The sequence below is a fragment of the Manis javanica genome, chromosome 17, assembly GCF_040802235.1.
Source record: "Manis javanica isolate MJ-LG chromosome 17, MJ_LKY, whole genome shotgun sequence".
In the NCBI taxonomy this organism is placed as follows: domain Eukaryota; kingdom Metazoa; phylum Chordata; class Mammalia; order Pholidota; family Manidae; genus Manis; species Manis javanica.
In genome coordinates, this window is record NC_133172.1 from 39,326,338 (window position 1) to 39,389,872 (window position 63,535).

At 50.8% G+C, this 63,535-nt stretch overlaps 1 protein-coding gene across 1 annotated transcript; it reads right to left on the reverse strand.

Annotated features, from left to right (window-relative positions):
- Window positions 1–458: 458 nt before the first annotated feature.
- Window positions 459–60,021, reverse strand: CNGB1 (cyclic nucleotide gated channel subunit beta 1). Its single transcript, XM_073225802.1, has 34 exons — window positions 59,987–60,021; window positions 57,968–58,113; window positions 55,410–55,458; window positions 55,084–55,156; window positions 54,209–54,329; window positions 54,071–54,113; window positions 53,840–53,876; window positions 52,234–52,309; window positions 51,933–51,972; window positions 51,392–51,551; window positions 50,478–50,553; window positions 49,691–49,727; window positions 44,197–44,359; window positions 43,186–43,275; window positions 37,311–37,398; window positions 36,693–36,729; window positions 30,998–31,160; window positions 29,605–29,712; window positions 27,418–27,575; window positions 26,181–26,336; window positions 24,994–25,202; window positions 23,581–23,631; window positions 23,229–23,315; window positions 21,010–21,074; window positions 20,081–20,203; window positions 16,595–16,736; window positions 15,725–15,884; window positions 13,903–14,000; window positions 13,727–13,810; window positions 11,090–11,208; window positions 10,662–10,808; window positions 5,045–5,264; window positions 2,379–2,420; window positions 459–2,261 (listed from the first exon to the last, which is right to left on the reverse strand). The coding sequence occupies exons 2-34, from the start codon at window positions 58,103–58,105 to the stop codon at window positions 2,004–2,006; spliced, it is 3,618 nt and encodes a 1,205-aa protein (XP_073081903.1). The 5' UTR covers window positions 58,106–58,113; window positions 59,987–60,021; the 3' UTR covers window positions 459–2,003.
- Window positions 60,022–63,535: the final 3,514 nt, after the last annotated feature.

Consider the following 63,535-nt stretch of genomic DNA (forward strand, 5'->3'; position numbering starts at 1 on the left):
AGCCTCAAATTCAATTTATCTAATATCCAAGTTTGTGAAGCTGTCAAGTTTAATGAGATCTCTCAGTGAAATTAAGACACTGCTAATCTCCTTTCAAAATCAATTTTCTTTCCAGGGCAACTCTTGGGAACCTCAAGAATCTCTCGCTTTATATAATAAGCAGTATACATTCAAGGGTTGATATCTGAAAGAATAAGTACATTCATATAAAAAAAGATTCCTTATAAAATAGGATCTCACAGTGAAGGTGCCCTTGCAACATTTTGCCATCTACTGAAGGGCAAGACATTTACTTTATTGACCTATCTGAAATACTTGCTAAAGAAGGAAGCATTCTCTATGCTTGGATCTTAGAGTATGCAGTGCAAACACAGAAATGATAAATGAGGATGGTACAGAAAAAAATTAGCCCAAACCTCCATACGCCCCCTATTTAAAAACAATGTTTACCACTGAAACTATGCTCGTACAAGATTTTTTTTATTGCAGCATTATTTTTAACAGCATGAGATTGGAAACAATTCAAATGCACATCAATGGGAGAGCAGTTAAATGTTATGGTACTTCCATACAATGGACTAGACAGCATGCCCTTTATGTACTGAGAGGGAAGTATTTCCAAATTAAATCAAGTAAAAAAATAACAGTGGCCCTAGTATGTTGCCATAGGTGTAAAAAAGTAAAGGAGAAGAACAAGAATGAATGAACACATTTTCTTGTGTAAGCTTCAACTATCCCTGAAATGATACCCAAGAAACTTACAATCACGGTTGCTTCATGGAAGACGGTCAGGGAAGTTGGGAGCCAGGGGTAGGAGGGAGAATGTTTACTGGGTAACCTTTTCCATCCATGTAAATACATTATTACCTATTAAAATAAATTAATATAGGCTTTTTAAAAGGCTAAAATATCGTTCATCATTGCATTCAATGTGATGATTACTCAGATCATGTGACATGTTCTTAACTAGGTAAATGTTTGTTATCCTAGAATTTGGAAATGCTTAGACCAGGAACTTCCATAATTAAAAAATTTTTTCACAGGGGACACAAATGTTTTGCTTTTAGGTTGATGGACAAATACACACATTTGCAAGCCCTCAGGGGGCCCTTAAGCAGTTCACAATGTTCCTGTGATTTTATACAAAATGCGTAGAACCTATTGGAATTACAGTCCTTTTGTTTTTTTAGAATCCTAAAAGCAACATGACATGATCCGGAGAAACTGCAGGAACTTCACTGGTGTCAGCTATGAGATTTCATCTCCTAGGATTAATCGAAGTTGCTACCATCATTTCTCTATCAAGGGTGTCAGCAAGTAACAGATGAATCTCTGCAGAGAACTGGGTGACTGGTAGAGGGGATGCTCAGAAATCCTCGCAGCCCTTGCCAGTAAGTCCATTTCCATTTTATCTGAGATAATAGCATTGGGCTGGGAAATGAATGTAGTCTGGGGAGGTAAGTGCTAAACCACTCATACGAGAAGCATCTCGTTCCTGATGTGACTGCCCAGCCAAGAAAAATAGCATCCGGCCCGTGGGTCAGATGTACGGTAATTCCCATTTAGTTAGACGAACAGCACAGCTGCCCTCCTTTCTGCTGAGGAGTTTCTGCCCTAGTAAGGTGGGAGATAAATTCCTGAAGGGAAACCCCGTTCAATAATCCTTCTGAGCTCCAACAAAGCTTCCCATGGTGTTGAAGCTCCATTCTGTCCTCGGCTCTGAACTTTCAAAACAGAAAAGAATTTTTTCTTGAAAACTGTAACAGTTGGGGAGGGGTAGGGTTCTCAAGTGACCGTGGGAATCTAAGGACGCGAACACTAGGATATGTGTAGATTTCAAGGCCATCCCTCGGGAGACGCTGATTTCAGGGCAGGAGCGCCACCCGGGCGCTTAGCTGAGGGCGACTGTGGCCGCTACTGCGGCCGCGCGCGTCGGTCTGGGGAGGGGGGCGGGCGGCACGAGGGACCCGGGCGCACCTGCCGGCTGCGCGCTGGCCGCCGCCTCACTCCTTCTCCTCCGGGATCTCCACCGACGGGATCTGCTCGCCGGGGTCCGGGCCCGGGCTCACGCGGATCCGCGCCAACTGCTCCTCGGGCCCGGCTGCCCGCTCCCCGCCTTCCTCAGACCTCCCAGGGGGGGCAGGTGGCGGAGAGCTGGGGGCCGCGGGCGGGTCGGGGGAGGTGTCTGCGGGGGCCGCGGGCGGGTCGGAGGCGGCGTCTGCGGGGGCCGCGGGCGGGTCGGGGGCGGCGTCTGCGGGGGCCTCGGGCGGGTCGGGGGCGGCGTCTGCGGGGGCCTCGGACGGGTCGGGGGCGGCGTCTGGGGGGGCCTCGGGCGGGTCGGGGGCGGTGTCTGCGGGGGCCGCGGGCGGGTAGGGGGCGGCCGAGCCCGCCTCTCCAGCGGCTGCTTCCGAGCTCTTCGCCTGAAACGGAAAAGTCACTGGTGAGGCACAGAACTTCCAAAAGTTCTTGCGGGGTCGGAGGTGGGGGTGGTCCTGGACACTTCGCTTTTTCCCTACTCGGACCCCAAGGAGGAGGATGGTGGAGCGCGCAGCCGGTGCAATCTAATGGAGGGGAGTCCGGGTATGGAGCCGCATCAGGGTTATTTGGTAGAAACAGAATATATTACGAGGAAGTTTAAGAATTAAAAGTCCCAGTTGGATTCAGTGGAGGGTCTTGGGGTAGTCGAGGTCTCTGCTGATTTGCAGGGCTGGAAGCCAGAGTGAGGGTGCCGGTTCAAGGGCCGAAACGGCCCCTGAGCTATGGAGGGAGGAGAGGCTCTGACCAGGAGGGAGCGAGCGCCACTAATGCTTCTGCAAACTGAGCCCACCCGCCTTTCCCACCCCAGTAACCAGGGCAGGGTGCTCCTGGGTAGATGAGAAAACCTCAAAACAAACAAGCCAAAGGCTTATGCACGTAGGAGTAGCTGTGGCCTGCCCACCTTTCTGGAAGGTCTCAAAGGTTAAGACCTCCCCCCACGCCCCAGGAAGAATGGGTGGGGTACTACCAGCATTAGGCTGGGCTGAGGCCCCCAGAAGTTTGGGGACTTGGTAGGTACCTCCAGCCTGCAGCCTTCAGGGTTCCTGCGGACACTGGCCATGTCTACGTATCAAGAGGGAATTGGATGAAAAGCCAAGCCTTTGTGGGTACCCATGGTCCCTCCTGCCCTGCCTGACCCATATCTGCATGGAAAAAAATGGGAGTGGCTCCCAGAGGAGGCCCAAGTGGTCCAAAGCTGTCTGAGCCTCACTTGAGCTGGTGGTGGTGAAGTTAAAGGGAAAGCAGTCACCATGCTTGTGAGGAATAGATACCCCCTGAAGTTTGCTCCAGTCATAGGGTGGTGAAGGAAGGGGAGTGGGGTGGGGGGAGCCCAGACACTCCTAGAAACCAGGCAGCAAGAGCTGCGGCTCCCTGTCTAGTGTTTCTGCATGTTTTGGTGCACCTGTTCCACGCTCCCTTGTCCACCTGCAACTTGGAAAAGTCCAGGGCAGCATGCCTAGACTGTGCCCATCATAGGACCTTCGGAATCACCCACTATGAATGGAACCAGAAGAATCTTGGGAAGGTTGATCAAGTGCTTTGTGATGTTAGGCACGCTTCTATAAAAGGTGTCCACGGTATCCTGCCTCATCTCTGCAACCATGAGTTATCTGGTCTCAGAAAGCTTGAGAAGCTTCCCCAGGTCACAGAGATGGTGATGACAGAGCCAGGATTTGGGCCTGGGTCTTTGGATTGCTATTTAAGAGCTCCCTGCATTCTGCCACCCTGCCCTGGTTGTTCTAAAATTGCCTTTTATTAGAACTCTCATGCAAATTTAATTCACATCTCCAAGCTGCCAGGGTAAAGAGCTAACACTCAGAAGCAAGAAGCCCCATTTCACTGTACTGAGAACACTTTTGGTGGTCATGCCTGCTCAGCCCCACACAGCAGCCAAATTAAAGACCCCAGCTTGGTGGTGTGACCCTGTCCCAGGCAGTCTGTGAGCCAGGCTATCACATCTGTCCTCAATCTGGGGCTGTGAGTGGCTATAACTCAGAATGTTTTGCAAGCCCAGGTAGCTTTGATGTTACTCCCCAGACTCCTAGCAGATCATCCCAAGATGGGTTCCCCAGACTCTGACACCAGCCTGAATTGAGACTGAGTTCACTAGGCTTCTTTGAATTCTGTCATGTAGGCTGCTGCCAGCTCCCTGCCATTGAGTTCCTTCCTAACCCCCTTTCCCAGCAGCCTCCCCAGAGGACAGTCATGAACAGCCATAATTAGTACAGTCATTCTAATTGGCACTTTTGGCATTAGTCACAGAAAAATAAAGTCTCAGAACTAATTTTTCAATTCCCTTTAGATTTATGGGGGCAACTGGCACCATGCCCACTGGCAGGCCTTTTCCTTTCAAATCTTTTAAACTGACACAGACAGAATATTAAAAATGAGAACATCACTACCACTTGGGAAGGGACATGCCCTGCCCACACCCACTGCTCCTACCTCTGCAACAGCACCCAGCCTTCCCATAGATCGCACCCCTACTCTCAGTCCAGAGGTGGGTGGGTGAGCCAGGCCTCCCCAGAGCGTCCCATTGAATGGCTCAGGAATTGACACGTGACCCGTCCTATCCAATAACAGTGAGCCCTGGGACTTATGCTGGAATTACTGGGAAAGTGGCACTTTCTGTTGGAGTTGCTAAACCAGGAGGAGGTAATCCTAGAGCTCTGCCTGCCTGGGAATGGAGCCATCCCTGTGGGAAAGCAGAAGCAACGGAATGGCAAAACTAGTCCTGTTGTTGTCACCGGAGCCTTTGATCCAGGCTTGCCCGAACTTTTCACTGGTTGACCCAATAAAATCCCTGTGTGTGTGTGGTTTTGTTTTGGTTTTTTTTTCAAGCTAATTTGAGTTTACACTGACTTGCATTTATGGTACTTGCCCCCAAATGAGTCCTGAGCGATAGAAAGGAGGGAGGGAAATTCCTACAGCCTCACGTCCATTGGGTTCGGCCCACTCCCTGAGGCTCGGCAGAGACGCATGGGTGGTGGGCTCCCAACTGCGTTACCTGTTCCAGCAGCTGTTGCTGTCTCGCAGCCGCCTCCAGCGCGGCCAGCTCTCTGAGTCGAGCCCTGAGGTGGGCGAGCTTGCCGCCTTTTGCCCCTTTGGCCCCCATCTTCCCCGCTGCAGCCAGGGCAGCACTGAAGAGCTTGGGGGTGCCGGCCCGGAGAGGAAGGATTAGCACACTCTTCTGTTCCTTGGGCTTGTTGTTATTTCTCAGCATGCGCCTGAAAGAAAGCGAGTCCGCTAACGTCCCAGGCAAGAAGAAAGGCTCGTGTGCTTAGGGACCTTTCAAGCAGGAGCTCTGTCCTGAGGGTTGTTTTGGCCAACAGTTTCGGTTTCTGAGAGCGTTTTCTGGACCAAGCACAGCGCTAAGGGCTTTATGCATGCATCTCACTGAATGATCAGCACAACCGTAATGACCCGGGTCTTATCGTCTGAACTATATAGATGAAGAAACAGAGGCTCAGAGGGGTTGAGTAACTTTTACGAGGTCACACAGCAAATACCGAAGGATACCTGAATATATGGAATCAAAAACAGGATGCCCGGCTGGAAAAGGCCCCAAAGCTTTTTGCTTCTCCTTCTCCTCTTGCATCTTCTCCTACCACCATCATCATCACCAGCACCACCAACTCTATGTGTCAGGCCCTGTGCTCAGTACTTTACAGGCACTTTTGGTGGGCCCTATGATCTCCCTTCTTGGTGTTCATGCCTCTGTGTGATCCTGTCTCCTTGAGGGTGAGTGGGATGTGCAACTTGCTTCCAGTCAATAGCCTATTGCAAGGGTGATGGAGTCTCACTTTTTGGAATATGTCACATGGGACTGTGATCTCTGTCTTGCAAGGAGACGTTCTCCCTTGCTGGCTTTGATGAAATAAGTGGCCATGTTGGGAGAGGCCCATGTGGCCAAAACCTGAGGGCAGCCATCAGTCAACAACTAGCTAGGAACTGAGGCCCCCAGTCCTACAACCTCAGGAACTGAATTCGGCCCCAAACCATGTGACCTTGGAAGCAGAGTCTTCCTGAGCCTACACTTTAGACGAGACCCAGCTCTGGCCAGCACCTTGATTACAGCCATGTAGCAGACCCACCTAACCTGTCCCCAGACTTCCGACCCATTGAAACTCTGAGATAATAAGTATGTATGATTTTGAGCCACTAAGTTTGTGATAACTGTTATGAAGCAATACATGACTGATACATACTCTGTCATTTAAAGCTCACAGAATCCTCACAGGGGAGTCCTATTATTTTCCCTCATTTCAAATGAAGATACAGAAGTCCAGAGAGGGTGAGTAAGTTTCCCAAGGCCACACAGCTTGGAAGTGTTAGAGGCAGAACTAAAACGCAAACCTACATATGCCAATAATATCGTAATAACTTTGTGTGGTGACAGATGGTACCTACACTCATTGTGATGAGCATTTTGTAATGTATGTAATTGTCAAATCACTGTGTTGTATTCATGAAACTAATAATTTATATAAACTATATTTCCATCAAAAAAAATGCAACATGTCAAAATGCTTCTCTAACTAAGGATAGATTCTTCCATCAAACAGAGCCCCAGTTTGTCATACAGACTTTTTCACACTACAAATATGTGATGAGTGGTTTGGCTCAAGAACAAATGAATTTCATCTGCGATCTAGTGGGCCTAGATTACAAATTGGCAAATTCATTTATCTGAGTTCCAGCAAAACTTGTTTGTTTAAAAATGAGGTCATTACTGGCTGCTTATCTAATCAGCGCAATGGATTTAAATTGTGCATACTGATATTAATTGCTCAAGACTTGCATTTTCTAGCTAGGGCTCTCCCAGGAGAACACAAACATGATAATTCATCGGAGGCTTCCTCCATGCCTGGCACTGTTGCCTGCATTATTTAAGTCCATAATTCACAGCATGACAATCTGCAGGAAGGCTCAGCATGGTATTAAAATGACACAAAGGAATGATCTATAGGACCTTTGCTGATTACTAATGGATGTCTCTGTTTTGAAACATTGAACTGGCTTCTGGGACATGTGCAGATTAAGGAAATTTATCCTCATTTTCAGATGATGTGTAATACCCTATTATTAGGATCAAACATTTGTCCCTGGAGAAAGAGGCATGCATGAGATTTTTTTGCCCCATTTCTTGCAGCGGCCAAGCCAGAGAGCTGAGCACTTCACTTCTTTAGGGCCTCAGGTCCCCCATCTGTGAAGTGGGTTGCTCAGACAGAATCCTACACATGGGTCTCACCAACTCACATGTCCCCAGGCCCTGTGGTTTTCAGGCCACGTCTCTCCTTTGATGGACAGAGCTTGTATGTGATCCCCTGCCTCTCTCCTCCAGCTTGCCTGCCCAGAGAACCAGCCTCTCTAGTGAATCATGCCCCGGCCCCTAGTCCCAGGGCTGCAGGGTCCATGGGCCCCTCCTCTCCCTCCGGCCAGTACCTCTGCCTTCTCCAGTGCTGCGCACAAATTCTCTGTACACTCCATCGGGAGCAAGGCTTCTGCAGAATCCTAGTTGATTCATCAAACCTTCACCTACCCAAGAGGAACTGATGACAGCTATAAGTGGGGCTTTCCTGAGCCTTGCTCCTCTTGCAGGGGAGTGGAAGAGAGAGTCAGTGGACCTGGTGCCAATTCCCAGACATAAACAGTCAGTTCTCGTTATTCACAGCAGTTAAGTTCTATAAAGTCCCTGCAAACACCGGGTTAGTGGCTGCTGAACTCTTGCTTCTAGGGGAAATACAGGCTTAGGTTTCTGCAAGCCTCTCGTTGCAACATTTTCATCAACTGATCAACACCTAATCTTGTCTTGTGTGTGTGTCTGCTTAAAGACATCTTATTTAACACATATTGTTGATTCATTAACATTGAACTCATGGCCAGGAGCTCTGTAACTTGTGCCTGAATGAAGCTTATTCCACATACACATTTTCTCCATAAGGCACATCCAGCCTTCTTGCCCTTAGGGACATGCCAACACTTCAGCACAACACGTGGGGGTCCTTTTAAATAGCAAAGTCATCAACAATCACAAAGATGTGGAAAACAGCACTAGACCATGAAAAGACACTTGTTTACAGCATGAGCTGAAACAAGAAGGCAGAGTGTCACCTTGTTCAGCTTCAGCTGGGAGCATGCACTTTGGGTGACTCCAATTTTTCACTGCTTGGCACATGTCACAAATTACTGTGAAAGTCCATGGGTATTGATTTGGGGTTACAAATAAATTTTAGTGAGTGGGTGAACTGCAAATATGTAATCCAAGAATAATGAGGATTGACTGTACCTCCCTGTTCCTCGGGACAGTAGGGGGAAGTGGGCAGCTTTTATGGGAGAAGTTTGGACAAACCAGCCTTTGGAAGGGCCCAGTGGCTTTTCTGAAGAGCAGGCAGGGCAGCTTCCTTCTGCAGGGGCCCCCAGCACCTTGTGTTTACTATGCTCAACACTAACACAACATCCACTCACCTGGAAGCTGCCAAAGGGGTCCTGTAAACACCTAAGTCACATCAAGTTGTTCCTCTCTACAAAACTCTCCATAGCTCCTGTCTTTCTCAGAATAAAACCCAAAGCCATTGTGAGGCTCCATTTACAAGGCCCTACCCATTTGCATCCCCTCGACTCCTCCCATCTCATGTCAAGCTACGCCCATTTTCCTTCACACACTCCACACACACTAAGCCTGAGGGTCTTTGCACATGCTGTTCTCTCTGCTTGGAGTGCTCTTCCCTGCAGGCAGTCCCCCAGCTTACTCCTTCATGCTGTGCAGGTCTCAGCTGAAATGCCACCTCCTCAGAATGGATTTTCCCAACCACCTTATCTCAAATAGTTCCTTCTATCACCTCTGTCAACTCCTGTGGTCTCATGTTTCCCTACAGCCCTAATCCCCAGCTGACACATCACATAAGCACTCGTTTTTCCATTTTTAGTCTCCCCGACTAGAATGGAGGCTTTGTTTGGTCCCAGCTGTGTCCCCAGGACCTCTAACTATGCACTCAATAAATTATTGTGTTGGATGAATGGGTGTTTGCTAAGTTTGTTCCCTTTATCGTGACCACTCTCTATGCAGTAGATTTATGGTGTGATTTCATAGAAGGAAGTGGAAAATAAGAATATTTGATAAAAAGCAGGGGAGGAAAAGCCAGATATGTAGATTAAAAAGCCTTTATCCAAAAAAAAAAAGTCTTTATCCAATGGAAAAATTATAGAGAGAACTTAATGGAATAGGAACAATTATTATTATGAACATTTATTGAGCCCTTCCATATGCCAGGTATCCTGCTGGAGGCATTCACACACACTATTTTATTTAATCTCCTCAACAGCAAAGTAGTAGTTATTACCCTTATTTTACGTAAATACATAAACAACTGATACCAGAAAAGTTAAGTAACTTTGCCAAGGTCACACAGCCAGTACCTCACGTGGGTAGGGTGTTAGCCCCATCAGCCTCCCAAGTCTACTGTGGGTTTCTACCACACCATGCTGCCTCTATCACTCCATTTAAAACCTGATCTTAAGGATTCAAAAGCAAAAACCTTCTTTTCAAAAAGAAGTTGCCTATCCCCCAAATACAAAGTACAGATGTATGAGGTTATTCATGGCAGCACCATTTAAAATCGCAAATTATTGGCAATAGCCTAATGCCCATTTATAGAAATGTTTTGCAACTGTCCAAAGAAGTGAGGCAGTTGTCTGTGGGTGAGACAGAGAACGTTTTCCAGGACTTGTCACATAATAACAACAACGTGTAAAAATCAGTCTACCATGTACCACCTTTGGTGCAAGACTGAAAATGAAATAAGAACATGTTTGTGGATCTACCTGCTTTTGCAAAAGGAAACACAAGAAAGAAAAAGTAGACCCCAACGAGATGGGTTCCCACAGCCAATCGGGCAACAGGCAGGGGAGCTGGGACACTGCCTGAGAACACAGTTTTGTAGTAGCTTGGCTTTTGATACCATGTTAACGTTCTGCATTTTCCAAACAAAACAAAAAAATCAACAAGGATCAGGTGGGAGGGAACCTTGTAAAAATGGAATGCAAACTGAAACACATGAACTGGAGTGTATTTCAAATGAATAAGACAACCGCAGAGGCAGGAGGAAAATGAGAACGAATCCAAATGACTGAACACAGCACTTACCTCCTAGGCACTCAGGCTAATGACAAAAAGAATTATGAATTCTGCACCAAATAATGAAATCTACCTAGAAGGATATTTCCCCCAGTGGTATGGGATAGTAATTCTGAACCTACTTTCTCTATATTATAGGTCTGAACAGATGAATAAATGTAATGGGGATAAAGAGAGCCAGTTTCTCAGTGTTGGTGAAGGAATTTACAAATATGGAAAAGGAGAAGACTAGAATGAACTCTGAGGTGTTGGACTGAAATTGTTAGATAAATTTGGATACAGACAGAAAAACAGATGCTCATATATAGATAGAGAGAGATAGGTAGATATGTCTAGACAGATAGATGGAGATTTGGGATGACATAACTACTGTTTCATATTGTATTTCCTGATCTTGACAAGGGAACTATGATTATAAGAAAGCCTCAGTCCTTAAGAAATGCACACTTAAGTATATGTAGGAATTTTTAATAAAAAAAATATATACCTGGCCTTCTTCCGGAGTAACTTTTGAGACTCAGGATAATGCACCAAAATTTCGTTCAGGTCCTTCTTATCCAGAATGAAGAGGTTGGTAAACCCGTGGGCCACCACGTTGGCCGTGCGCCGATTCCCACCCCCGACGGCCAGCAAGCTTGGGGGAATAAAAGAGGGAGGTGAGACCCACCGGACGCTGCAGCTCCGAGCACCTTAAAATCTGCCCTTCAGCCCCCTGCATGGAGCACAGCGGCGGCCCCATGCAGGTAAGAGCGCACCCCTCCCCCCAGCTCTTCCCCACGTCTCATATGTCAGCTGCATCCACCTGGGTTTCCTCAGACACCCCAAGCACCCTGGAAGATGAGGCCCCGCCCACTGGCCACCCCTCTCCCCAGCCTTGGTCCAGATCCCCTCCTTTTAAGCCAGCTCCCCTCTGACCTTATTTCTCCAAACACAGATCCAGCTTTCAGCGTCACCAGCACAGACTTCCCATCGGGGCCACCCAAGACCCGCACCTGTCCCGCCTGGATGATGTACATCTCCCGGCCTATCTCTCCCTGAAACAGAGAAGGGGCAGGTCCCTCTGCCACCGCCAGAAGTGACCACAGAACCCAGAGGCTGGCAGTGTGGTGCAGAGGAACTGGGCTGGGGTCCAGCCATGCCACCAACTTGCTGTGTGATGTGGAGCCAGTCACTTCTCCTCCAGGGCCTCAGTCTCCTCATCTGTGGACTGGGGAGGGTGACCACCCCAGGCCTGCCCATCTGGAAAGGTTACTGTGGGGAGTTAGTAGTGTGATGGCAAGGAAAGGGCTGGATAAGCTAGGGCTGGAGGTGCAGGTGTCTGCAGGTATGCTGCATATTCCCAATTATACACACCGCGGGGGCCCAGAGGCATGGAACATCTAAGTTGTTCATACAGTAAGCTGACATCTGTTCCTAGCACATACCACATCAGGAGCTCAGTGTTTGCTTACAAAAAATAACATCCAGCACTTTTGTACCACTTCTCTGTGGCAGGTACTGTTCTAAGGGCTTGATGTGGCCGAGCCTGCTTAATTCTCAACAGCCCCTTGAAGTAGGAACTCTGCCCAAGGTCACAAAGCTTGGCCCAGGCAGAGCTGGGATTTGAACCCAGACAGTCTGGTTCCAGAGTTCATGGTTGATATGGGTGAATTGCGTCTCCCCCCACCAACCTCCATCATTCATACGTTGAAGTCCTAACCCCCAGTTCCTCAGAATGTGACCTTGTTTGGAAATGGGGGTCAGTGCAGATGTAATTAGTTAAATGAAGATGAGACCATACTGGAGTGGGATGAGTCCCTAGTCCAAATTAACTGGTGTCCTTATAAAAGGGCCATTTGGTGAGCATGTAGCACAGAGGCAGGCATAGAGGAAAGATGATGCGAAGAGAGACACAGGGAGAAGACAGTCTTCCGTAAGCCAAGGAAAGAAGCCTGAGCAGATCGTTCCCTGTGGACTGCAGTCAGAAATACCCAGTCTGCCCACACCTTCCAGTCCTCATGCTCTCACAGGCCCCTGCCCTGCTACCTGTTGGTCACACCTGGCGTGTTTAAAGGGAGAGAGACCGAGGACAGGTACTTCAATTACACTTTTGATTCCCTGGACAAACATTTCCGGGGCATCTCGCACATGCATGACCTTGCTAACAAAAAGGGAGAGGATTTCTGCGTCCAATTGGACACAGGGCCAAGGTATAAGGAGTTGAGAGAGCTCTCACCTCAGCACCAGGAGTCTCAGCAAGATCGTTGTAGTGCAAAACTGGACAGCAGGGGGCGCCATTCCCACATGCTTACCAAGGGCTCACTTCACAACTTCAACTGCCAACTCCACAACCTGACCCACTCTTCCTCATCTGAGCAAATCCTACGTGCCTCCCAGGGATGAGAGCAGCAGCGAGGGCACCTGCTCTGTGCCAGGCACGGTAACGAACTCCGTGTGCGGCGCTCAGTTCTCCCAACCACCCACCAGGGAGGCCCTTTCAACATCCCTCTTTCACCTGTGGAAGAGAGTCAGAGAGGGCAAGCCACGTCCCTAAGGCTGCACAGCTAGAAAGTAGCTGCAATGTCACACAAATCACTCTGTTGTTCCCCAACCCCTGTTGGCTTCTAAAAGGGGTTTAAATTCTCAGCCATCAGCAGTATTATTTTCCCCCTTCCCCCAGCTTTCTGCTAGAAACTGCTAGAAACTTCACTGCTGCACAGCATACAACTTGGAGACAGGGACGTTCTTGGACTGGAGGTTCCTGAGTCTTACAGGGGTTGCTTGGGCAATATTTTCACTCTGTACACACCCCAGACTTAACAGCTCTGTCCCAAGAGAACTGAAATCTGGTTCCTGCTCCCCCACCCTGACCACTCACAAACCAGGTGACCTTAGTCTTACCTTGAACCCCAAAGAGTGGGAGCAAATAGGGCCCTAGACACTGCCTAGCCCCAGGATTCAAACCCAAATGTTTTCCAGGATCAGGTGGGTGATGCAAAGGAGTGAAGGAAGCTGGTGGGGGACAGTGGGGAGTGGTGGGGCCTGTGGCACCAAGAGGGAGCGTGATATCTCCCTTCAGGGGCAGCCCTTTTCCATTCCAGTTGACTCTTGCTATTTGTGAAAATGGGGCTCATTACTAGCAGATTCAGACAGAAATCTAGGTTTTTAATGTGAAAAAATTAAAAAGTCCAACAAAACACTTATGGGTTGGCTCCTATGCAATGGCCATCAGTTGGCAAACTCTGACCTACCCACCCCTTCTCCCACCCATTTTTCTTATGGGAAGACCAAGACTCTAGAAACAGTTCTATCTACACAGTGCAGGCCCTGCCCCTCTCTGGGTACTTTTCTGCAAAGTGGGGTTCCTCACGCTGGCCCCATGGTCCCATGTTGAGGGAACAAAGTTCAATGTCTGGAGCTGGAAGAAGCTTCCTCAGGCCAAAAAAGCTGCAGCCCTGGGGTGGGCTTATTCGTGCATGGGGCTGTGTTGTTCTGTAAACCTCCCTTGGCTTTCAAAGGCACCCTGCAGGGGGCTGTGAATCCCAGACCACATTGCAGCTGCCAAGGCCTCACCTTCTTGCACACGTAGTCATTGGGCAGGTAGACGACAGAGCGAAGCCTCTTCAGCATGTCAAAGATCATCTGTCGGTCACAGCCCTGTACCCAAGAGGAGAGGAAAGGAGCCCCCATTTAGAGAAAGGTGTGGGCTCGGGTCCTCTCAGAGGGTGAGGGCGATGGGCAGGCTGTACCTGGAAGAGTGCCACTTTGCTGACAATGTCATAGTTTACGTCGATGGCGAGGTCCAGCCGCATCTTGTCTGGGAGTTGCACCATCAGCTCTGACTCATCTGCAAATGAGAGTCTGGCAAGGGTCAGGGACACAGCCAGGCCCCTCCCCCACAAACACAGGGGTCAAGTCCATACTGCAATGGCTGACGCCCCCCATGCCATCCCTCTGCCACCCAGAACCACTCTAGATTAGGAGAGTGGTGCACAAGGGTGCACTCCCTCTGCCAAGAGCACCCTTGTGCACATCCCCGGCTAACTCCTACTCATTCTTCAGAACCCAGCACTAAGATCACCTCCTCCAGGAGGCCTTCCCTGGGGATCCCCCACCCAGCTATTATGTTAGTGGTCCTTGTGCTGTAGCACTTATCACACCCTTCACTGCAGCTGCGCGTTATGATCTGTCCTCCCTACTTACACTGTAAGAATAGCAGCAAGAACAGAACTAAATTGAACACTGCTTTTACAGAGTGCTATACAAGGATGCTTTTAGTAAATCCTCCTGGAAGTCCAAAATGTGCCCACTACTATAATTCTCACTTTATAGACAAGGAAAGGGAAGCTCAGGAGGGCAGTAACTTGCCTATGGCCACACAGCCCAGGGGATGGAATCAGAATCCCACCCAGGCTGTGGGGCTGTAAGGCCTGTCCCAGGAGAGCAGGGGCCCAGTCTTTTTTGCTCACCATGCAGTCTGTGGTGTCCAACAGAAAGGCTGGCATGACCTAAGCATGACCCTGATGCCCCTCCCACTGCAACACAATTATTTACGGGCTCAAGGGCTGGTCTGTATGACCCTAGGCAGGTCAGAGCCCTCATTTGTCGTGAACATGTGCCCCTCTGAGAGGGGCAACAATATAGATGTCACAAGGCTGTCAACTGGAACGGGGTGAGGCCATGGATGTGAACGTGCCTTGTAAACGGTGGAGTCACTCACAATGGATAAAGGTGAAGACCCTACCACTCATTGTCCACACACCTGCACACACCCCCAGCTCAGGTGACCTGGGTGGGGGGCTACAGCATGGCTTCTTTGAGACCAGAGGGAGCCCCACGGAGGCATGGGGGTTGTGGGGTTTCATTTGGCTGAGGGAATTGGGGAGCTGTGAGGCACACGCACTGCCAGTGGCCTGTAGGCTTTTCAGGGGCCTCCAAGATGAAGCCTAGGCTCTGACAACAGAATTACTAGCAACCACAGATTAAAAAAAAGAAACTGAAAAAAATAAAATAAAATGAATGAACATGTAATTATTAGCATATTCAGATTCCATTAAGGATCCATTTAGAATCCATGAAAACTTTGTTGCATTTAGAAACTATGCACAGGTAAGAATCTCTCATTTTGCAAGGATTACTGAGCATATCCCGTCATGGCCAAGAAAGCAGAAAAAATGCTAAGTTAAATGCATCATTGTAGCCAAACAATTTCAGAAGTGAAGTATAACATTTAAACATTTACAAATTCTATATATATGCCTACATGTATATATATGGGAAGAGAGGAGGAGAGGAGAGACAGGGAGTCATCCTTCTCTCCTGATTTCAATTGTACTTCCCTCTCCCATGGGGATGTGTTTCAAGGTGATGAAGGGAGGTGGGGCAGGGCACCCAGAGGACAAGCCCCTCCATCTCCAGAGCTCCCCTGACAGCCCAGCCCCGCTAGGCTCCTCTCACTGAAATGGTGGAGCTGCAGCCAAGAGAGGCCTCCGTGCTTGGGGCTGCAGGGACACAGGACGTGGCAGGGCCCAGTAGTGTGTGGTGGAGCTAGTGGCTTGGCACCGTTCTTACCCAGCATGCCTTGGGAGTGCCAGGTATATTCGTACCAGGTCTTGACCCGGTTCTGCACGGACCTAGGGATCTTGTAGAAATTCATGTACTTCACTGTGCTGTCCATGCAGCTGCGGTAGTAGGACTGTCCGGCGGTGGCGGCCCCCACCACGTCTCTCATCTGGGGGCAAAAGGGGGTGAATCAAGGGTCAGAGTAGAGCCATTAAATGGGCTTTGGGGACATATGTCATGGGCACCCATTTTCCATACACAGAGAAGGTGTTGGTGATGGGGAACGTTTGCCTTTAGCATGGATTGAGGCAGGAGGGAGGCTGCTGGCCCTTCCGGTGGTCTCAGGTTCCTGAAGCCACACAAGGAGTAACTGCCTTGCTGGGCTGGACTGATTCTGGTACAATATGGCCTCTTGGTGCCAGAGCCCACTTGGACCCCTCTGGGGCAATATGAACCTGGTGTATTGCTCCTTGGGGGGGGCCTTTCAGAGGTAGTTCTGAGGACCACTGATTGTCCCCTCTTGCTCTGACTAGAATATAAGATGTGCCACCAGCATATTAAAAGCCCACAGGGGTTTCTCTCCAAAGGAACAGCCCAAATCCCCAGCCCTGGCAGAAAGCCATTCAGCCCAGCTTTCCAAGGCATCCCAAAGGGATCGACATTTCAAAGGGAAGCAACTTCACAACGGGAATGGGCCCCAGACCACCAGCCCCTTCACCCAGCAGGTCCCAGTGCTCCAGGCTCCTGAGTCTAGGTCTAGGCCTCTTTCTGGGCCTTAGTCCAAAAGGAATGGGCACAGATGCCAACATTTCTGGCAGCAGTGGGAGGGAGCAGAGCCCTGCAGGGGTGGATAAGAAGCCAGACAAGCAACCCAGCTACCTGTCCAATCATCACGGAGAAAGCGAAGACACCTGTGAAATAGTTCAGCAGCTGGAAGACAATTTCAAAGAGTGTCTGGGGGTCGGGCAGCCCACCAATGGTGATGAGGGTCTTCACAGCCCAGTAGTAACAGCGAACATAACTAGGGAGAGAAGAGAAAGGGGCCTCAGTCATCGCAGGCCCCAGCCAGCCAGCCCTGGGTGGCCTGGCTCTGATGTGCGCTGTGCAAAAGAGAAAACCCTTTACAGCTCGTAAGTGCAAGGAAACCTACCTCTTGCACCCATAGGGCACTCTGACCATAGGGCACATATTGTCATCCCCATGTACAGGTGTGGAAACTGAGGCTCCAGGAGATTGCTAGGAAGAGTTGGCAGGAGGATAGACCAGGGTCTTCCGACTCCTAATTCCTGGTCTCTCTCAGTTTCCCTCAGTCTCACGTGGATATCATGGAGAGCAAGAGCAACATCAAAGTTGGAAGATATCTTAAGGACCACCTTTTCTGATCTTCCCCTTTGCCCATCACTTTCCAGATAGTGATAGTAAGGCCCCCAAAAAGATAGGAAACACCCGTAGCCACCAGCTGCCAGGTGCCAGAGCTGAGATTAGAATCCAGGGGGTCATCTGCTTCTCTGGGCTGTCCCCCTATCATTGGTAAGCCCTTGCTTGACACAGGAGTGTGAACGATTGAGAAGGAAGGTATGGGTGATGAGGTCCTACTGAGTGGTTAAAGTCACAGGAAATGCCCTAAGCTTGTCTCATTGTCACAAAGAAGCAAGAATCCCTCATACACTTGTTCACACCTTCAGGCTGCGCTCCCAGGGGTCAGCAAAGAGTAAGGTCAAGACAGAGCAATCCCAGACAGCTTTCCTGTGCCTTCCTGTCCTCTTACTGATGTGGCACACAGGAGCCACATTAGTCTTCTGATGTATCCACACTTTCAGGGTCCCTGCTTAGCAGTGAAATCAAGAACATATCTGGTTGGCCAATCATCCTGTCTGAGAATGACCCAAAACTGGTTCTCCCCTGTCAAAGCGTTCCCTGTCACTGGTGCCTGCCAAGGGCCTTGAATGGGGGAGCAGTAGACTCCTCTGTGTCCTCAAGAAGCTCACCATCTATAAGGGATAGGCAAGTAAACATGCAGTGAGCACTGGGGCAGGGCTCTCGGCTGCCCTGCACCTCATTATGGCTTCATGCATGGAAATCTCAGGACAACAGGCCTGCCCTTTAAACCCCAGCCATACCGGTTATAACCACTAGAGTGCGCACAAAGCAGCTCTAGCGGGGCTAAGCTGGGCACTATCTAGGAGCTGGGTGCTATCTAGGAGCTGGGTGTGGGTGCTGCACAAAGGAGACAGGAGATATGTCCGCAGACCTCTGGTTTTCCCCCAAACCTTTCTTGGTTTGCGAAATGGTCCTTTGGGATGGCGCATCTTAGGGGCCTCCCTGAAGTCCTTGTGTCTTCCCTGGTACTGGGTCTGTGGGGATCCTGCATACCCGAGGATGAGCAGAAGCAGAGCAGGGTGAGGGACCCAGATATGTGGAAACTTGGGTCCTCAAGCGCCTGGCCCACAGCAGGCATTCAACAAATGGTCACTATTTTTAAAGTTATCATTATCCATGATATTGGACTTTTGGAGGAATCCTCCTTTACATTTGTGCTTTTTACATATATTGAGATTCTCTGCACAACTGCATTTGGAAAACAGTAGTAATGACAGGCCAAGAAAGTGTGCCCCTCCACTGCTGAGCAGCAAGAGCTCCCGAGGGCCCTGCAGGAGGAAGTCCCAGACAGCCATTCCTGTCCTCCAGTCCTCCACCTGCCATTCCCTCCCAGGCCTGTCTGCCATGGTGTGCCAGGCCCAGCCCCAGGATGCAGGTTCTCGGCTTCTTGGGGCACATTCCCCTTTGAGGATCTAAGGAAAGCTAGGAATCTCTCCTTAGAAAAGCCAGCATGTCCTCAAAATTTAGCTCCAATTTCTAGGGTGAATTGTGATTTCCTTAAATCTCTGGATCCCAGGTGAGGGACCCTTTTCCTGGCATGCTGGTTTCCCCACAAGAATGTCATTAGCTAGGAAGTGGGGTCATTGACACGTGCCTGGAATGTAATGCTGCCCCCATTTTGTAGATAAGAACATTGAGTATCAGAAAAGGTAAAGGCCTTATCCAAGGCCACAAAACAAGATTTAATGAATAGCTTCTGTCCTTCTCTTTGCTTAGAAGGGGACTTTTTGTCATCTTTCTGCCCCCTTGTGAGGGGTGGATGGATGAATGAGTGGTCTAGTTATGGGCCTGGGAGCAGGGCTGTAGAGAGGTCTGGCTGAGGGAACAGAGAGTGGGTCCACTGGGGCTTTGGGGTGTCAAGCCCTGACCCCATCTCTACATGCTTTACCCCTAATCACATGCCAGGCCTCTCCTCCTGCCTGCCCGGGCTGCTCTGGACACCGAGACATATCTATACAGGTGTGGTTCCCCTCAGGCCACAGGCCTATTGTAGAAGGTGGCTAACAGTGATGGCCACTGTGGCCCACACTGTGTCCCCAAAGGGGACATTCTGGACAAACAACCATGCTACAAAGAGGCCACACTGGACATGACCTCCTGTTCCAGTGCCAACTGGAAGCAAGTGCATGAAGGAGGTCAGTGTCAACAGCTGGACTAGTGAGTGGTCACCATCCATCACGAGGCAGGGCTCCCCTGAGGTGACTAAACGACCCCTGGACTCCTCCTCCACCTCTTCATCACCGCAGCGGACCTTGCGCCCCCTGTGGTCTGGCAGTGGGCCAGTGACTCAGCTGCATGGCAGATGCCTCACACTTACACCTCTTCAAGCTGTGGGTGAAGAGTCCCATTTTGCAGGTCAGGAAACTGGGGCCTAAAGAAGAGACATGGGCTGTCCACTGCCAGCAGGTGGTGGCTCTAGGAGTCATAGCCTGTGCTTTGACTCTCCAGACTCATCCCCAATCTTGACCCCACATTCTTCGCACCTCCTTCCAGCACTGTCCACCCTCCCCCTATTCACAAAACCCTCTGTCTTGGCCTTTTTGTTGCTCGAAGAGGCAAGCGAGGGTCCTCCTAACTGGTTTCTCTGCTTCCTGCCTGTCCTCCCAGTCAACCCCTCCATGACTGGTGATTGCCAGGCAGCTGTGCCAAGAAGTATGCTCCGGCCCCTTTCCCACCCAGCCGTGCCTGTGGTGCACAGGAGCGCACGCACATGGCCAGTGAGTTTGCCAACTCTACTAGACTTTGGGAGGCTGGAAGGATCTTTCTAGCAGGTCTTGTTCAAGTCTGTACCCATTCTACCTGGCACATGGCAGGTGCCCAGGAAATGTTAGCCTAGTGAGGACATGGAGACATGGCCCTCCAGCCTTACCATGTCAGTGATTCCTTGGGAGCAAGGTGGCCTCGGCAGCATGGCTGCAAGGGGATGTCTTTCCAGGAGGGTTTGAACCCTTGAATTATGGTCCCAGGAGGAAGACTGTGGCTCACCTGTTTCCCACGCCATCATAAACCCAGTGAGTGGAGCCGATGCCCTGATAGGCTGACGCCCAGTAATACAGACATGAGTTCAAGTGTAAACTGTAGAGCAAGTAGGCTGTGGTCCTGATAACCCTGCATAAGAAAGAAAAGCATGAATACAGCTGCAGAAAGGTGACTATGACATCTTGTCTCAGGGGTGGGGACTACAGGGAATAAGCCAATCTTAACCCCCTGATGCCCACCCATTAGAGCCTCATGGCCCTGCCCAGCTGCCTGGCAGGATAGACACCTGGCCAATGGGAACCAGCCTGTGGCTGGGTGGTAGCATTCCAATGGAAAGTTGTCAAGAGCAGAAACTGGAATTGGCCCAGAGCTACGTGAGCAGACAGTTCTGGGGCAGCAGAGGAGCCAGAGTGGGGACTATATCCATGGGGTATATGGAGGGAAGGGATATATGTCTGCAGAGAAGTACTGCTCCTTGAGAGATATGGGAAGGAGCTTGTCCCTGAGCTTGGCCTCACTCATCTTGTGTCCCATCCTTGGACATCTGCGAGACAGCCCGCTGTGTCCTCACAACTGCTCCCTTTAGGTTTGAGCAGTTGTGGGGACAGTTCCTTGAGCTGAGACAAAATGAGGCCCAGCTCCCTGGAAATGCTGGTTAGCCGTGCATGTCAACCTACATGTGCCCTCCTGACAATTGGGGGAAATGGACATTCCTGGTTCTCTAAAACACAAACATCCCTTCAGAGGAGGGCCAGGAAGAGGCCTGGCTTCCGGTGGTGATGGGCCTGCAGGCCTGAGGAGTTTCAAAGGGGAAGCGACGTGGGTAGAGAATGCCTTGTTCCACTCTTGCTGCAACTGTCCTATGTCATGTGTGGGTGTGTGTTTGCATATGTGTGTGTGTGTGTGTGTGTGTGTGTGTGTGTAGCAGGTCTCACCTGTAAACGTAGGCTTTGCTGAGGATGGCTTCCAGGCGGTTGTTAAACTCAAAGAAGGCCATGTACTGGGAGAAAGAGCAAAGCATCAGGGATAGTCCACTGTCCATGTGTGCACACCGCCCTCACCTCCCCAGCCCATTCCCCAGGACTGCAGGTTCTTTCAGCAGCCCCTGGTAGGAAGGGGTTGGAGAGTAAACATGCAAACTCAGAGGTCCTTAGCCCTTTGGGGTGGGGGTAGGGGGCACCAGAAACTCCAGTTAAAAATCTGTTGAAAGCCAGTGTAGCACAGAGAAGGCACATAGTGGATCTCTGGTATCTTGCTGCACTGATGGACAGTGACTGCATTGGGGTATGGGTGGGGACTTGATAATATGGGTAAATGTAGTAACCACATTGTTTTTTCATGTGAAACCGTCATAAGAGTGTATAGCAATCATACCTTAATATAAATAAATAAATAAATAAATAATCTGTTGAAAGCCACAATCAATTAGACATCACATATAATCATGTTCTCACAGCTTGCATATAACTTCAGGGCACTCCTAGACCCTCTGAGTCCTATCATGAAACTGTTAGGGGTACATGCATATTCAGGTTAAGGACTTTGCTTTCAGTGTTCACTTATAAAGAAAACAATTTTGTAAAGAAACAACATCCCTAACACCTTCACTTATACCCTTCAAAGGCTTATTTATAATAATAAAAGTATAACAACTGCCCTCCTTTACTGTACACCTTTGATGAGTGCACTTTATATGCGTTCCCTTATATTTATTTACACGGGAAGTGTGTATTATTATTCTCCTTTTACAGAGGAAACTGGCACTCAGGGAAGTTTGGTAACTTGCTCAAAGCACACAGCAGGCAAGTGACAGAGCCAGGATTCCAACCAAGATAGAACTCAGAATTGCAAGCTCTTTTAATTATGCTACACTGCCCCTAGATCTCCGCACAGGGTTGTTTGACATTTGAAAATAACAGTGATGAAGATTCCCTAAGGGATATGATAGCTATTATTCTGGTGCTCATTCTAATTGCCATCCTGAGTTTGCAGTGGGTGCAGAAGGCCCCTGGGCTTGGACCCCTCACCTTAGACTCAAAGAGTCTCATCCTCTGAGTTGTACTAAACGTTAGGTACCTGAGTTCTGCATGCCCACTACCACCAAGTGAACCAAGATATGGATCCTGCCTCTACATATGGGGTAAAACTTGACTTGAGGATCTAATCTTCCTCATGCCAGTGTCCAACTCTAAAGTGACCTTGCAGACCCCGGAGGCCAACATGTGTCAGATAGGACTGCTGCCACATTCAGTGTCCCCCTTCGTCTTGGCAGCCAAGAAGCTCAGAAGCAGCTTCTGTTTCCGCAAGATGTGCTCTCTTTTCATCAGGATACTTGCATTATTCCTGTTTTTCTCTGTCGTGTTTCTCTGGGTCACTAAGGTTATTGCATTTGCCTCTGTTGTAAGTTCCCTCATTTTCGTTTTGAGGGAAGAGGCATCAGGCGTCTTGTATGAGAGACATGAATTTAATCGCTCTTTCAGAAAAATCCATTTGGGGGATCCTGAGTGCTCTGACTGGCTGTCCACCCTGGTCACCTTAAAGGACTGTTGCCAGGTCTCCCCTTCACACTGTGTCGACCTCACTGGGACACCAGATCTGCCCCAGTGGATACTCAATGTCACTCAATGACACTGGATGACAGCCAGCAATGAGATGAGTGTCAGACTGCACATCCAAACTGGTCCCAGGCACTTCCTGGCTTCTGGGACCTTGTGCAAGTCACCCAAGCTTTCAAAGCCTCAGTTTCCCCATCTTTTAGATGGCGGGAGTCCCTCTGTTGATTCTCTCTAATTACTGGAATCATAGATAGTGGAGAGAGACTGCCTGGGTTCAAATTTGAACTCCACTCTTTCCTACCTGTGTGGCCTTAGGCAAGCTGCTTAACCTCTCTGTGCTTCAGCTTTCTCATTTGTAAAATGCTGGTATTAGCAACACCAGGGTTGAGGAATAAGCACTGTAAAACCTCCAGACTAATACCCAACCCCCAGCACCACCAAGAAGCACTAACATGGGTAAGGAACATCCCATCTCCCCTCTGGTCACCCCTCCCTGAGCTCCCCACCCCAGAGCTGCTTAGGGCAGACACTGAGATGCCAGTCCCTGTGCGGAGCATGGAGCTGCTGAAGGCCTTGATGGGAAAGCCCATTCGCCTTACCTTCAAACAGCGGGGCAAGCGCAGAAGGGGATTCACACCGAATTTCAAGTAGAGAAAGTCCAAGGGCAGGAGGCAGAGCATGTCCATCTAAAGTCCCAGTGGAAAACCACAGTGTATAAAACAGGTAACCCCAGGGCTCTGAGATGGGGTGAGGGATTGGGGTCTCTACCTTCAACGGAAAGGTGAGGTCAGAATGCCACCGGAGGACCGAACACAGAGCAGAAGGCATCCCACCAACAAGCCTCTGTTTAGCTACCCAGCCTGTGAGGGTCCTGGTGGGAACCTGTCCCACTGACCTCACAGCATCCAAGACCCCAGAGACACCATCTTCTCAGACCCCAAGGAAAGGTACCTTAAAGCGGCGAGATTTCAGGTAGTTATTGCGCATGTCCTTTTTGTCCGTCTGGAAAGAAATGGAATATGGTTGACCCTTGAACACTGAGGGCATTAGAGGTGCGGGCCCCCCTGGCACAGTTGAAAATCCATGTATGACTTTTGACTCCCAAAAACATAACCACCAATAAACAGCCTACTATTACAGAAGCCTTACTGATAACATAAATAGTCAATTAACACATTTTTTGTATGTTACATACATTATATAGTGTATTCTTACAATAAAGCAAGCTAGAGAAAAGGTTTTCTCAAATCGTCATACATCTCCAAAACTTTTTCTAATACACTGATTGAAAAAGAAATCTGCACATAAGTGGATCTTTGCAGTTCAAATCCACGTTGTTCAAGGGCCAGCTTACTGACCAAGAAATGGCAGGAGAGCCTATTCTGGGACCCCAGGGGAGCAGGGAGGGACATCGCCACAGAGCCTCTGCCTTCCTGTCAGGGTAACAGCCAGATCGGACTAGCTGAGCTTTGGGGACAGCCTCAGGGTCTACAGGTCTAGGGGTGGGGAGGTTGAGCCCTGAGGGGGAGGGAATTGCCTAAGATCACCCAGCCAGATTCTCTTGGATGGAAATAGAATATTGAGCTTATTCTGTCAGCATGTTGATCTTAACCTGGACCATTTGCAACCTTGTTACTGAGGAGGTGGCAACTGTTCTGATCAGGCCAGGAAAGAGGCTGCCCAGGGAAGTCTTTTTCCCCTAAATTGTTTAAGAGGCACAACTTCAACTCGCCTGTGCACAGAGGAGCAGGTGCCACAATGTGGAATTTTGGAAAGGGACTGTGCAAGGGTGATGGGGACTGGGCCTCCTGTATCTGCTGCATCACAGTCAGAATCAGGACTTCAGTTTCTTCCCAGGTCAGTGGGGCACCGGGTCTTAAACTGGTTCAAATAGTGTGCTTTTTGCAGGACCACCAGGAAATGTTGGTCACCAGCAGGTACTTGTGCTGATCATTCTGCATACATCATCTCAATCCATCCCCATAGCAATGCTATGAAGTGGGGATGATTACTATCCCCATTTTACAGATGAGGAAACTGAGGCTTAGACATGTGATACAGTTAGTTGTGATAGAGCTGGGATTTATACCAGGTCCACCTGCACTAAAAGCCATTCTCTGAACCACTTCCTCAGCTTTAATTCCATCAGGTGGTCTAGGAGCAATATTTCACCCATGAGCAGTATTTGATGTGTGTAATTTGAATACATCAAAGCAACTGTGTCATTGAACAAGCATGGACCGATGTTTCTGAGATCTCCTTGTCCATGATCTTGTTGCCCATCATAGCACTGGGGGCCGGTCCGCTGAAGCCTCTGGCTACACATCTGCCCCTGGCCACCCTCTCTGCCTGCCTGAGACTCACAATGATGTCCCCTCCTCTGACAAACTGTAGGCGCATCTGGAACACGGTGATGTCCAGGAGGTAGACGAGGTCGCACAGGTAATCCATCAGCAGCCAAAGGTGGATATTGTCTGGTGTCTGGTAGGGGAAGGCCCAGCGCACAGGAATCAGCCAGCAGTTCCAATTCCAGGCCAGCACCACGAAGAACAGCCACAGGATGTACATCAGGTCTGTGGGGGAGCAAGGGGGCAGGAACATGCTAGACCCTCAGGCGGAGAAGGACTCCTTGCAGTAGGATTGGGGTGCGACTTTCTTCTTTCCACCTGCCTGTCGGCACTTCCCTACAACCACTGTCTGTGGCACTTCTGTAACAGCGGGATTGGTGGGTATGTGTATAACTATCTTTGATTTTAAAATAAATCACTGCTAAGCCCTAATAAATCAGAGTACTTTGAAGCGATACGGGGGCATTATCAGATAATAGGCAGCCAACTAGAGAATACTTCGGCTTACATTCTTGTTGAAATTCTTCCAAAAATGCATTTTCTGCCTTAAATACACAATACACAATAGTAAATAATGCATAGGAGATGGACAGATGAATACACAGACACAGGGATGGATATACAGAGGGATGGAATACCAGAAGTCAACTGGTCATTTTAGAGGACCAGTGGACACTAGGGTTGGAGTCCTGCCCCCAAAAATGATTTCTTGTGTAACCTTGGGAAAGTTGTTCTCTGGCCTCTTCTCTTGGGTAATCACAAGGAGAGATTAAGTAGGAAAGGCAGGGAGGTCCTTCATAACCTCTAAGTTCTACACACATTTGAAGGGTTGTTATTCCTGAGGATTATAACATGGGCTAAAAAGGAAGTGAGACGGCCTTCACTTCAGATGTTGGAAGAACTTCTTCCTTTTTCTGCTCAGAGCAGCAGTTCTGGGAAGGAGCCAGACAGACAGAGTAGAAAAAAAGATTTGGCCAAGAGTCAGGAGTTCTGTGTCTGTCACTAACTAGTTGCCTTTCAGCCACTTAAGTTCTCTGTGCCTTATTTTCCTTGTCTGCAAGATGGATGTGATCATATATTCCTATTCCAGAGACTTTCATTTGCTTGGTTTGGGCCCACCCTTGCACTCCCACCCTTGCACTCCCCCTCCTCTGCCCATTTTCCTGCCTCTCATACTATGTGGATTTCCCATGTGGTACTCACTGGTCAGTGGATCAATGCTCTGGGGAAACTGGTACTTCTTCCAGGGGCGGCGTTTGAACTTGCAACAGAGCATGTCACAGTAATGCTCCTCCTCCACCTGTCCCACCTCAGCTGGCTTCACTTCTGGGGCCGGTTCTGGGGCTTTCTTGGCTGGAGCTAGGGGATGACACTGGTGACCATCTGACCCAGCCTTGGGGCTCAGGTAGATGATACAGAGAGAAGGCCCCTGACTGTAGTAGACTCTGGAACTGGAGCTGAGGGGACCCCGGCACCATCCCCCAACCTGCTGAAAACTCTGTGTGTAGAAACCAGGAGCCAACCCCACAGCTCTTTAACAGCAATCTGGGCACCCACCCAGAAATTTATCAGCTACAAATCTGGAACTGCTTCTCAGGGGCTGCTCAAATGAGGTGTTTCTGAGTGAGTTAGATGTTTCAGTTGAGTGTCTGCTGTGTGCCTGTTTGGTTCCCTCTGGAGGGTTGGGGGCATTTCATACCCAGGACTTCTGCCACTCAGGGCCAGAAATCAGGAAATGTTGATCTAGGTTTTGGAGAGCAGGAATATAAGCTCCTTCATCTCTAGAACAAGGCACCAGGAGCACCACAGCCTTCCTGTGTATCTGTGATGACATTGCCAGTGCCCTAGAGATTGGTTCTTATAGGTTCAATATGGCTATGTTTCTAGCTTTAGGATTATAAAGTCAAGCTCTGCTAGGTCCATTGTTGCCACCATGAGTTCTAAGGCACAGAGCTCCTTTGGAAAGACCTAGAAAGAGGTCCTTGGCAAAAGAGCAAGGTTCTTCTTTCACTCTGACGCCTTTAAAGCAGGAAAATTTCAGGTAGCCCCATAAGAATATTAAGTGAGGCATCTGAAAATAAGATTGTCTGGTTCCAGAGTGGATTATGAACACCGTCTGAGTGTAAGACTGTGGGGGATGTCTCGGGGACCACCTGCCTGCCAGTAGGAAGCAGCAAAAGGATCCGCGAGGATACTTGCCCTGAGGGAGCAGAAGCCCAGTACAACTGGATCATCGGTCAAAGCTTTGACCTTCTTCCTGCCCCTGGGTTCATAAATAAATCTGTACATACAGGACCAAAACATTCAGATAGTGGGGCTCTGGGCTTCTCTCAAGCACCCCAACCATTTATTTGGGGCCACCCTCACCGTACCTTGACAGGGGGCTTTATTGGCCCCACCGCACCCCTGGCCAGGTGGACGGTCCCAGCTCTGGACTCACAGGGCTTGGGGCTCTCCTCATCCGAGGTGACATCAGGGTCGATGAGCTTCTCCTTCACTTTCTCCGTCCGCTCCTTGAAAAGCTTCACCAGCTCCTGGAGCCGGTCATTGATGACGGCACTGTTATGGCTGGCTGTGGAGGCTGCGCGGTCCTGGCCACTGCGGAAACACCACCTTAAGCTGAGCAGGCTGAGTGGGGTGGAACCCCTGTGCCCCCAGGCAGGGGCTGAACAGCATCTGTATCCTAGCCGGCCTGACCTATATCCTGCCCTGGCTTCCTTCTGACATCACAAACACCAAACTACCTTTAATATCTCTTAGGAGGAAATTCAATCCAGGAAAATCACACCTGGTGTCCAGCTTTTAGAAAATGCACCAGGCTGACTCTGATTTTGACGGGCAGTTCTGAAAAATCCTTGATTCTACTTATGATTTAGGAAAAACTCTTGGAACTCAGTTCAGGGCTGTTAGTCCCAGTTGGGGATTCCCATGGGATATGTGTCCAGGACTATATTTTTACTCCTAGGAAATAACTGGTAGGAAAAAACAGTGCAGTTACATGATATATCCTTTCAATAGGAATTTAAACTGTATGCATTCACAGCAAAAGAAAGCCAGCCAGCCAGAGAGTGAATGAGAGTGCCTGACATTCCACTGCGGGGGGCAAGGGCTCTGGGTGAGCTGAAGCGGGCTGTGAACTGCCTCTCCTCTAAGTAGCCTCACTGTGCTCATCTTGCTGAGCTGCGTGTGACACTAGTGTTTTCGGACTTTTTTTTCATATATTGAGGCACGAAACTCAAGCCAGCTACTCTTTTGCACTCAGCTGATGAAGCTGGGCTGGCAACAGCCAGTGTAGGGGTCCTAATGAGAGATGGTGCACGGTGCGGTGGGGACATAAGCGGCTCACCCTCATCCACACTCTCCTGGGGGTAGTAGTCACTTGGACGTAGGCATCCAGCCAGGGACATTCCCCAGGAGTGGCTGTGGCCTCCTTGGTGAAGACAAGCCTGGTGTTGCCCCCTTCTGGGGGTAACCAGTGGGATCTTGGAGGCCACACAAAGGTGGCAGAGCCACTGTCAGCTGGGTCCTTATATGTTTGTATGGAGCAGAACCCTCCACTGACCTAGAACACATGACTAGTGACATGACTGTGACCTATAAGACATCATTGTATTCCTTAAGCCACTGAACCTTTGGGGTCTATTATCACAGTGGCTTAGCCTATAATACATGAATCTTCATGTATTAAGAGTTCTGAAAGATAATTTTTATTATTTATCCCATTTCTGCCTTATTTTCTGAAATTAAACCCTAATCCTATCCCTGCCCTACTGCATAAGATGTGACTCCACTCTATACTCAAATGGATCACAGGACGACCGTGAGGTCTGGATTTTTTTCCTGCTTCTTTAACTTCTATGAACTTTCCACAGCTCCATAAAGCATAAACTACATAAAATTATGGATGGAAAAAAAAACTGGAAGAAAAGCCCAAAGGCCACTCCAGGAGCTACGGCTGGGGAGAAGGATGGGGCCCCCAGGTCAAAGCCCAGTGCTGGGAGATTCACAATATCCAAGCTACTTAAACTCTTCAGGGAACACACCTCCCATTGGCCCAGCCTTTGGGATAGTTAGATGTCAGAGAAACAGGTCCCAACACCATCCCAGCACCCTCTAAACATTGTCCCACGGACCAGTGACATCCAAATCACCTGGGGAGCTTGTAAAGCTATGGGTTCTCCTAGGGCCCACTCTCTGAGGTTCTGATCTAGCATTTCTTGGCAGGGCCTGGGAATCTATATTTTTAATAAGCTCCCCAGGTTGGGAGCCCTTGGAAATTCTTGTGGTCCTCCCTCACCTGGTTGACCTGTTCAGGGGCTCAGTGCCAGGAGCCAACCCCTACGTGTGGGCCACGAGTCTCTGCACAGAGACACCTCTGAGCACTGCTCACCACGGGCACAGCTGGATCAGAGTCTGAGCTCATTCTGCCCATTTTGCAGAAATCCTAGGCCACCCGGAAGCAGCCTGTGCATGAGACCCACCCTGGTTGTACAGCTCAGAGGCCACTGCCAATGTCTATCTTACAGTAGAGGGCTCTAAACACATGCCCCCACTCACCTCCCCTCATTCATCCATCCCCACCCAGCCTTCTGATTCTCTGAGACCCTAGAGGTGACCCGCCACTCACTCAGTGTCCTGTGGGGTAGGGGGGTCTGACCAGGCGACCACAGGGGACTCAGATTGTGACAGTGCCTTAAGCTCTTCAACTTCGTCATCTTGAGAGGGCAGCCTTTTCCTGAAAGGACACAGACACAGAAGGGGACTTCAGTGAGGGCAGGGACCCTGGGGGAAGTGAATAAGCTTCAACCTATGCAGACAACCCAGAGCCAAATCCTGGGTGAGAGATGGGCAGGAGATGGTGCTGCCAAAGGGTCCTCACTTGCCTACAGGGAGACAAAAGGGAAAGATGGATACAGCCACCTCTACAACCACAGCAGCTCTTCTGTGACCTGTACTCTGCATAATTCAATGAATGAAACATGAGGATTGATGGGGCTGTGAGCTGGGTTCCAAGGCTGGGGGAGATTGTAAGTCTTTTCTCCACATTAAATCAGAGATCCCTCAGTGTGCCACATCTAGCTATCTTTGTTCTGCCATGTTCCTTATATCAGCTGAGAAGTTATGCAAGGGCTCATGGATAAGAGCAAAAATTTATCAAGATAAAAGGACAATCTCTCAATCTAGCCAGTAATGGAGAAGCACTGGCAACTACACTTTAGTTTAAATACAGCCATTTGTACAGCACTATATTACACTTCACAGTTTGACTACAGGACCTCGTTCAGTTACCAGGCTCAGATTGCCCAAAACCAGCTCTTATCAGTAGCAACACAAATGTCTCAAGAAGCATAAAAATGTGTACAACCTTGATCAGGAATCCTACTCTTGAAAAAAGAACCCCAGGAAAAGAGCGGAAGACCAAAGAGATATTCATACTGTCATTACGGACAGTGCCCAATAAGAGGGGATTTGTTAAGGCCATTCCTGCACATGGAGCTGAAGGAATCTTATGCAGCCATTATAACTGAATGTTAAAGAGACAGCCTAGTGATATGGAAAAAGGATCATTAAATGAGATGTGGTCTCAAATGAGACATGATCAAAATCATTCCTTCAATTAAAGGTACACAAAAGCACGGGCCCATAAACAAGGTATGGAAGAGAAGGTGGAAAAATAAAAACACCATCTAGTGTGGTAGGACTATAGATGAATATTTTCCTAGTGCTTTTTGGTATTTCCATTGTATTATTTAATAATAAAATGAGGGAGTAGAAATTAGCCCCATCAAATTTATTAGCTTTCTAACATATAGTTGAGGGTATTTTGGAAAGGGCTTCCTTGCAGAGTCCTAAGCCAGGAATTATAATGAGGAAGGAGTGATCATAGTCCCACTTCTGACACCAATTCTCTGAGTAATGTTGGTCTAGCTACTTCCCCTCTCTGGCCTCAGTCTCCTCTGCTGCCAAATGGACAGATGGTACACTGCTGTGAAAAGCCCAAGAGAAGAAAAAAAGGTGACCTGTGGGTTCCTGCAGCAGATCCTGGTACTGTAAGTGTGTCAAAATTGGCAGGAGAAGGTGTTGGCAGTACAGGTGAGGGTGGACCCTCCTCCACGATGAGGGGCTGGCTGTCAGCATCAGCATCTTCCACCTGCACTTCTGGGAGCTCTTTTGCAGCAGGCACTTGGGGAGAGGAAGAAGAGGACAGATTAGAGAAAGAGAGAAGCCAGGTCCCAAGGACCTTGCTGTATTCTTGAGTAAAGCCACAGAAAGCATATTTGAAGGCGCCTCTGGCAGCCTCCCCTCCCAATGGGGCCAACAGATAACTTCATGCAGGGGGTGCAAGCTCAGGGGACTCTAAGAGTCACAGCCACCCCAGACATCAGCTCAGGAGCCACAAAAGAAGCCAGAATGCCATGCAAGGCACAAGAGCTCCTGGACACAACCTGGAGTCCAGCTCTCCCAAGCCCAGCCTGATTTCCCTGGGCCTGGAGAAGCATCTGGGACCCAGGGTTGGGGGAGGGCACAGCAGCACTCAGAATGGACACCAGGAGCCCAGGGGGCCAAGTCCTGGCTGAGCACAGCCTGGCTCAGCTGCTTCCCCTCTCAGGTCTCAGTTTCCCTTTCCCAAGGTAGGGGTGGCATTGCCTTCCCAGACTGGTGGGGTTTGGGGCAGGAGGGCCTCATATTCCCGAAGGGCCTCAAGTGGAGACATTTGGAAGTTTCCTCCAGTCAAGGGTAATAACTTTTTTTGTAGTGTGTGTTACACCTGTTTGGGTACCCATTTTGGTATTTCCTTATTTTTGTACAGGCCAGGAATCCCCAAAATTCACCAACCCAACCCCTCTCTCAGCCTCTGAGAGGCCTGGTACCAGGTCGCACATGCTGGATCAGGTCCTCGCTGGGGAGCCTGGGAGTGGCCCTCTCTCGGGCTTAGTTACCCCCCACCCACCCAGGGACCGTGGAGCCAGGCCTCCCTGAGGGGCTCAGACTGGGCCCCCAGCCCCACCATGCCTGGGCAGGACTACTCAATAGTAGCCAGGCGCAGGCCTGGGCACCAGTAAGGCCAGTGCACACCACCCAAAACGGGGAGGGCAAGCACTGCAAAACACTTGGAAGTGTGACTTTTTTTAAGTGGTCACCATGGGAAAAGCTGGCACTTTTCGGAACCTAAGCAGATCTCAAGACTTTCTGGCACTTGGTTTAATAAGCCCTAACCCCTTAGGGGAAGAAGATGAACAGGAATCAAGAAGTTTTTATAAAACCTGAGGAGGAAGTTTTGCCAGACTAACAAGAGATGCCCAGGCTCTAGGAAGCAGGAAAGAGCGTGAGGCAGTGAGGGCCTCACCCTGCTTCCTGGCGGACCTTGAGAAGCGAGCTGGAGATGGGACAGAAGCATGCAGGCAGCTGGGACAGGGGCAATCTCTCAAAAATGCCCAGGGCCCCAGAATCCCCCCTAGCGTGGTCCCTGGGCAGCAGAATGTGCCTGGGCCTCAGCATCCAGAGGCTGTCAGGGACCCTGGGAGGGGGCAGGTGGTCCCCACCCACTGCCTTGCCCTCAGTAAGGCTACGACCTCCATCACCCTCAGGAGAGAAGGGAATACCTCTGAGCCTGGTGATTCATTTCCTACCAGCTTGGCAGAGTGGGAACTCAAAATAGAAATTATAATAGGTTTATATTAATTTATAGATAAAGAATAATATTATTAAAAATATGAAGAATAATATTATATGATTTAATTTTGCAAATAATACTATTTACTGTTAAGTACTTCCTATGTGCCTGCCCTGCATTTGTTTTACTAAATTCTGAGTGCTTTAGGTACATTCATTCTTTTACCCTCCCAGCCACTCTATGAGGCTGTTGCAAGCCTTGTCCCCATCTTATGAATAAGGAAACTGAAGCACAGAGTGGTTAAGGAACTTGCTGCTGAGCTCGGATTTGAACCAGGCAGCCCGACTCCAGAGCCTAAACCCTCACTTGAGGTCTGTGACCGGCACATGCAGAAGCCTCCATTTAAGTGAAACTTCACGCAGTGCCAAGCAGCATCATTGAAATGGGAACAATGTCCTTACCACATGCTGTCATTGCCTTGCCTGCAGCAACTAAAACCATCAAGTGTCATATCGCAGGGGATTCAGTCCACTCTCCCGATGTGTCAATGGGAATATTGCTCAGAGGCAGGGGCCAGGGAGGACCCAGAGGATTTTAGGTGGCACAGACAAGGCAAAGCATACCAGAATGAGATCATTCCTCTCGATCCTAAAACACAGAGAGGAAGTCTCAGGTTAGTGGGACTTAGCCTTTACACCTCTCTGACGCACCCTAATCCCCCTTTTGTGTCTCCAGAGCCTCAGCTGTGAGCCATCACAGGACGTCTTATTTCACTAGAAACTATCTATACAACTTGACTTTTAGTATATTTGTGGCTATTTCTATTTATCCCTTCTATTTACAGCAAGCAATGCTGGTTTCCCATTTGAACAGTAATGTAAAGCTTCCTGTTTAGATACACTTAAATAAAAAGTGAGTCCATTGAAAGTAAGCAAATCAAAGTAGAGTTGGTACAGAATATAGCAAAAGTCTAGGGTGACATGTGGAGGTAGGGGCTGGGGAGGTCTCCAGAGTGAATAGATTTAGGGCTTGCCTGGAAGACTGAGCCTGGGGTGTCCATCCTCTCTTTGGGGATGATCCTCGTGACACCTCACCCACTCTGGACCCACCGTCAGCAGGAAGAGAGGACAATTGGAGATCTCTTCTTGTGAAATACTCCATTCTACCTGCCTGCTGGTCTCAGACGTAAACTTGCCCAGTGTCAGCCCAAACTAAACAAACAAATCAAAAGAGGAAGCGGGCGGGTCTGGCTTGGGTTAAGGCAGAAAGTAGCAGGGCTTAGCCCAGAGGCGCCACTATGTCCCTGAGCAATTTGTCATCAGGAAGCAGGCAGCAGGGGCCTGATGGCCACTGCAGGGAGCTTGTCACAATTAAACAGATCCAGACAGGCCCTGCTTCTGCACTAGTCCCTGAGGACACCCCTCCTCTTGGTCTGCCTGCCAACACCTGGGGGTCTGTCTTTCCTGATATCAACATCCTCAGAGAGTCCAGCTCCCAGCAAACTCTCAAGGTCAGTAGACTCTGCAAACAATGGACTCCCACTTTCCTTTTCTGCCCCATTCACCTGCATTTATTCTCTTCCTCTACCCAGCTCTCTGCCCCAAGCTTTTTGCTCAGTGATCTGAGTGACATGTTTGAACTAGGGTGTGAGTGACTACCAATTAAAAAAAATGACAACCTGAAGAAAGCAATGTTTAACCCAAAGAAATGAATGGCTAATTGTGAAATTTTAGGCACAGAGAAAAGGGCATTAATACCCCTTAAGTCACTACAAAGCAAGATGAAGGCATTGGTCAGCAGAGGAAGAAGAAGTGGTTTTCCATGAGCCCAGCTAGTGGCCCCGGACCATGACAATGGCACCCGTGCAGGAAAGACCCAAGCCATGCAGAAGCCGGTACCATGGGCTCAAGCATGCTGGGTGGGTGAGATCATGCTACCTAGGCAACGGATGGAGCTCCTGGTCTCCTTGACGAAGTTGGAGTTGGACAAGGCTGTCCTCCGGGAGATGAGGACAGGGATGCGGGTGATTGTGGGGCGGTAGCTGGGCACATTAGGGAGGTGCTCTGCCAGGGTTGAGGGGGCAAGCCCGGGGGCCACCTGGCCAGGCGGTTGGTCCTGGACCAGGCGATTCAGCTCCATATCCCGGCCTGGTTTAGCCATGGTTCTGGGGCCAGGGAGTCTCAGGCAGAGGCAGGGCCCTGGGGACTGCAATGAGGAGCACAAAGTTGGGGGAGGCAATGTAGGCAGGGCTCCTCCCCGCCGGTGGTCCCCACAGACCAGCCTGAGGCCCACTGTGCTTGCAGCGGCTGCACCCAGTCTGTAGCATCTCACTTGTCCCTGGAGTTCAATGTCAGAAGCGTCACCAAGTCAGTGGCTGGTCTGCCCCACAGCTCTGAGGTATGGCCCCAAGCCCCACCATCTCTTGTGCTCTCTGCTAACCAACCACCAGGAACAGTTCCCACCTAACTCAAAAAAGTTAAAATCAAAGAACCTACAACTCCTCAGACTTGCAGACTCACAGACTCACAGACTCTGGATTCCAACATTCTTACCTGGGTAGGATTTTCCATCCCACAGAAACCATGGAGCTCAATTAGTTTCACTTCCATCCTTTTCCTAGGGCCCTGCTTCCCGTGCTGGACTCCACATTGGAATCATCTGGGGAAGTCCGGAAATGCAGAGATTCTGATTTAATGATGTGGGTGAGACCTAGCACCAGGATTTTTGAAATCTCTCCAGATGATTCCAATATGCAGTCAAGTTTAAGGGCCAGGGCTCAGGACCACTGCTTCTCAAACACTAATCAAGCAAATCATCAGGGATCTCGTTACACTGCAGGTTCTGGTTCAGCAGGTTTGGGGTGGGCTCTGGGATTCTGCATTTCTAACCAGCTCCCAGGTGACACAAAGCTGCGGATTCTAGGTCTGCACCTGAGGCTGCAGACAAATGGCCATGCCTTAGTGTTTCTCAAAGTGGGTTCCCAGACTACCTGCTTCCAAATGACCTTGGGAACAGGGTAGGAACCCATGGAACCTCAGTCAACACCAGTGTCTTATCCTGGTCTTATTCTATGTGGGGTGCAGACTTAGTAGGTTTCCTCCAGATATGTGTTGAAGTTAAAGGACGAGGTTTTTTAAAGACCAGGTGGGGAGCAAGCTTGGGACACCTGGGGTTAGGCCACCTGGGTCCAGTTGCACTTGATGCTAGCTGGCTGGGACACCAGTGTCATGATCCCATTATGGCCTCCTCCCTCAGTGCCAGCTACAGCGCTGGGTACCACTGATGCACCGTCTCCCTTACTCTTTCTAATAACCCTATGAGGTAGGTACTATTATGGTCTCTTGAACCACAGTTAAGAGAGGCTGCAGAACTGGCCCTGTGTCACACAGCAAGGAAGAGGGAGGAGCCAGGAGCGAAATGCAGGTCTGTGCCCTTGACCGCTTGGCCAAGTCCTGTCCACATGGAGCCTCCACTTTCTCATCTGTAAGATGGCCTGTCTGCTTCACAGGCAGCGGACCACTGATGGCTTGTCAGGCCAGGGTTCCGTGTCCACCTGTCCTGGCTCCATGGCCCAGCCATCCTCAGCTCCTCTAGGCTCTGTCCCCACCAGCCCTGGAGTTCTCAGGGTTAGGGGCGGTAAGTCATAGTGATGTGCATGTGCTGAGTGCAGCCTGGTGATCTTAGCAATCAGAAAAAGCTCATCAAGAAACATGGAGTCTAGGATGGGCCCTTACCAAGCTCTGATCCGAGTTTTTACTCAGATAAGTTACATTTGAACCAAATCCCTGCTGGAGGGTGGCTCAGAAAGCTGCATTCCCAGTGAGGGGAATGGCAGGAGGGGTTGTCTGGGAGTAGGGTTTCCCCAGGCCTGCTCGAGTCCCAGGGCATCAGTGCTATTCTGCTGGGGCCTTTAAAACACATGATCAGGTTCTGAAAATGTGGCCCCAAGGGGTAGAGGATGGGTTTTGCCTGAGAATGGGGCAAGTAGAGGGGTGCAGGGAGGGCGGGGGCAGGGACAGGGGTAGGATGCCCCAATCCCAGGCTGCCTCCAGTCTGAAAGTATCCTGGACATTCTGGGTAACTCCCCCACCCCCACCTACCTCCTGAGTTGGCGGCCACAGCCTCCTTCTGCAGCTCCTGCAAGATAAAGCAGAAATAGAACCTGTGATCTCCCACCCCCTCCAAGCCCTAGTCCGGCCCAGCCCCCATTGGGAGATCTCCCTTTAGGAGAGCTCATGGGCACAGTTCTGTTCCTTGTCCTGGCCAGTTAGGCCCTGCCAGTCCACCTTCTGGGGCATCCAGGGACGTGGCCTCCATCTGTGTATGTGGGGACAAAGCAGCTGAAGCAGCCACCTCAGCCCTCCCCACCTAGGCACCGCACCTCAGGGTATACAACTCTGCACAATGCCTGGGGAGGGGTTTTAGCACTGCTTTACAAACGCAGACACTGAGGCCGAGTGGGGAGGTGACTAGGTGACTTGTCCAGGGTCACACAGCCATGTGAGGACCAGAGTGTGGGTCCAGCTGCTCCCCACCCACAGCCCTTCCTGATACCGCCTGATTCCCGGTACAAGCAGGGGCTTGCAGTACCCACCACCCTGCTCCCCTCTGTTCGGTGGGCCTCTCACCAGCCAAGAAAACCCCTGAACAAAGTGAACAAAGCCTCTGTCCCTTCCACTGACGCCAGCCAGGGTGCCATGCCCGGTGCTGCTCCATACCTGGTGTGAGGCCCTCTGGGGCTGGGTCCTGCCTACTCCGCTTGGGTCCTCATCAGCCTGTGCCACCAGACAGCTATCCAGCAGGACACTGTGACCCGATGGGGGAGGAAAGGGCTGGGGTTAGGAGTGGTGAACATGTCCTGGGTGCTGCTGAGTGCCAGGCTCTGTGCCGGGAGCAGGGACAGAAAGATGCCCGAGAGGAGGCCCTGCCTCATGAGGCTCCCAGCACAGGGCGGGCAGCAGACGCCCTGTCCCCCTAACAACCTCCTAGTCTGAGATTGCACCCTAGAGCAGGGGGCTGCAAAGGAAGGAGGGCTTCCTAGAGGAGGTAGTCTGTGATCTGAGCCTCAAGGACAATGAGTTGACCATGAGGAATAGGTGTGGAAGAGTGTCCAGGAACAGGGAACAGTATGTGCAAAGAAAAGTGTAGAGGATGGTTTGAGGAACTGTCTGTCCTCTGCGGTGTGACCAGTATGGCCAAAGGGGACTGTGTAGTATACACCCATCATTTCCCTTCTGAGAGGCTCCAGGCGTTCTTGGTGATGCAAGGCAGGGCAAACAGTACAAGAAAAGGGAGGCCCAGAGAGGTGAACAGCTGGCCAAAATCACACAACAAACTGACCCACCTCGCACAAGCTTTGAAGGCAGGCCCTGGTTCTCTCTCTGTTATGAGAGCAGAGCCACACTGCGGCTGCTGAAGGTTTCAGGGGTCCCTGGCCCAGGCAGCAGGCATTCATGAGTGACAGGGACTGGGGGTGAGGCTACAGGGAATGGAGAGGACTATGGCAAATCAGAGAACCCGTGCCCACCTGAGCTGGCGACTTCACTCCGCTTGGAATGCGGGTGCAGGGGACAGGTGTTCTGATTTTCAAGCAAAGCCGGAACCATGCATTTCAAAGGTGGAATCTCCCTATCATTATATGCTGATAATTAATCTGATTAATATATCTATATTAATATATAGCTATCCAAAAGAGCCGGTCTCCAGGTAAACTAGGCCCTTGCATGCCCTTGTGCAAGCTCTGAGTTAATAGGGGGACTCAGAACCAGTGGCTGGTGTGATTTTTGAAGTTAAAATTGGATCCTGCTCCTAGGTGGCCCACCCCACCGCACAGACCCCTGTCACCGAGGGCTTACAGAGGGTGCGTGCAGTGTCTGCCACCAAGAAAACCTGAACTTAACATCCTCCACCGGGTGGCTGAGGAGGGGGGATGGGGTTGCAGCCTGGCAGCCAGCAATCATATTGTCCCAGCCCATGGGCTTTGTGCCCAGCCCCGGGCCAAGCACTTAGCCTTGCAGAGCACTCCCTGAATCCCACCCAAATAACCCAGAGAGCCGGGGACTGGGACTGATCCCATTCAAACTTAGAAGTTCAGAGAGGTCTCATGGTCTGTGTCCATGGTCACACAGCCAATACAAAGCAAGCCTGGATGAAATGCAGGTGTCTCTGACCCCAGTGCCATGCATTTAATACTCTGTTGCCCACCTCTGAGGCCAAATGTGACATGCAGGAGTGAGGCGAGTATCTGCAGGATGAAGCCCCCAACTCACTTTACTTCTCTTCATTGTGTAAGGGATTCCATCGTGAGGGGCCTGAATTATCAAGGTCACGCTCCCTACTCACCCAGGGAGAAACAGATTTTCTTAAAGAGATTAAAGTCACAAAATCAAGGACACATTACGATTTTCATGGGGCCTGGGCACTTCAGCCTTCAGGGCCCCTTCTTCCATAAAAATATATTAAAAATTATAGTTTGTGACTACATTTATATGAAGTCATATATTAATATTAAATAATAAAGTATTCTCTTTCACCTAAAAGTTCATTTTTTTTTTGGTCTGATCTTAAAAGTAATTAAAACATTCTTGTGGGCACCTAAAGTATTGCAGGAACTATGCACCCCTCAGCTCTTAGAGCTCAAAGGCCCAGGAAATTAACTTCCCGTAATCCAGTCGGTGGCTGCCCAGGGTGTTGCTCATTCCAGAATCAGGCCAGGAAATCTCTGTACGGCCTTGGGTAAGTCACCGGGGAGCTGCGGGCTGCCTGTTCCCTCAGCCATCAAATGAGAAGGGCTTGCCTAGTCGTACAGCCTGACTTATTTGACTGATACCAGGAGAGCCAGTGAGAATCTCACGGAAAAGTAAAAAAAGACTTCCCGTGTCAGGTGTCATTCCCAATTCTCCATCTCAGAACACTGGCAAGCAGCTTTCCCAGTCTGTGGTGCCGAGTTAGCTTTGCAGCCAGCCTGGCGGAGGATAGAATCCTGGCTCTGCGCTTGCTGGCAGGGCACCCTTGGGCATGCAGGGTACTGTCTCTGAGCCTCAGTTCTCTCACTGTGGAATGGGATTGATACTAGGTGCCTTAGCACCGTGCCCGGCACAGAAAACAGGGGCTCATCAAATGGCAGCTGTTACCATGACTGTTCTTCTTGTCGCTGTTATTAATCCCAGAGGAGGTGGCATTATGCAGGGTTATGAAACATTTTACACAAACCTCTCCAGCTACTGAGATACACAAGGAGCCCAACGGTCGCCCCATCAGCACCACCTGAGGATCTCTGGGGACCTATGTGCCCATAGTCATGCTGTCCCTGGTTGACAGTGTGCCCAGTGCCCGCCAAGGCCCCCTCCCCCTCTTGCCCAGCCCAGAAGGAGCCATCCATCAACTTCTGGAAAGTTCCCAAATCCAGGGATTTACAAGTTTTTAAAGGTGCAGGGAGTAGCAGAGGCAGCCAGCCCACTCCTCCTCCCCCAAGTCACCAGCAGGCTGTGCCCCAAGTTAAGGTCTGCATGTTGCCTACAGCAGTCTCTTCACCCCACAGCCCAACCCCGAAAGAAGGAAGGAAAGAGGCCCTTATGGAGAAGCAGCCACCTACTTGGGTTCCACTGTCTTTGCCAACAAGGACGCCCATGGTGCAGGAGTTCAGCTGGGGGTGATGACGTGCATCCAAGCCCCAGGTCAGTGCACACAAGCAGAGAACTGGGAGACCGCAGCCATGAGCTGCAAAGCCAGCTCTGGAGCCAGGGTGGCTTGGGTGCTGGATGAGCCACCAGTCCTTCCTGCTTCTAATCAGATTGTGGGGGCGTGCACAGAACTCTGCAGAAACGTCCCCAGGGAGGCCAGGTGGGGACCAAAAGGCCATGGTTGCTAGGAAAAGCCGAGCTGTTGCGGGCAGAGACCAGGTCACTAGGCAACCATCTGCCCGTTACCAAGGCCCACACGTCATCAGTAACCCCTGTGCCTCTGCAAAGCTGGCTGAGAGCACCCTTTCCCAGCCAGCGACAGCCCAGCCCACTTGCCCACGCTTGCCCTCTCTCATCACCATGTTCTCATCCCTACCTGGGGCCCCAGGCCCAAAAATTCCCTGAGTGTGAGCTCTCGGTGAATGCTGTGTGAGTGTGTTTGTGAGTAACTGTATGTATGTATTTGCAGGCATGAGCAGGTATGCAGGGTGTGGTGTGGATGTGTGTGAGTGTGTACGTGTGTGCACACATGTGAACACGTTTGTGCGTGTTGTGTCTTGTGCCTGTTAAAAGGCTGTGTGTAGGTATAAATGTGTGCAGGCCTGCACATCTAAGTGTGCTCATAACCCAGAGTGTGTGTCTCTATCTATGTGCTGGTATGTGTGTGTAGTGTAGATATGCACGTGTGTGCCTGGCTGTACTGTGCACTGATATGTACTGAGAACATATGTGTAGTTAGTGTGCATGTGTGAGCACATTGGCTGACTGGCCTGCAAGAGTGTTTCAGCTCAAGAGCAATTGCATATAAGGGGTTTTTAGGCCTTCGTGCTGGGTGCACATGTTTAGTGGGGGAACAACTCTCCCACTATGTGCTCTGCACAGAGGCAGTGGAAAGCAGAGGGCAAATAAGGCTGCACTAGTGAAGCCAGGCAGCGTCAAAGGTCTTCATCTCATGAAAGGATAGTCACCTGTTAGTGAGAGCAATCTGGCTCTGGAAGGGCCCAGAGGGCAGAATTAGCACTGGGTTACAGAAACCATAGGGTAGCAGGCTTAGTTTTTGTGGAAGAACTAATTTCCTAAGTTAGAGATGCATGTGGAGGGAATGAACAGCCTTCAGGAGGTTGTGAGCTTCCTGCCATTAGAGGCAAGCAAGTAACTGTGTGGCCTCCTGCCAAGGATGGAAAGATTATATTTGAGCTGAGCAAAAGTGAACCAAAAGCAGATGACACTGAGCAGGCGTCCAGCCCTAAAGTCCTGTACTGGTCCCATGGTTTAACTGGTTCCTGACTGGGGCTAAAGTAATCCTCAGTGGGGATGAGAACATCAGTGACTTTCAGGGGCACTCATTCCAGGCCGGGTCCCACCACACCCATTATCCCAGCTAGGTGGAAAGGATAGGGGTGAAGGGGGCAGAGGGCAGAGTGACAGGGACAGGGAATGATGCAAGGGGGCTGGAGCAGGGAACAGATTAAATTAGTCTGGCCTGACCAGAGATAAAAGCCCCTCACTGCCCTCCCTGCCTCAATGTCTCCACAATACAACTGCCAGATGGTGTCACTCCCCTGCTCACAAACCTTCAATGGCTCCCCATGTCCCTCAGGAAATCAAGTCCAAGGCCTTTATAATCTGGCCCCACCAGCTCTGAAGCGTCATCTCTCACCACTTCCACCAGCTAGTGTCACTGTTGCCCAGACCCACTGGCTGCCTCTCAGACAGGGGATCACTCCCTCCACCTTGAAAACACTTTCCTACTTGACTGCCAGGCCCCATTCACCTCATCTCCCTTCCCCCTCAGTGGTACCTCCTCAGTGTTTTCTGCTTCATCCTCACTGCCCCAGCTTTAATCTGGCCTTTGAGCCTCTCCTCTACCCACGCTCACTCCCCAGGCATCTCCTCCAGCCACACTGTTTTCAATCCCATCTTCCAGAGCAGACTCCTGACTTCACATCTCCATCCTCTGACTGTCTCTGAATCCACACTCAGGTGTCCAACTGCCGGCTCTTCACATGTGCATCCACCTCTCTGTCCGTCCTTCTGTCCATACCACGTTGCTAAAAAACTCCCTCTTAGTGATTTCCCTTTTTTATTGAAATATATTTGACATGTCACATTGTGTAAATGTAAGGTATACTTGTTGACTTGATGCATTTATATGTTATACTCTGATTGTCATTGTAGTAATAATTAACACCTCTACCCTGTCACATAATTACCATTTCTTTTTAGTCGTTAGAATACCTAAGATCTGGTCTCTTAGCAAGGCTGATAATTAGAACTTTCAGTGGTCTCTGATCTCCATTTTTTAACTTTTAACCATTTTTTAACCATTTTTGTGGGTGTTAGTGTTGAAATCATTATGGAGATTTCATGGGCAGAGAATCAACCACCAATGGGCGGCACAGCAGAATCCAGAGCAGCTTTAGAAAATGTCAAAGGCAACCACCATGGAACCACTGTGGGGGATATGGAGGGGAACAAGCCCTATGCCTTGGCTTTATTAATTGTAGGGGAGACCTGTGAGCCCACTGCGTGTGTACACTCATTCATCCATCCGTGCATTCAACCAGCATTTATTTGGTGCCTATAGTCCCAGGCACTATTGCAGGATTTAGGGACATGGCAGCGAACACAGTAGACAAAAACCCCCGCCCTCCGGTGGGTTGAGTTCTAGTGTCTGTGTGTGGCGTGGGGGGGAGGTTAGAAGGTGGGTAATATCAGTCTCAGGTCACTGTCAGCACATAGAGTGCCCCCAGTGTCCCCAGCCCAGCCCTCTGCACAGTGCCCCGCAACACACAGCAGAGGACGGAGGAAGGAGCGCCCGTGAGCAGCAGAGACCCTCACCCCAGGAGCCCCGCCGCCCGCTCAGGGACGGCCCCTGGGCCGCCCTTCAGCCAGAGGGGGAGGGCCTTACTCAGGTTCCTCCTGCTCCTCTTCCCCTTCCTCCTCTCCATCTTCCTCCTCCTCCTCTTCTTCTTTCTCTTCTTGTATCTGGGGCAACTCCCTGAGTTGAAGTCAGAGGCAGGAGGTGAGCCCACCCGCAGCCCCACCCCACCCCCAGTCCACTTCCACCCCTATTTGTCATAAGATGTTCTGTGACCCCTGAAACCAGACCTGAACGCCTCAAACAAGACTTGACCTGGGGAGCCCCACCTGAGAATCCTGGGGTCTCTCTAGCAACGTGGGCTTTTCACTGCATGAGGGCCATCCTGGTGGTGATCCTAGGTCAACCCCTAATCCTCTTTGGGACTCAGTTTCCCCATCTTTGCAATGTAGGTCATTGGCCTGAGGATCTGAGACCTCCCAGCTCGAGCGGCCATCACCAAGGGCACTAGTGGGAATGAAGATCTTTATGTCCCTGGTGGAGGGTGACTTCGCAATCGCCACCACAGTTACACATTCCCATGCCCAATGACGCTGCAGCCCCCTTTCTGGAAATTTGTCCTGTGGACATACTCACATGCATGTGCATGTGCAAGGACATGTGCCACAGTTTATAATAAAATTTTGGAATCAACTTAAATGTCTATCATTAATGGAGAGGACAGGTTAAATAAATCCCAGCACATCTGTACAATGGAATATTATGCAGCTGTAAAAGGAAAAATGTGCACAATCTTTAGGCAGTGAATGTGAAAAGACCTCAAGATACTTGTTGAATGAATATAGCAAGGTGCAGATAGGTAAGTGTGTGTGATATGCTATCTTTTATGCAAACAAAAAAAAATGGGGGAGGGGACTCCATGCTTGTATATGCTCAGATATACAAGCATGGTAAAACCTGGCAGCCATTGTTGGGTATGTGGGGGAAGGTGAGGAGGGGGGCAGGCTTGGTTCCCGCTCTAGGCTCCTTTGTGAATTTTAGGCTATGTGCCTGTTATCTTGCTAAACAATCTTCTTTTCCAGGGCCTTGTCTGGCCCCCACCTGGGCATCTCTTCCATGGCCTTGTTCTCCTCTTCATAAGCTGGCGCTGCCTCTGAGCCCTGTAGGCTGGTGCTGCCATCCTGATGCTTGTCCTCCTCCCAGCAAGGGTCGACTTCTTCTAGAATGAGATCAGGCTCCTCTTGCCCTCCAGGGAGGATGCTGACTGCAGGGGACACAGGGAAGGGGGCAGTGGGCTTGGGCCTCTGAGCCCCAGGGTCCACACAGGGTTCTTGGCCATCACCAGCAGCGTGCCAGCTCTCAGCCAAGCAGCAGAAGTGACACCATTATCAGAGGGACCAGTAACGACGGATCACGCTAAAGAGATGGGCTGAAGCCCACGTTCACCCTGTCTCCTGTCATCAGCTTTCCTCCTCTTTTTCCTCTTAAGACAGAGCTTCAATTACAGTTTTTGTTTCTCATTGGGGCCCCCTTTTTGAAGGTTTGTGCAGAAGCAGAAACAATGTTTCTAACCACAACAGCACAGGGGTTGCAGAAAGACCAGGGCCAATGTCTGCCTTGCCACATCCAGTTGCAGGGTGGCCTGGAATGTCTCCAGGGATACAGAGAGAGCTTGCCCATTTCCTGTTCTCTAGATGCCACCCCCTGGTGACAGCATACTACATGTCCATACCATCAGCACCAGCTTCTGGGAGTCTTTCTGTCCTGGGCCTAGAGGCTCCAGCCTCCAAGGAACTTTCTGGTGGAGGTGGTCCCACCTTTATATAGGAGTCTATAATTTTCAACATCTTTTTCATATGCTCTGGTCCTGACAATGAAAACACTGTCAAGATGCAAGCTGGGCACAAGTGGGTATAGGGAAGTCTTATCAGGACCTAAGCCCACCCACAGGCAGGAGAAAGGGGAGAAAGAGGGAGATTGCCTGGAGACCAGGTATTCCCAGAGAGGTCTGGGGTCTTGGTGGCCCTGAAGCCAAGCACGAATTACTAACAGCAACTTTAACTGGAAGCTGGCCTTAAGTCTTATCTACGACTTTGGGAGTTACTGTCTATGGTGTAAAATAATGATAATGATAATGGCAGCTACATTATTGAGCACTTACTGTATGCCTAGCCTTCTGCTAAGGGATTACATGGATCAACTCAACCAGTCCCCACATCACCCTTCTAAGGTGGGAATAGTTTTTACCCCCATTTTCTTCCCCCTGTTTTATACACAATTCCCCATTGTACAGATGAGCAATCCGCTACAAAGGTTATATGAGTTGCTTTCCATGTGCCGGCCTGGCTGCTTTCCCAGAGTTGCCTCCCCTGCTCCTGCCTCCCGGCTTCTAGGTACAGACTTTATCCTTCCCTGTCTGCCCCCCAGGGGAGGCTCCCACACACATTCTGGACTCTTCCTGCCCTGCAAGCACCGTGGGGTTTGACCAAGGAAGCTCTTCTGAGTGTGGCTTCGAATCCAGTGGGGGGGCATGTTGTATGTGTCATTCTATGTGACTGCCCAGCAATAGTGTAGTGTCTCCACTGCTAGAAGCCTCTTGAGGTGCAAGTCCCCCCACAGAGCAGGGGGAATTAGAGGACAGAACATCCCTTAGCCTGTGAGCTCGTTAGCTTTCCCAGCAACCCCGCAGGGTGAGTACAGCACTCCCCACGTAATAGACCAGAGAGACTGCTCAGAGAGGCTGAGTGACTTGTCCAAGGCCACACAGGACAGCAGAGGCAGTGCCTGTCCCCCGACTCCTGTTTCCCTGGTGTGCTGTCCCAGGTGATAAACATGCCCCATGAATGCAGCCCTCCCCACAACACTGCACCTGTGGCTGCTCCACGATGGGCACTGAGTGAGCCCAGCGCTTGGCGTCCTGAAAAGTAGATGCCATCCTTGCTTACATCCTGGCTTTCCTTTTTATTACCATTTCTTTTTACATACTGTTTAGTGAGTAGGTGTTTTACAAGCATTTCCTCCATTCATTTCTGTGCCAGGCCTGCAAGCCATGCTCTGAACTGTCCCTATTTTACCTACAAAGATTCTACAGCTCTGAGAATGGTGGCCAAGGCATCAGGGGGGCAGGTGTGGCATGCTCCCCCACACTCACCCCGGGCACGGCCCCAAGCAGACCTGGAGAAGGAGCTGCCGTCCCGCCCCTGGGCCCCCGAGCCTCTCCCTGCAGGCATATGATCCACAGCTCTCCTGGCTTTTCCAGAGCCCCACTTGGATGCCCAGGGCACAGACAGGGCCACCAAAGCACTGTGGGTACCCAAGCTCATAGGAAACTGCTGTCTCATCTGGGCCTTAAACTTTGCCCCTGGAGTCCCTCATGGGCACACCACCTCCTGGACAGCATGCTCTCTGCCACGTAGGATGATCCTCAGGGCAGCTGAATGGGGTTCTGACTCCAGCAGTGAAGGCCATCAGCCCCACCTGGGAAAGGAGCTCCAGTGTCCAGGACCAGCAGGCAGGAAGCCAGAGGCAGGGACTCTAGGCCAAGGTGCCACCCAGACCCTGGGGTGCTGGCAAAGCCCAAGCCTTGGCTCGAGGCCTCCAGCCTCTCTGGCAGGCCTGGCTCCCAGGCGCTTCAGATCTGGCCCAAAGTCCCTGCTTGGTTCACTTTCCCACCTCCAATGTTTGGTCAGCCTCAGAGAATCTGTGTGCGGCCACTCCCCTGCTCACCCACCTTCCATGGCTCCCCATTGCCTACAGCCTCTCCCCTAAAACCAGGCCCTGACTTTTCTAGTTTCACCTTATGCATCAAGGACTCAGGATTAGCCAAGAGCCTGCCCCTCTCCCTCTCCTGCCCCAGGCATTGGCTCACTTTATTCCCTTACCGGATTGCCCTCCCTTCACCTATACAGCCAGGGCAATGGTGTAAATGGGTAAAGTAGAGCATGCCACCTGCCCTCAAGTGGCAGCTGTTGCTCAGACAGTCCCTACAAGCATACGTGGTCCTTTACAGCTGGATATTCCTAGTCTGGTGAAGGGTCAGACTTTCTTCAGCAAAACCAGCTGATTTTTAAATGTTGGTAACTAATTTTCATTTTAATGTCACTCCTTGCCCCAAACACAGACATCTGTGGGCCCGCTGGCTCAGAACCCCTGGTCAGCTCCTCATTCCTGCAACCCCAATACCATAGGCCATAGCCTATTTAATGCACCCACTTTTCAAACCTAAGTACTCATTGTAGGTTTACTGGAAGCAATAATATCGTGCAATCACAGGTTTGATGTGCTAATTTATGCTTTTTAATGTTAATGAAAGCATTTGTTCAGGCCCCCAACTTTTGAAGGGTGAGAGCATGGCCAGGCCTAAGGAGATCCTCTTCTAGGAAAACCTGTGTCCCATGGGAGTACCAGCTGTGCCCCGCACCCTGCTAAGGGCTCTGCCGGCAACCTCTCCAGAGTCCTCGCCAGGCTTGCCCACAGCCTTTGGTGGGAAGTCCTCCCTGCTGTCTAGCCTAAATGCCACTGGCTGCCTTGGCTGACCTGCCCCTTGCTCTGGTGGAAGGTGGCGGCCTTGGTCCCAGAGAGGCGGCTCAGGGACTGGCTCCCCCCATCCTGCCTGGGAGCACGGGGTGGGGCAGAGGATCAAGGAGGGTGGGGGCTCACAGCCACCTCCTTCCCCCTCTCCTGCAGGTCTTCTCTTCAGGGCACCCTTCTTTCCTTCCATCCATCTGTCCGTTTGTCCATCTGCGCTCTCCTAGGCTCCCTTCCCCCTTGTTTCAGAGGCCTCCAGCTGCTGCCACCCCTGAAACAAAGGAGAAGACAGAAGGATGGGTGGCTGGGTGGACAGGCGGAGGGAATGAACGAGTGTGTGCCCTGCTGGGTGAAGGACAGGGAGGCTGGGGGCCCGAGGGGGGAGAAGGGGAGGGACTCTCATCCCCAGCCCCTCAGGATCCCCCCAAAATATATATCCAAGTCCTCACCCCTGTCCCTGTGAGCATGACCTCATTTGAAAACAATTTGCAGATGTCATTAGTTAAGGATCTCAAAATGAGATTATCCTGGATTTAGGGTGGGCCCTACACTCCATGACTATGTCCTTATAAGATGGGGAGAGGGAGATTTGACAGACCCGGAGGAAAAGGCAGAGATGGGAGGGCAGCTGGCTAGAAGCCAAGGGACACCAAGGATTGCCACCAGAAGCCAGGAGGGAGGCATGCGTGGGACAGTTCCTCCCTCAGAGCCCCAGAAGAGACCAATCCTGCCAGCACTTTGACTTTAGACTCCTGAACCATGAGAGACTATATTTTTGTTCTTTGAAAGGTGCCCAGTGTGTGGTCCTTTGTCCTGACAGCCCTGGAAACGATTGCACCCCAATGCCTGGCCCGTGCTGAGTTGGCCGTTGCTAACCAGCACCACCCTCGCCCTCACACTCTGCTACAGTGGCCTGAGTCCTGCCTCCTTCCCAAGGAGGACAGGAGGGGCCAGGGACCTGGAAGAGGTGGGGTCTCTGCTCCCAGGAAGGTTGTGTCTTCCTTTATCCTTGTCCTGACTGTACAGCTGCTGCTAGGCCCAGTGGATGCTAGCTGCTGCTCCTTGACAACCTGCTCTGTGACCTTGGGCATGCATCTGTGCTCTGCCTGCCCAAGAGCCCCGGGAGTCCCTGCTCTGTGCCCTCCAGGGGGCCATGGCTCCCCGAGACTAAGCAGCCCTACTCTGAGGCCTCCCGCCACAAAGCCATCACAGTTACACAAACCAGGTTGCCTCCCACGGCCGCTCTGTCAGACTCGAGCTCCACTGTCGGCCAGCCTGTGGCTCCAGGTCGCAGTGGCCATCCCATGCCAGAATGCTCACAAAGACCACTATGGGCCTAACGGCCACCACACACAAGTGCCGAACCTGCTCTGCTCACCTCCAGAACTCATCACAGGCCGGGTGCCTAGAAGGCCCTCCACGATGAGTGTGAGTGAATGAATGCCCTGTATGCCACATGCTTTTTCTGAGGCCTTGAAATGCAGGAAGAGCAGATTTTCTGGCCTCACCCTCTCCTCCTGGTCTCAATTTGTCTCCCAGTCCTGGTGCAGGGCTGGGATAAACGGAGTACACTCCACCCAACAGCCACAGGTGAGAGGACGGCCTCCTAGCTCAAAGGAGCTGGGGTCCACGGGGTCTAATTCCCCCAGGGAGACCCGTCCCTCTCATCTCACCCCCAACCAGAGACTGTTTAGCCAAACCCACCGGCCCAGCTGCCAGAAGTCAGTGAGGAGCTCTCTCTAGGTGTTCCCAGCAGGAAGGGGTCCCACACACCTCGGCCTCAGAACTGTTTTCTCTGGATAGAAACAGGAAGGCAGGCAAGGTTCCCCTACCACGGCTCCCCCAAGCCTCCAGAGGAGCCTCCAGCCACCACCTGGCTCTGGGGACTAGGCCAGGCTGACCTGCGGTGGGGGCTGCAGAGCATGGGTTCCCAGCTACAGGTCAGAAGACCGTGCCCCCTGAAAAGTCCTGGCCAGAGACAGCCCCACTGCCCTGATACCCAGACCGAGCAATACCCTACCCTCCCCAACCAGATATGTATACAATGACCCACTAATGTGTCACTTACTGGTCTGCACATCACACACCACAGGGGAGTCAGGCTCCTGCATGGAGAGAGAAAGGAGAAAGTTGCTTCAACCACCCCTCTGGGATGCACAGGAGCAAGGTTTTCCTCATCTCCTACCCGGGACACCAGCGAAAGATCCCACTGCCTCAGGCTCGATTTGTCCCAGCTTCTCTCTCACCTCAGAGGTCGCCCTTGGCTCCAGTCACTCTCCTAGCAGGATCACCACTTGGGCCCACCTCAGCTCCTTTGCCCATGCTGGGCCTCCTACCTGGAATGTCCCCCCCACTTCTGTTGTCTGTGTGTGAAAAACCCCCTGCCCGCCTCCCTGGGGGTCGTCTCAAAGCTCCATCTGCACTCAGGCCTTTCTTGGCCAGCACCACACCAACACCTGCCCATCCCTCTCCTCCGAGACCCCTCCTCTCACTGAGGGCCCCTTCATCCACTGACCACGCCTGCCACTAGACCCCCGTTTCCTCCTCTTGGGAAATCCCAAAGCTCTGCTTCCTCTGCCACCACAGAAGCCACATGAACACAGAGCCTGAGAGCTCGGCCTGCAGGGGAGGAAACTCTGGGACCTCCTGTCTCCCTCCTACTGCAGCACTTCTCAGCCCTCCGGCCATGGTGACTGAAGAGTATGTGTGGAATATGAGTCATGCAGGAAGGCAGACTGGGTGCGCTGGGCTCCTACTGCAGGCTCCCTTTTCCCTCTGTGCCCCCCCATGCCTGAGTACCCAAGATCCCTCCCACCCCCACCCCAAGCCCTCACCACCCCCAGCCCAGCACCAACCTGTTCCCCAGCCTTTCCATGAGGCACTGGCTGTGGCAGGGCCATGTCCAGCCTGTGCAAGAGCCATGCCACCAACCTGCAAGTGGGGGAGAGTTCGTGGGGAAACTGAGACCAGAGTCAGTTCCCTCCCAAAGCAGACATCAGCCTGCCAGAAGGCAGACCAGAACCCAGTTCTCCAGCCCTGAAGACCATTGCCCCCTACCCCCTCCCCTCAGCTTCCTTAGGCAGGCTCCTGGCTGCTGCTCAGACCTCAATGAGTAACTCAGTTTCCCCAGGCCCCCAGAGGGCATTTCAGGCCCTTCACACTCTGTCAGGGGTCAAGCATTTGGCAGTACCTATCCTGATTTTAAATGCATGTATCCTAAAAAAATAAATTAAAAAAAATGGATGTATCCTTTGGCCCAACAACCCCATATCCTCTGATTTGTCCTACAGATTAACTTGTGCTTGTGTGAAATGATGCCTCTACAAGGCTGCTGGTTACAGCAAAAGAGTGTTGAATGCAGCAAAAAACAAACCCATATGTCCACTGAATGGTTAAATAAAGCTGGTGCATCTATACAGTGGAGCACTATGGAGCCATTGAAAGAATGAAGCAGACCTATATGTACAAAACCACTTCTAAGATACATTTTTAGGTGGAAAAAGCAAGATGCAGAACAGTATGTATAGTTGGCAGGTTTTGGGTGTTTAAAGGAGCAATGTGCTCCCAAGCTTGTCTGTGCACAGAAACTGTGTGGAAGGATGAGAAGCTGACTTGCGGGCACCCTGGGAAGGGGCACTGGGAACCCCTTTGTATTTTCTCCCAGGTGCATGTGTTACTCTTGTAACTTAATAAGCTAGTGTGGTGAAGGCTGAGTGTTGGGCTGAGACAAGGCACCGATCTTGCTCCCCATGGGAGGTGTGGGACTCACCTGGCAGGGTCCCCCGGGGGCAGCAGGGAGGAAGCCTGGAGACCGGGCTGGGGCTCTGGAGTAGGCTCCTCCTCAGGCTCTGGGGGGCCAGAAGTGGGCAAGTGGGGGCTCTCTGGGGCCTGCAGCATAGGCTCCTTTTCCAAGGGGGATTCTGGGGGCTCTAAGCAGGAGGAAGAGTCAGAAGCTAGAGATGATGTGGTGAGGCTCCTTGTGACCCCCTCAAGGGCTCAAGGACCAGGTTTGAGGTGCCCACATGACTAAGTGGGGAGTCCCTTGGGACCATTCCAACTACGCCTATCATCAGACAGACCTGGAACTGAGGCACAGGGGACTTGTCAAAGACCTCCCAAAGCTGTCCCAGGCCACCAGCTTCCCAGCCTGGACCGGGGTGAGGTTCCAGGGCCCACTACAACAGCCTTCTCCCTGCAAGCCCTGAACCCCTTCCTAGCCTGGGTGGGAGCTCAGGTCCTCACCCAGGATCTCTCAGACCCCGGTTATACCCCCAGCCCAGGCAGCCCCTCCCCATGTCCCCTCCCTGTACCTGGGACCAAAGCAGCCTCTGCAGTCTCCTGTCCCCAGCCCTGGATCACAAACGGGATGAGGTCACGGAGTGAGCACACCCCGGGCATTCCCTGCCTGGCCAGCTGTGCCCCGTCCTTCCCCTGAATCCCCCTGCCCCTCTTGCAGTCGCTTCTACCCATGAAGGACCCTCCAGGAAGGAAAGCACCCACTCTGTGAGACCGCAGGGGTGGGGATAGCCCGCCGGAGTAGACAGGCCCTTCCCAGGCCCCAGAAACTCTCCCAGGGGGTCCACTGCCTGCTCCCCTTTTCCCTCGACTTACCTCAGAGGCTTTTGGAGGCTGAGGTAGCACTTTCTCCAGACTCTGCTCAAGCCACCTGAGCAGCCAGGGCCTGGGCCTGTAGGGGGACAGGTGGGTTAGCAGAGTGGCCTAGCCACACTGTCTAGACCGCCTACTTGGGTCCCGCCTCACCAGCCCTTCGTTGTCCTCACACCTCTGCACAGCATGAGATGTTTGGATGTTTTCAAAGGCTCTCAGGTGGTGAGGGACTTCCAGCAACCTCAGATTCAGACTCAGGGCTGGACCAGCCTCAGGACAAGAGGCCCAGGCTTGGCCTCATGGCCACATGAGGACTGGGGGCTGCTTGGAGACCCCTGAGGCATGGGGGGCTCCATGTGACTAGGACAGATAGGTCTGGTTTCGTGTGTCTGGGTGCAGTGCAGTCACATAGGGCCCCACGCTTAGAAGGGCCTGTTTTGGTTTAATGCTCTGTTGTTGCAGTGTTAACCCTTCATCATTTTTTAAAAGTAGTCCTGCATTTTCATTTTGCACTGGGCCCCACAAATTATGTAGCTGGTCCTGGGGCAAATGTTAGGTCCCAGATACATCTAGCCTCCAGGCAGCTCCTCCCTTTTGAGAGAACTCCATGTTAGAGGAGGACCTTACCACCCAGGTATGGCCCCCCCAAAATGCTGGAAAGTCCTCCGAGTGCCTTCATCTTAAATCGTTTTGCTGGTCCCACAAGTCAGCCGAGTGGCCCTGGGCACCCCTGGTCTGGGTGGCTTCTAGGGAACAAAAGAAGGACTACAGAGAGAGCCAGAGTGATGCATGAATACATGGAGTTGTGAATGTGTAATTCATTAACTCATCCATGTGCTGAGTCCTTGCTATGGGAGGCCCTGGGGGTTCAGCAGTCACCAGGACAAGAGTGTAAAGAAGGGATGAGGGAAGGAAGCAAGGGGGAACCGAAGGGCTGGAATGAGTGGAGGGGAAAGCACGACTCTGGATTCCCAGCAGAGATTGCAAACTGGATGCTTCTGGCTTCTTTTGGGGGGCCCACAGTACTCTGGAAACTTCAATTAGTTGGCAATGTCTAAAAATTAAAGATTTTATATAAAAACCCAAATTTCTAGCTTCTCTTGAAAAACTGGTGTAGCTGGCCTCACTGGGCCCACACTTCCAGGCAGAAGATGCTGGAGCTGAGCAGGGCACCTTCCTGGAGGAAGACACTTGCCACAGTCTTCACCCAGCCTGCCAACAAGGAGATGACAAGGAGCCCCACACCTCGGGCAGCTCTGAGAAGTTCTGCAGCTGAGGCCAAGCTGGGCACCCCTGTGCCCCCCACAGTGGCCTGGGTCCTGCCTCTGGTCTCCACACAGCACCCACCCGCCTGTGAGCAGCTCAGCCATACGTTCCCCCACCCCGACCATCTGGGGCTCTCCCAGGAACAAGCACAACAAACCATGGGCAGCAATAGGGGCCATTGCCCCAATACATGGATGAGAGGCCAGGCCAGGGTCACACACTGAGGTGGTGGACCTGGTTCCTGAGCCTGAGACCTTTGGCTCTGGGCACACTGCTCCCCCATCATACACACTACAGATGAACTCAAGGGCTCCCAAAGCGGTGCTCAGAGACAGCTACTCACCCTGTGTCCTGAGCCCCGGTGGCCTCTTTGGGTCCATCTGCAGAAGAAAGGAAGGTGGTCAGCAGTATGAGGCCTTCTCAGAGCCCGCTGGTCAGCCTGACTCAAACCCAGTTTGCAACCTGGAGCCAGTCAGATGAGAAGCTCTGGCCTGTGGCCTCTCCAGGGGGCAGTGCCCATTCCAACCTCCCCTGAATCCCACCACTGAAAAGCCATCCTCACTCCTGGCCTTACCTGAGCCCCCAGCGCTGCGGTGCCCAAGGACTTGCGCCTCTGCCTGCCAGGACAGACAGGTGTGAGCAGACAACCAGGTGCATCAGCCCAGCCTGCCCCTTCCCCACCGTCCCACCCTGCTCCCCGCCCCAGCAGTACCTGAGCAAGGCCCTCCAAGCCAGCAGCAGTGCTCAGGGCTTGCCCGCCACCATAGACAGGCTGCGGGATAACCTTCTCCACACGCTTGCTGAGCCAGGTCAGCACCCAGCCTCTGGGACTGCTGAAATACAGAATTACCAGCCCAGCCTCAATGTCCCCAGCGCCTCCCTGGTCTGAGTGATAGTCCACAGTGTCCAAAAGAAATTGGTTTGAGTAGCTCTACCTTCCCCCATAAGACTTCAGACATAGCACCTCCCTTAAGTCTTTCTTTGTGAAAAATGGGGGACACCAACCCTCCATGAAGCCAGGCAGGCCAGTGCCATCCTGAGGCCACCCTGTCAGCTGCTCAGCACAGAGCAGGGCAGCTCTATCAAGCCGCTCCCACCTGAGCCTGGCTCCTGGGGTCCCCGTCCTGCACTTGGCCCACATCCTGTGCTCCCTGAGGGTCCCCGTTGGGTGCTTCCTTGTGGCTGAGATGGGTCAGCCCAAATGTGACAGTCACAGACTCTCTGTCTGAGGCTAGCCCCTCAGATAAGCACCAATGGTCTAAACTGTTTGAGCCAACTGGGAGATTTCATGGAAAAGTCTGGATTTCTGGCTTTGTAGGGAAAACAGAAGTTCTGGCCACACTGGATCTACATTTCTCCCAGACACTGAGGACCCTGGCCCCACCCTCCATTTCTCTCGGTCACATTGCCCATTTGGCCCAAGAGACCTCCACTTCTGCCTGAGGCTCCCTTCAGCCAGTTTCCAGGATGTTCAGGCCTTTTGCTGAATGACTGACGGCCTGGGAGCAGTGCTGGTCCGTGACGCTCAGGGGTTCCCAGCTTGGCCGTGAGGAACTGGCCCTGACAAGAGGGGAGGTGGTGTAGTACCTGTTCACTTGAGGAACCACAGCGACCTGGGCCTGGTGGTTTGTGGGCAGAGTAGGGGCAGCCTCCTGGATTTCTGGAAAAGAGTCCCTCATATTTAGAGCTAGAGCCTCAGAGGGGCCCATTTCTACCCTACTGGGCAGGCCAAGTCAGAGGCAAGGGAGAGGGGAGAACCCCCCAGGGATCAGAAGGCTCAGCTCAGCTGAAAAGTTCCCAGGCTCCCACTCTCAGCTTCTCTGAGCCTCGGTTTCCTCATCTGTGAAATGGGCCTGCCATCTTCACTGCAAAGCTCTGAGGGAGAACCAGCCCCTCCCCGCTGCGCAGCTCACCTTGAGGGCCTGTGTCAGCTGCAGCCTCTTCCTCCCTCTCGAGTGGCTCCTCAGGTGGCAGGAGGATTCAAACAGGACCACGTAAGCCTCAGTCAGACAGCCTGGTTCAGGCAGGAGCAGTCTCTGGCCCACCCACGAGGGAACCCCCCACACCTCACAGGACCAAACGACTCCCTTCTCACAGTCTTCTCTGTAAGTCAGGAGCCTCACCTCCACCTGTGACATTCTCTTCCTCCCAGACCCTGGGTCCCTCAACCAGGGCAGGGCCCTCACACCCCAGAGGTGGCCCCCAGGCCTATTGCACCCCCCAGGAAGCTGCCTGAGAAGAGGGAGGAATGTTAGAGAGAGTTATGAAGCCTTGGGGCAAGCTGAGAGGAGGAGAGAGGTGAGAGGAGCCCACCAAACACCCAGCCCCCAGTCCTCCCTCTCCTTCTGGGCCAAACTTTCCATTCTCCTCCAGAAGCAGGTGGCATTCAGCTTCTGCAGCTACACCTCCTGCTATTGTGTGCACATGTGTGTATATACAAATGTGCATGTGTGTACATACACACCAACATGTGTCTGCCACTCTCTCATGCATTTACATATATGAGCAGACACATGCATATGTGAGCACATGTGTGTATGTGCAGTGATACAAAGATATGTGTATACACAATGCATACATACACAGACACAAAAATAAGTGTACCTGCCCACACATGCACTGTACATACAAGACACAAAGCATATGTGCATATATACATTTGCATATATACACACAGATATTTGCACCCACACATGCACATATACACTCTCAGTCACGTAAGCATAGGCATATACGCACATATACATGCTTACTCGCACTGTCACACACATATTCATGAACACATCATTTCATATGTATACCAATGCAATCAAATACATACACAGATTAATATACTGTACAGACACACAAACATGTGCATATGCACATATATATGCATGTATACCTGCACACCCAAAGCTCTGCTTCTGAACACACATAATACATGAACATACACTCAGAGAGATATAAAATATGTATATGTACAAACATGTCCATATGCACATATACACCTACATGCACAGATTCTCAAACATGTGCATACATGCACAAAGCATGGATATACTCACAGACTCAGAAACATGTGCATGCACATACACTTAGACACACTAGTATGCTCCACACACATGGAACTACAAACACGTGAATGCATGTGCATGTGAACACACATGTGCATACATGCACATGTGTGTAAATATGCCTTGTTCACGCACTGTAATTTGCTGGTACACATGTAGGCCAGGCATACCACTAGGGACATGAGGCTCACACATATGTACATACACATGTGTTCACATGCAGACACATGCACGTAGATCCTATATCTAGGTAGTTCTATACCCACTGACAGTCTTTCCTCTCCCAGGAATGCCCCACCTCTTCATCTCCTCCACAGTTACAATCTGGCCCAGCCCAATGTGTCTAGGAAACACTCCCCACCATCTCCCAAGTACCAAAGTTACGATGATTCTCTCCCTCCTCTGAGCAACCGGAGTTCTCAGTCTGATACGCCTATTTGGCCCTCCCAGAAGGGCAGAGTGAGGCCAGTGTTGGAGCTCACCACATTTCCTCAACATCCCCGTCTCCTGATAGAATGAATGCCCTGACTGGCTACGTGTCTGCAGATCCCCAGGGGCAATGCCACATTCATCACTGTGCTCCCAGCATTGTGCCCAGGCCTGGCATTAATTAGAAGCTAACTCAAATCTATCTAATTGAGCCTCTGAATTAGCTGTCATCAGGCTCCTGAACAGATGGGCTGCAGAACTGGAAAATTTTGAAGTGCTTGAAGGAAAATTATAGAGCAATGCTGCTCTGAGTATGATCCATGAATCAGTGTCAGTCTGCTAACTGTTACTGGTATACAATGAATAAGCAGTTCACACCAGAATGTACACCAACACACTGTTTGCTTCATGGAGAAAGTCTTCCTACAAAACAAATGCCACCTGAAGTAAGCAGTCAGCCTGGTGATACAGTAAATTTTAATTTAAATTCTGGCCAGCTGCTAATCTCAGATGGACTGCTAACAAGTAGTTGTAGAGGGTAAGGGGAACTGGCTACTTTGAGTACCTCTGTTCTAGACTCTAGAGGTTGGCAAACAATGGCTCATGGATCAAATCGGGCATCCTGCTTGTTTTTGTAAATAAAATTTTATGGAAACACAACCATGTTCATTCATTTAAATATTGCCCTTAGCTGCTTTCATATTACAAGGACTGAGTTGAATAATTAATAGAGATGGCATGGCCCACAAAGCCTAAAATATTTACTATCTAGCCTTTTACAGAAAAAGCCTTCAGCAAGTGCTCTCCACTGTCCAGGCTCAGTTTCCTCACTTTGTACAATGAGGGTGCCAGACCAGGCGACCTCCACATTTCCTTCAGGCTCCAACTTTCTCTGTTGTGGAAGGTGCATGAGGGGCAGCTGATGCAAGCTGGGGCTTCCCTGGGCAGCAAGGCGAGCGTGCCCCTCCTCGCCCTCCGCTTCTTACCAGGGCCTCATCCCTGAGCTCAGCCTCCTCAGGGGCTGCTTCAGGCTCCTGCTCCGGTGCCAACTCCTCCTCCTCCTGCTTGGTCTTCTGAGGTGTCCCTGGGGGTTGAGGCAGCACTTTCTGGACCCAGCCCAACATCCTGACACCTGTAGGGGACAGAGGCTTTAGGCCTCCCCAGAGTGCTCACAGTTTCTCCCACCATTTGAGGGCCGCTTCTGTGGGTTACACATACCCTTTTCTCTCATTATCTTTAAACATGTTTTTGCAATTACATCTCCAGGTATTCACCTTATAGAAATACTCAAGCCCCAAACATGTGTATAAAGAAGTTGGTTACAACAGTGTTATGGCCAAAGATAAAAAAGAAAACACCCAAATATGCATCAGTAGGAAACTGCGAAGTACATAAATGTTTATCTGTAAGAGGGGCACATAGTAAATAAATTATAGTACATCCAGTAATGGAATACTATGGAGCCATTTAAAAAAAGAAGTAGATCTATTTGAACTAACATGGAAAGATACACACGCTCTGGACTTCAGTCTTGAGCAAATCAGTTGAACTCTCCATGCCTCAGTTTGCTTGTCTGCAAAATAGGGATGTTAATAGCACCTCTCTTGTAGAGATAATTATCAGGATAAAATAAACTTATAAGAATAGCTACTGGCACACACTGAGAGTTTAATAAATGTTGACTGTGACTATTATTTGGTGAGAGGCAAAATCATTAATTGTAGCCTATCATGTTCAACATAATTATAAATTTTTAAAAATATATTATGAGTAGCATATGAATGGGAAATCATTTTTATTTAATGTAAGATAAAAATTATCCTATTTCATGCTTAAAAAATTTTAAAGACAAAATGTGTAAACTCCCAGTCCTGGAGGGGCCCTTCTGAGGCAATGCCCCACCCCTACCCCAGCCACGGGGGACAGCTTCTCTGCTGCTCCCCTGCCAGGGACCCTGCCTGGCCCCAGGCTGAAAAGAGTAGGCACAAGGCCGAGGATGCCTGCCCCAGAGCCCAGCTTCCACAGCTCCTGCACTTCTGCTCACAGCTCTGACCTCTGTCCCCACTCCAGCCTCAGCAACCCAGCTTCTCCTATGAGGCTGGGGCAGGGACACAACTCTGAGTGGCGAGTCAAAAAGGTGAACTTGGGCCAGAAATGACCTCTCTGGCCTTCCATTTCCTTGTTGGGTGTGGTATAGACCCAGTAGTTGCAAAGGTTGGTAGAACCCAAGGTTACATATTTAGGGCAGCAGATTCCACCAACCCCAGCCAACCATAGGCAGGCATGAGCCAAAACTGAGCTAAGTGCTGTCCATGATCCACTCATCCTAGTTCTCACATTTCCAACCCGGCCTCAGGAAAATAAATATTTCATCCCCATTTTACAGCTAAGGAAATGGAGGCTCAGAGAGGTCAGTAAGTGGCCAAGCTGAGTTTACATGCAGGTCTGCCTGACTCCGTATGTCCCACATCTACCCCCAGTGGTACTAACATTTGCCCAGGCCAGTCCTACAAACCCCGTCCCAACAGGCAGCAACTCTGGCTTGTGTTTCTAAACCTTCTGGAAATGACTAGGGAAGCCTTCCCCATTCCCAATTTTTCTTCTTCCCCCAGCCCCAGCCATTCCTCCCAGATGGGAACATTTGCAAGTCCCTCCCATCTTTTCGCCAGGTCCCTGCTGATTCCTTGCTGTGGAGGGAGGCCGGATGGGAAGGGGCACTGAGAGTGGTAGTCCAAGGCAGTTATGGTGCCTGACCACCAGCTGTTCAGAATCTTCTGGGAAGCTGGTGAAAATACAGATTCCTCAGCCTTGCTAAACCCTCTGCATGACCTGGAACCTGCATTTCACAAGCTGCCTTGAAGATCCACTAAGGTTTGAGTCCCACTGGGAAGAAGGAAGCCCAAGTTTCCAGCCTTGCCCGGTTCTCCATGTCTAAATGCCTTGCTGGACGGAGAGCACAGGGTCCCATCAGGGTCCCACTGAACCACCACCCCATCCTGAGTTACCTGTTCTGATGCTAACCACCAGCCAGGAATTGCCTTCTCACTGCCTCTGGCAGCTGGCCTCTCAGGCACAGGGGGGATTAATTGGCAGCAGCCAGGCCGTGTGCAAAGGATTAGCAGGTGCTGAACAGAGGTGGGGAGTGGAAGAGAGGAGGTTGATGCTCAGGAAGCCAGCAGCTACTCTCCAGGGGATCTAGGCCCCAGAGAAGAAGCCTCATGTGGTCTTGGTTTGGGGCACCATGAGTTGCCAGGGGATCTGCCCAGCTACCTGGGCCTTGGTTCCCCACACACCTTGGCCAAGCCACAGAGTGGTGGGAAAACAGTGTGGAGTCCCCATATGATTCTGGAAGACTCCTCAGGGTGGCAAGGGCTTATCAGCCCTCAGTCAGCAGCAGCTGGAGGCACACCCCAGCTCCCCAGCCCCAATGCCGGGCTCGAGCAGAGTCTCCCTAGCCCAGAGTCTTGGGCAGCGTAGGTGGGGTCTCAACAGCCCCAGTCTTGGACCTAAAGAATGGCTGGGTCCCCAGGGCTGGGCCTTTAGGAAGGATCCAAGGACTGACAGGTAACTGACTGAATCTGAGCCGACCCCCCTGAGCTAAGGGTAGACTAGAAAGGACATGGAATTCTCAGCAGAGAGGGCAAGAGGGCCAGAGGCCCAGCGAAAGGGACTCAGTGAAGTGACAGGATTGGGTGCAGAGGGAGTAGAGGGATGATAAGCAAAGGGATGGGGGCTTGACTTGATCATCTACAACTTTTCTCAAGCTCTTCCTGTGTACCTACAGCGTGCCAGCCTGGGTACATTGAGCAGGACAGGCACAGGACCTGCCTTCACAGAGCTTGCACACCAGTGGAGGAGGTAGAAATAAAAAAGACTAACAATGAATAAAGAAATATTGCAAAGTATGCTGAGTGCCATAAAGGAAACAAACAGGGTAGAGACATGTGCAGCAGTGGGTAGAGGGGTGTAGGCAGGCAAGAGGTAGATATTTAAGATGAGCCATGAAAAGCAAGATCTGAGTGAATGGTGCTCCAGGCAGAGGACACTGCAAGGGTGAAAGTCCTGAGACTGGAATGAGCTTGGATGCTCCTGAGAAACAGGGAAGGGCTGGGAGCTCAGGGGATGCAGGGGAGAGTGGTGGGCCAGAGAAAGGCCAGGATGGATCACGTAGGGCCTGTAAGCCATGGTAAAAAGATTGGGCATTAGGTGATGGACTAAGGAAGCCGTGATGGTTTGAAGACGGAACAGACATGATCTGTGTGGCTGTTGCATAGTGGGCAGAAAGCAGGAAACTGCCCATGAGGCTGCAAAGGGACAAACCAATTTGTGACTGCATAACCCCTGGGCTCTCCTTTCTGTGCCAGACCTCTATATTCACCCCCCTATCCCCACTAAGACAACTAGTGGGGGAGAATGTTCTTTCTGCCAGCAAGGCCAAATACCAATGGCAAGTTCAAGGTGGCCCCTGCCCCTCCTCTGTCAATATGCCAGGACGCAGGGGTCAGGGCTCCTGGCCATGGTATCTTCAGCCAGGCCCCGGCAGGAGCAGTGATCTGTGCCTGGGCCTGTGTCATCACTTGACGGAAGCCAGTGCAAAGAAGAAAGGGGCTTGGACTAGGCAGGTGGCAGCAGAGATAGAAAGGGGAGGACAAGGAAAAGGGACATGTGGAGGGTGCTCAGTTTGGCAACTGGTGTCCTTTACAGAAAAGAGGAAGCCTGTGGCTGGTGGGCTGGAAGAAGAGTTTTGGGGGGAAACCATGGACTCTACTTTGTTAAGATGTCCAAGGGTTATCCAAGTGGAAATGGGCTAGGTGGCAAGGGGTGTGTGTCGAGTCTGGGGAGAGGTGGACTGGAGATAGAAAATTTGGAGGCATCAGCTCAGCTTGTAGATAATGCTTAAAGCCACAGATTGCAATCACCTGGGAAATCTAACCTAACTAAAGACAAGAAGACCAAAGCTGGTGCTGGGAACACTGGCACATTGGAGGCTGGGAACAGGAGGAAGAGCCATTAAAGGAGACTGAAGTTGCTGCTGGTGAAAGTAGAGAAGACCCAGAAGCCGGTGTGCTGCTGTAAGCCAGCGCCGCAGAGTGCAGGGAGCACATAGACGGCAGAGTGCCCATGTGGGGCCTGTGTCCCTGGGCTGAGCAACCTGAGGTCAGACCCAAAAGCCATCACCAATCCATATATAAAAAGCTCAGAAAGGGCAATTGTAGCCTGTCTTGCCTATGGCTGCAAACACAGGTAGCAAAACTATAAAGAAAAGCAGTGGTTATACGATGTGGCAGGAGAGCAGTTACTGCTTGCAGAGCATTGGGACCAAGAGGTGGTATGTGGAGGCTTATAGGCACTGGCAGGACCCTATGTCTTGCTTTCTTTAGTACCAATTTTTAAAAACAACTCTACTGAGGTATAATGTATATTCCATAAGATTCACCCATTTTTAAACATACCACTGTATGATTTTTTAGTAAATTGATCTATGCAACTAGCACCATCTAGTTTTAGAACATTGCCATCGCTCCAGTAAGATCCCTCCTGTGTGACTGGAATCACCCCCATTCCCACCGCCTGCCCTTGACGGTCGCTAATCTTTCAGTCTCTAAAGATTTGCCTTTTACGGACATTTAGACAAATGGATCATACAGTATGTGGAGTGTTCTTATGTCTGATTCCTTTCATTTAACATAATGTTTGTGAGGCTCAACCACACCACAGTTCATTTCTTTTTAGTTCCCAAGAGTATTCCATGGTATAGACACAACACAGTCTATTTATCTATCTTCACTAGTCCACGGATGCTTGAGTTGTTTCCACTTTCAGGTTATTATAAATAATGCAGGTATGAATGTTTGCAGGCAAGTCTTTGTGTGGACATATATTTTCATTTCTCTTGAGAAGATTTTTTTGGGTCATATGGTAAATTCAAGTCTCACATTTAAAAAAAACTCTGCTAAACTGTTTCTGCAAGGCAGAATCCCATGTCTAGACCTGAATGGTAGTTACATTGGGTCTCACTTTATAAATAATCTGTGACATTATGTATTTAGGTATTTTCTGTATTTTGTTGTATTTTATAACTTTAAATAATTAAAAAATAAACTGGGGTGGTGGTGAATGGAGTGAATTTTGGGAAAGTTCTTACTGTAAGGGGTAGGACTTGGGGATGCTGCTCTGGGGCTGTAAGGAGCACTGGAGGAGAAGCAGCTAGGGAGCCAAATCCTATATGATTCTCATGGTAGGGGTCCCAGAACCCATCAGGTCAGCACCTGGGCAGGTGTATGGAAAGCATATGCCAATATATGCACATAGGTTCGACTGTCCCCAGGGTTTCCTCACCTGGGGGTCTGTGTCCAATGGTGGTGGGAAGGCCCCAGGGCTTCAGGAAGGCTGAGGCATTCATAACCACCTGGGAAGGAGGATGAAGCTGGAGGCCTGCAGGGGTCTGGGGGTGGAGTATCACCTGCTAATTCCTATCTTGCTGAGGCCACCACTCTCCCTGATCCCCTTATGCTGACAGTGGATACTGGCTGCCGCTAATCTCCACCCTGAGA

Coding starts and splice junctions, on each gene's coding strand:
- CNGB1 (XM_073225802.1), bottom strand. CDS start 58,105: ATGTTGGGCTGGGTCCAGAAAGTGCTGCCTCAACCCCCAGGGACACCT. Junction 26,337..27,417: donor TGAGGAGAGCCCCAAGCCCT/GTGAGTCCAGAG, acceptor GTCATCCCCTAG/CTCCAGCCAAGAAAGCCCCA. Junction 11,209..13,726: donor ATGACTACGTGTGCAAGAAG/GTGAGGCCTTGG, acceptor TCTCTGTTTCAG/GGAGAGATAGGCCGGGAGAT.